This window comes from Somniosus microcephalus, chromosome 31 (genome assembly GCF_052327205.1).
Source record: "Somniosus microcephalus isolate GS21.2 chromosome 31, FLI_Smic_1.0, whole genome shotgun sequence".
NCBI classification, from domain to species: Eukaryota; Metazoa; Chordata; class Chondrichthyes; order Squaliformes; family Somniosidae; genus Somniosus; species Somniosus microcephalus.
Genome location: NC_141017.1, coordinates 23,159,403 through 23,231,092, shown reverse-complemented (window position 1 = coordinate 23,231,092; position 71,690 = coordinate 23,159,403). Strand labels below are relative to the sequence as shown.

The following is a 71,690-nucleotide window of genomic DNA, read 5'->3' as shown; positions in this document are numbered from 1 at the left end:
ATTCCAGGGACCCAGTGTTATTTTGACGACATCCTGGTCACGGGCGAAAATGACAGTGATCACCTTGCCAATCTGGAGCAGGTGCTCACTAGATTAAAGGAATATGGGCTACGAGCTAATCGCCACAAGTGCGAGTTTTTCCAGAAGCAGATCTCGTATTGTGGCCACGTTATCGATGAAGAGGGGTTACTTGAGTCCCCTGAAAAGACTGAGGCAGTAGTCAAGGCTCCAGCACCAGAAAATGTGTCACAACTGAGGTCGTTCCTCGGGCTGGTAAACTACTACCATAAGTTCTTACCAAATTTGTCTACGGTATTACACCCACTGAACACCCTACTGCAAACAGGGGTACCATGGAAGTGGAATGACGAACGTAAACGAACTTTCCAGAAGTGCAAAGAGTTGATCACATCAAAAGAGGTGTTGGCCCATTTCAACCCAGCACTACCAATTCGTTTGGCATGTGATGCATCACCCTATGGTATTGGAGCGGTGCTGTCGCACAAATTCCCAGACGGGTTGGAGAGGCCAGCAGCCTTTGCGTCTCGGTCACTAACCTCAGCCAAGCGCAACTACGCCCAGATTGACAGGGAGGCCCTCAGCCTAGTATGGGGAGTAAAAAAATTCAACCATTATCTGCATGGGCAGAAGTTCACCTTGCTGACTGACCACCAACCACTTGTCTCCATCTTTAATCCAAAGAAGGGCGTTCCGGTGATGACTGCACAACGGTTACAAAGATGGTCCCTTTTTCTAGGGGCGAATCAATATGAAATAGAATATAAAGGCACGAAACAGCATGGAAACGCTGATGGGCTATCACGCCTGCCGCTGCCTACTGTGGAGGAAGCACCAGCAGTGGACCCTATCGAGATATTTTATTCATCAATAATTGAACGATTGCCAGTAACTAACGCGGATATAGAGAAGGAGACCTGCAATGATCCGACGTTGTCTCGGGTATATGATTTGACGGTGAGGGGATGGCCAACACATGGCGACTCACTGTTGCCAGCATTCTCATCCAGAAGAGAACAGCTGTCAGTATGCCAGGGGACAGTGATGTGTGGATCCAGAGTGGTGATTCCACCCAAGTTAAGGGAGAGAGTGCTAAATGAGCTTCATGAAGGTCATCTGGGAGGGGTGAAAATGAAAAGCCTTGCTAGGGCTTATGTGTGGTGGCTGGGAATTGATCAACAAATCGAGGACCTAACCAAGAGCTGCTCAGGATGCCAGAAGGTCCAAAATGCACCACCACATGCCCCTCTACACCCATGGGAGTGGCCCTCCTCTCCATGGCAACAGGTGCATATTGATTTTGCTGGTCCATTCATGGACTCAATGTTCTTAATAGCAGTGGATGCTCACTCGAAATGGCCTGAGGTGATAAAAATGTCCTCAACCACTACAGAGAAAACGATTGCAGTCCTACGGACCATATTTGCCAGGAACGGCTTGCCAGAGCAGATTTGCTCTGATAATGGACTACAGTTTGTGTCCGAAGAGTTTCGGAAATTCATGAGAAGGAATGGGGTAAGGCATTACACATCCGCCCCGTATCATCCAGCCACAAATGGATTGGCTGAGAGGTTCGTACAAACCTTTAAAAAGGCAATAAAGGCCATGTGCGACGATGAAATTCCACTACAGCATAAGGTGGACAATTTCTTATTAGCCTACAGAAATGCGACACATGCAGTTACCAACCAGACCCCGGCCATGCTGTTCTTTAACCGAAGGTTGAGATCTCGCCTGGATTTGCTCAGACCAAATGTGCGAAGAAATGTTGAGGATAAACAATTCCAGCACATCAATGAGAAGCCGACAAGGAGCTTCAACGTAGGACAACCAGTCTTGGCCCGTGACTACCGAACAGAGAAATGGCAACCCGGAACGATATGCACAAGGCAGGGGCCATTAATGTACACAGTGGATGTCGGGGAGAACATTGTGAGACGCCACGTCGATCAGATCTTAGCGTCACAGGAACGAGTCAACCCCATGTCTCGCGTACCTGGGGATGAACTCGACATACCGGTAGCATCTACCTCAGAACCAGTAGCAGTGGAAACCGATGAACTAACCGACGAAAAGGGGCCAGAATCGCCTCCGCACCAAGAACAAGAACCGCAGGAAAGGCGCTATCTCGAAAGGATCAGGAAGCCGCCCCAAAGACTGAATCTATAAATGGACTATTGTTGTTTAATGTGCATGTTAAAGTGTTAATTGTTATTTGAATATTATGGGTACTGCTAATCTAAAAGGGGAGGAATTGTAGTGTATGTACCTTTAAGAGAGAACTACTTTTACAGCTCCTGTATACTGTAGTACCGGCAGTGACCACACCTGTATATAAGCCTTGAGCATGCCTCTGTACCCCCAGTCTTGAGACTACCCTACTCCAGTAAACTCCTGTTGATTGTTAAGTTACAGCATCCGTGTAGTTATTGAACAACATCATACTCTCAGAATCACGGATCTAAGAGTGGCGACGAGTGTCGATTCGAATCTACCTGCAACTCTGCATTTCCCTTCGAGGATTCGCTCCGGGAGGGCGGTGGAAGAAAGTCGAGGCCAGAAGCACGGGCGTCGACCACGAGCAACTGCCCAGTCGTCCGGCAGAGAGTGAACATCATAGGGGAGGCTGTGGAGAGCTGGGCTTGGTTCCCCAGCCATGACGATCAGCAACAGACTGACAACAGGTACAGCGCAGACCCTTCCCGGACAGCGGCGGCTGGAGCCGACCGACGGCAGAGAAAAAGCCGAGCAGCGTCGACGGGGTAAGAGAGAGGGTGAAGCACACAGGGCGCAGCCGGGGGTTGAAAATCGAGCGGCGTCAAGGAAAAACAAAACGGAGAGAGAGAGGGTAAAGCAGCAGCCGGGTTCAGGACCGAGCGGCGGAAACGGGAAAGGCGCACAGAAAAAAAACAACAAAAAAAACACGCAGAGCACAGCCAGGGCTCAAGGGCTGAACAGTGTCCACGGGGAGAAGAAGGGAGAGCGCGGGAGACGCCATTGAGCCGTGGAGAAGAAGGAAAAGCGCGGGAGACGCCATTTTTAGAAGCCGCAGCAGAGAAGAAGGGCGAGCGCGGGAAGAAAGGAAAGCACGGGAGATGCCATTTTGTGCCAGTGGAGAAGAAGGGAGAGCGTGGGAGATGCCATTTTTGACAGTTAAATCACACCCAGGGATGCCGAAGAGTGGCAGTATCTCTACGTTTGACAATGAAGTCGAAGATTGGGCGACATATGTGGAACGTACTGAGGTGTACTGCAGGGCGAATGAAGTGCCAGATGCTAGGAAAGCACTGGTTTTGTTAAATTCCATGGGTGCAAAAACTTATGGGTTACTGCGAAACCTAATAACCCCAGAGAAGCCCGTGAATAAGAATTTCGAAAGCATAGTAGAAATCCTACAGGACCACTTAAACTCCACGCCGCTGCTGATAGCAGAAAGATTTAAGTTCCATAAAAGGAACCAACATAAAGACGAAAGCAATGCTGAGTACTTAACGGAACTGCGCAAGCTATCGAAACACTGCCAGTTTGGAGTGGGACTAGCAGATACGTTAAGGGACAAGTTTGTGTGTGGGCTTCAAAGTGAAGGAACCCAGAAATGGCTTCTATCAGAAAAGGATTTTATGCTGGACAAGGCTTTCAGCATGGCAGTATCACACGAAGCAGCCGCACGGGGCGCTGCAGAGATACAACGGAGACCGCAAGAATATGGCACCAATGAAATGTCCTATGGAACAGGGAAGTGTTATCGCTGCGGCAGAACAACACACGACCAGAAGGATTGTTGGTTCAAGGACCAAGTGTGCAGACAGTGTGGAAAAGCAGGACACATAGCAAGAGTCTACAGGTCTGGGAAGAAAACCAACAGCAAGAAATCTCCACAGGAGAAGTACAAAAAAGTACATAAGGTGATGGACAGTAGTTCAGACGAACAGAAAGGTGACACAGACTCCGGAAGCAAGGAGCTGGGTTGTCTGAAACTACATAAGGTAACCAAAATGGAGGATCACCAGACTATCTGGATTACACTCAAGATAGACGGAGTCCAAGTGAAAATGGAATTGGACACAGGATCAGCCCTAACAGTCATAAACCAAAGGGACTACAAGCGGCTATTTTCACATATACCCTTGAAAGCTACAGAGATTGTCTTGAAGACATACACGGGGCAAAAAGTCTACCCCAAAGGAAAAATAAGGGTGAAAGTGATATATAAAGGCCAGGAAATACCTAAAATGGACTTATATGTATTGCCAGATGGAGGACCACCACTACTAGAACGTGAATGGATCCGGAAGATACAATTAGATTGGCATTCCATACAGGCACTGAAGGTTGAGGCCAAAAAGGATGACGACATCACACCTGGACGACTGTCAAAAATGCTAACTGACGCAAAAGAAGTGTTCCAGGAGGGATTGGAACACTAAAAGGCATAACAGCAACGATTAAAATAGAGGAAAATGCAAGCCCAAAGTTTCTTAAGGCCAGACCAGTGCCTTATGCGATCAGACCAGCCGTCGAAGCAGAGCTAGAAGGGTTGGAACATTCAGGAGTACTGTCCAAAGTAGACTGGAGCAAGTGGGCTACACCCATCGTTCCTGTAATGAAGAGGTCATTGAGTAATACGCCTGGGGAACCAAAGAAGGTCCGCATCCGTGGGGATTTTAAGGTGACAGTGAACCCAGTCCTTCACACGGTACAATAACCATTTCCACGAATTGAGGATATTTTCGCCTCGCTATCTGGAGGTAAACGCTTCACCAAAATTGATCTAGCCCAGGCGTACTTGCAAATGGAGGTAGAAGAAGCCTTGAAACAATACCTCACGATCAGCACTCATAAAGGTCTCTACCAATACAACCGGCTGGTGTTCGGGGTAGCATCGGCTCCGGCTATTTGGCAAAGGGCAATGGATCAAGTCCTGCAAGGGATTCCAGGGACCCAGTGTTATTTTGACGACATCCTGGTCACGGGCGAAAATGACAGTGATCACCTTGCCAACCTGGAGCAGGTGCTCACTAGATTAAAGGAATATGGGCTACGAGCTAATCGCCACAAGTGCGAGTTTTTCCAGAAGCAGATCTCGTATTGTGGCCACGTTATCGATGAAGAGGGGTTACATAAGTCCCCTGAAAAGACTGAGGCAGTAGTCAAGGCTCCAGCACCAGAAAATGTGTCACAACTGAGGTCGTTCCTCGGGCTGGTAAACTACTACCATAAGTTCTTACCAAATTTGTCTACGGTATTACACCCACTGAACACCCTACTGCAAACAGGGGTACCATGGAAGTGGAATGACGAACGTAAACGAACTTTCCAGAAGTGCAAAGAGTTGATCACATCAAAAGAGGTGTTGGCCCATTTCAACCCAGCACTACCAATTCGTTTGGCATGTGATGCATCACCCTATGGTATTGGAGCGGTGCTGTCGCACAAATTCCCAGACGGGTTGGAGAGGCCAGCAGCCTTTGCGTCTCGGTCACTAACCTCAGCCAAGCGCAACTACGCCCAGATTGACAGGGAGGCCCTCAGCCTAGTATGGGGAGTAAAAAAATTCAACCATTATCTGCATGGGCAGAAGTTCACCTTGCTGACTGACCACCAACCACTTGTCTCCATCTTTAATCCAAAGAAGGGCGTTCCGGTGATGACTGCACAACGGTTACAAAGATGGTCCCTTTTTCTAGGGGCGAATCAATATGAAATAGAATATAAAGGCACGAAACAGCATGGAAACGCTGATGGGCTATCACGCCTGCCGCTGCCCACTGTGGAGGAAGCACCAGCAGTGGACCCTATCGAGATATTTTATTCATCAATAATTGAACGATTGCCAGTAACTAACGCGGATATAGAGAAGGAGACCTGCAATGATCCGACGTTGTCTCGGGTATATGATTTGACGGTGAGGGGATGGCCAACACATGGCGACTCACTGTTGCCAGCATTCTCATCCAGAAGAGAACAGCTGTCAGTATGCCAGGGGACAGTGATGTGTGGATCCAGAGTGGTGATTCCACCCAAGTTAAGGGAGAGAGTGCTAAATGAGCTTCATGAAGGTCATCTGGGAGGGGTGAAAATGAAAAGCCTTGCTAGGGCTTATGTGTGGTGGCTGGGAATTGATCAACAAATCGAGGACCTAACCAAGAGCTGCTCAGGATGCCAGAAGGTCCAAAATGCACCACCACATGCCCCTCTACACCCATGGGAGTGGCCCTCCTCTCCATGGCAACGGGTGCATATTGATTTTGCTGGTCCATTCATGGACTCAATGTTCTTAATAGCAGTGGATGCTCACTCGAAATGGCCTGAGGTGATAAAAATGTCCTCAACCACTACAGAGAAAACGATTGCAGTCCTACGGACCATATTTGCCAGGAACGGCTTGCCAGAGCAGATTTGCTCTGATAATGGACTACAGTTTGTGTCCGAAGAGTTTCGGAAATTCATGAGAAGGAATGGGGTAAGGCATTACACATCCGCCCCGTATCATCCAGCCACAAATGGATTGGCTGAGAGGTTCGTACAAACCTTTAAAAAGGCAATAAAGGCCATGTGCGATGATGAAATTCCACTACAGCATAAGGTGGACAATTTCTTATTAGCCTACAGAAATGCGACACATGCAGTTACCAACCAGACCCCGGCCATGCTGTTCTTTAACCGAAGGTTGAGATCTCGCCTGGATTTGCTCAGACCAAATGTGCGAAGAAATGTTGAGGATAAACAATTCCAGCACATCAATGAGAAGCCGACAAGGAGCTTCAACGTAGGACAACCAGTCTTGGCCCGTGACTACCGAACAGAGAAATGGCAACCCGGAACGATATGCACAAGGCAGGGGCCATTAATGTACACAGTGGATGTCGGGGAGAACATTGTGAGACGCCACGTCGATCAGATCTTAGCGTCACAGGAACGAGTCAACCCCATGTCTCGTGTACCTGGGGATGAACTCGACATACCGGTAGCATCTACCTCAGAACCAGTAGCAGTGGAAACCGATGAACTAACCGACGAAAAGGGGCCAGAATCGCCTCCGCACCAAGAACAAGAACCGCAGGAAAGGCGCTATCTCAAAAGGATCAGGAAGCCGCCCCAAAGACTGAATCTATAAATGGACTATTGTTGTTTAATGTGCATGTTAAAGTGTTAATTGTTATTTGAATATTATGGGTACTGCTAATCTAAAAGGGGAGGAATTGTAGTGTATGTACCTTTAAGAGAGAACTACTTTTACAGCTCCTGTATACTGTAGTACCGGCAGTGACCACACCTGTATATAAGCCTTGAGCATGCCTCTGTACCCCCAGTCTTGAGACTACCCTACTCCAGTAAACTCCTGTTGATTGTTAAGTTACAGCATCCGTGTAGTTATTGAACAACATCATACTCTCAGAATCATGGATCTAACAGAGGGCGGGAAAGCAAGAGGTGCATGTGAGAAGGAGGATAACGTATGAGGATACCAGCATCTTGTATCCTTTCAGCCCCACCACTGGCCAAGGGCTCAGCCATGCCCCTGCCAAGAATGGCCAGCACCGTCTCCTCCGAGGGGGTGAGGTGGAGCTAGGAATGGGAGGTGTGCCTCATGTTTGGTACAGACTGTCGGTAGGTGAGTGACTGGGGTGGGGCGGGGTGGGGGGGGGGGTCGTGCATTGAGCAGTGTGTGAGGCTAGAGGTGCAGTTGGTAGGAGACGGCTTTTGAAGATGCATTGATTGAGCTTGACAAGTGGTCTGAGGTCATGAAGTTTCTTTGGGCGCTGCAGCCAGGCGGTGGGGGCGACACTGCCGGCAGTGACGGCCTCGGTGATGTGGTCCCACATCCTTCTCTCTGGAGGGCCTCCTGGCCCCTGTGGGTAGAGGACCGCTCTTGCAGTGTTGCCCCCCTGCACAAAGCTGGAGTGCTGCGTGCGAGACCCTGGGTGCCCCTTCCCTGGCTCGCTGAGCCATTTGTGTTAATACTGAGGCACTTTTCCCATTTTTTTTAGGTGTGGAAGGCAGTTCAGTTTTAAGAGCTGAAGACATAGAAAAAATAGGAACAGGAGTAGGCCATTCGGCCCTTCGAGCCTGCTCCGCCATTCACTATGATCATGGCTGATCCTCCATCTCAATACCATATTCCCGCTCTCTCCCCATACCCCTTGATGCCTTTTGTGTCTAGAACAGTTGAGCTGTAAGGGTGCTGAAAACTGCCTATTTTTATTTTGATCATTTCAGAAGGCATTGCCCATTCAAGATCCCACAATGCTCTGCAAGGCCACAGCCTCGCTTTCAGAGGCTGTTGAACCGGCAACACACTGGGGCCGGATGCTGGGGCCAACGCCACAGGGAGGGCGTTACACGGTGAGTTTAGCGCTGGGCTAACAATCATGAGTCCCCCCCACCAGCGCCAATTTTTCAGTCCTGCCAGCGCCGCCATTTTCACTGGCCGTTAACACCCGCAACACCGGCAGCCTCCATGGCTGCCACACATTTCTCGGCCCGAGTATCGCCATTGCTCTATTGGCACCCCGGTATTGTCATTGGCCGATTGAAGATGCGGGGGGTGGGGGGGTGTTTTAACCTGGAGGAGCGCGTGGGTTTGGGTGCAGGTGGGGGGTGAAAACCGTAAAAGACGCGAGCGTGTCGGGAAGCCGCCTCTCACAAGCCGACTCCCGTATTTCACTCTAGCACGTCGGGAGAGGAGAGTTGGCAATTAACGCATGGAAATCGCTCAATTGGAGCGATAGTTACACAGACGTTTGAGTTTGACGTCGGATCCGCGGGTTTCCCGGGCTTCCTGAAACTCGCCAGCGAAAGCAAGGCGAGAGCACGGCGGCAATTGAGAGGGCTGAATCAATCTCATGGAACTATGGCGATAAATACTCGGTACTCACAGCTGCTTTCATACCTGCTGGTGGGAATGGGTGTTCACAGTACTTTTGCTGAGCGTTTCCTTTCCACACTTTGGAGGTTCTAGCACATCAGGATGGTTGGCGCTTTGGCTGCCTTAGCTTGGGCCTCAGATGAGGAGCAACATGACCAGCAGCACCAGCAGCCTACTGGTCACTGACCTGTAGCTGCGCAGCGGAGAGGGGAGCAGCTGAGAGGGGAGCAGCAGAGAGGGGAGCGGCGGAGAGGGGAGCAGCTGAGAGGGGAGCAGCTGAGAGGGGAGCAGCTGAGAGGGGAGCAGCAGAGAGGGGAGCGGCGGAGAGGGGAGCAGCTGAGAGGGGAGCGGCGGAGAGGGGAGCAGCTGAGAGGGGAGCAGCGGAGAGGGGAGCAGCGGAGAGGGGAGCAGCGGAGAGGGGAGCAGCTGAGAGGGGAGCGGTGGAGAGGGGAGCAGCGGAGAGGGGAGCAGCGGAGAGGGGAGCAGCGGAGAGGGGAGCAGCGGAGCGGGGAGCAGCGGAGAGGGGAGCAGCTGAGAGGGGAGCGGCGGAGAGGGGAGCAGCTGAAAGGGGAGCGGCGGAGAGGGGAGCAGCTGAGAGGGGAGCAGCGGAGAGGGGAGCAGCGGCGAGGGGAGCAGCAGAGAGGGGAGCAGCTGAGAGGGGAGCAGCGGAGAGGGGAGCAGCGGAGAGGGGAGCAGCGGAGCGGGGAGCAGCGGAGAGGTTGGCACCTGCTAGAGGAACAAGGCGATGAGCTCAGATCCTCCTCGGGCGATTCGGAGGGGGAGGAGGAAGATGAGGAGGAGGTGGAAGATGATGAGGGTAATGCTCACGTTGCTGCCAAGGATGTCCTTATCATGCAAGGTTCATTTAGGTCGCACCAGTGGACCCACGTCACAAGCACATGCAATGGCCATTCTTCCCGCACCCCCTTCCCCCAACAAAGCCACTGACACAAAGCAGTCCTGCAAACAACTAAGCACCCCTTGAACATCCCCCCATTGGTCCCCATCAATGAATGCCTTCCCATTCATCATCAAACAAGATAAAAAGTGACTTGCCACCCAGAATGGACAAGATAGGAAAGTGCAAAAGAATAATATTTATGAGACCTAACTAAAGAACAGAAACTTAACAACACAACATTTTCTCAGATACCCATGTGCCCACCCTTGTGCAACTACAAAGCCTTACTCTTCCTTTTCCCAATACTCCTACGTGGTGCAACCCCTGTGGCTTGAGCAGAGGTAGAGGCAGGCTGCTCAGATACCTGCTCTGACAGCTGAAATGCTATTGGCCGACGTCCTCTGGGTTCTGGAGCCCGTGAGGGCCCCGCCAAAGACTGCTCCACCTGCACATGTGCAGGGGCAGACTCGTCCATCGGAGGTCGAAGCAGTGTGTGGGGCTACTGACTGAGCGGGGCAACGGGTGAGAAGTGGGAGCGCTTTGAGTGGAGTCCCCACTTCCATGTCCTCTTTCGCCATCATCCCTCTCATGGTCCAGCCGCACTTCACTGCTACCACTCTGCCGGAGAGCACTTTGGTGCGGGTCAGTGATGCGCTGTAAGGCCAGGGCTGAGGTATCTGTCATTATATTTAAGGTGGCAGACATGTTGGCATCCAGAGTCTGCACGACCGTGATCAGGGACTCATTTATCTGAGGAAGGATGCTCTTGCCATGGAGGGAGTGCAGCAAAGATTCACCAGGCTGATACCTGGGATGGCAGGAATGATGTATAAGGAGAGATTGGGTCGATTGGGCTTATATTAGCTAGAGCTTAGAAGAATGAGAGGGGATCTCATTGAAACTTATAAAATTCTAACAGGACTAGACAGACTAGATGCAGCAAGGATGTTCCCAATGGCGGGGGAGTCCAGAACCAGGGGTCACAGTCTAAGGATAAGGGGTAAGCCATTTAGGACTGAGATGAGGAGGAATTTCTTCACCCAGAGAGTGGTGAACCTGTGGAATTCTCTACCACAAAAGGCAGTTGAGGCCAATTCATTAAATATATTCAAGAAGGAGTTAGATATATTTCTTAAGGCTAAAGGGATCAAGGGATATGGGGAGAAAGCAGGGACAGGGTACTGAGTTTGGATGATCAGCCATGATCTCATTGAATGGCGGAGCAGGCTCGAGGGGCCGAATGGCCTACTCCTGCTCCTATCTTCTATGTTTCTATGTTTCATCGGATTGGAGTATTTGATGTACCACGGCGCTGGCCACTCTATCCATGGGCGAACTCATCATCTCAATGGCCTGCGACATCAACCCACCCATGCTTGAGGTGGACTCCTCCATTCTCTCTGCAGTGGTGTTGAGAGGGATTGGAAGGCCATCGCACATTGTTGGCTGCCGCTCAATGATTCTCCTTTTCATCGAAGGCTCCCCCCACCTCCCGGGGAACAGCCTCTGTGGCCAGCTGAGCAGAGCTCGGAGGGGGGCTGCGGCCCTCCGATGCGGACTCTCCACTGCTGTCCTCTGCCGCCGCCACCATCTGCTCTAGCTCACTTGTGAAGTGTGAGTCACCAGGTGAAGGCCCAACTATCTCTCTTACCGGTCCCACTGAAGTGCGAGTATCAGAGCTGGTGCGTGGAATGCAGGAGTCCTGTGACGGTGCTCCCTCAGAAGGACTCCGCTCCTCTGATGAATCGTCGTCCGCGAGCTCCGGCAACTCCTGCTGCACGCGTGAAGGGCCTCGTGGGAAATAAGAGACATGAATGAGTCCTGGCCAGAAAAGAATCTTGCAAGTTATCATTATGAAGATGATCATAGACATAGAAACATAGAAGATAGGAGCAGGAGTAGGCCATTCGGCCCCTCGAGCCTGCTCCTCCATTTAATGAGATCATGGCTGATCATCCAAATTCAGTACCCTGTCCCTGCCTTCTCCCCATATCCCTTGATCCCTTTAGCCTTAAGAAATATATCCAACTCCTTCTTGAATATATTTCATGAATTAGCCTCCACTGCCTTCTGTGGTAGAGAATTCCACAGGCTCACCACTCTCTGGTTGAAGAAATTCCTCCTCATTTCTGTCCTAAATGGCTTACCCCTTATCCTTAGACTGTGACCCCTGGTTCTGGACTCCCCGGCCATCGGGAACATCCTTCCTGCATCTAGTCTGTCTAGTCCTGTCAGAATTTTATAAGTTTCAATGAGATCCCCTCTCATTCTTCTAAACTCCAGCAAGTATAAGCCCAATCGACCCAATCTCACCTCATACGTCATTCCTGCCATCCCAGGTATCAGCCTGGTGAATCTTCGCTGAACTCCCTCCATGGCAAGAATATCCTTCCTCAGATAAGGCGACCAAAACTGCACACAATACTCAAGGTGTGGTCTCACCAAGGCCCTGTACAACTGCAGCAAGACATCCTTGCAAGTTATCATTATGAAGATGATCATATTTCACTCGCTGTTAAAAATCAAGTCAACATGACTGAGTGCCGTATGATATGTTTGTGGCTGATATTTAATTGTGTCACCAAGTAGTTGGGAGCTGCCCGTCTCCGACGGCCAGGCACGCTGAGACCCCACTGATTTCCAGCACTTCCTCCTCTGCACGTGTTAGCTGTGAGATTGCTGGAACGCCACCTCCGGTTTTCTCCCTCTCCCTGGTGTTCTCTGCTCTCTTTTCCTGCAACGAGCGAAGGGATAGACCTCGGCATGCTTGTAGTGGCATGTGCTCAGCCAATGGATGGTGAGGGTGTGTCGGGGAACTGGTCGCCCACCGGTAATTAAACCACTCGGAGTCCGGGGTTTCACAAGAGTAAAAATAGACTTTATTACAAGTTAACAGGGGAGACACTCATCCAAGGACAAATGATCGATGAACACAATGGCCCAGAACTTCGGGTCTCCACGGGTGAGTACGCATGGGGTACTCACCCGTAGGCCCAATGGAAGTGCCGGTTTCCTGCATGCACTGCGCATGCGCGGGAAACCGGCTGTCAGGGCGAGGCTGGTTCTGGACCCAAGTGCAAACAGACGAGGCGAAAAGCAGGTATGCAGTCTTAAATAAAAGTACTTTACTAGAATCACACAGGTAAACAGTTACAAACATAGGAGCTCAAGAAAAGCTACCACTAGGCAAATGGCTTGTCAAGACTGAGCACAGAGGGAAGAAACCGCAGAACTTAAATACAAGCAAAAACAGGTGAAACCAATAAACCTGATAAAAGGCAGTTAAGTACTAAACACAGGAGAAACTAGTAACAATTAGCAAAGGGAAAAAAACAAGTGAAGGTGCCATCTAGGGGTTACTGAGGGAACTAACCGGCACCCTCACAGGACCCCCTCCCCTAGGAACGGCTCCTGACGTTCCTCCTGGACGATCAGCATGGCAATGGCGAAAATCCCTGATGAGTTCAGGATCCAAAATGTCCCGGGCCGGAACCCAGGAATGCTCTTCAGGACCATAACCCTCCCAGTCGACTAGGTATTGAATGCTCCTCCTAACCTGGCGACTATCAAGGTGGCGACGGACAGTGTAGGCTTGCTGACCGTCAATCACGCGGGGCGGGGGGGGAGGTCTGGAAGCAGGAACCAAGGGACTGGTAAGTACCGGCTTGAGGTGAGAGATGTGGAACGTGGGATGTATCTTCATCGACCGAGGAAGGAGGAGCCGGTAGGCCACAGGGTTTACTTTTTCCAAAATCCTAAAAGGTCCGATGAACCGGGGAGCCAACTTGCGGGACTCCACATGGAGCGGAAGATTCCGGGTAGACAGCCAGACCTTCTGTCCGGTCTGGATCCGAGGAGCTGGGCGGCGGTGTCGGTCAGCCTGCACTTTCCGCCGAGAAGAAGTGAGCTGCAAGGCGGATCGGACCCTCCTCCAGGTACGGCGGCAGCGTTGGACGAACCCCATGGCAGCCGGGACTCCTACCTCCCTCTCCTGTTCAGGGAAGAGTGGTGGTTGGAAGCCATATTGACATTCGAAAGGTGAGAGGCCAGTGGAGGAGCTCTGAAGGGTATTGCGCGTACTCCGCCCAGACCAGATACTTGCTCCAGGTGGAAGGATTGGAGGACACAAAGCTTCTTAGCACCCTCTCCAGATCTTGGTTGGTTCTCTCAGTCTGGCCGTTAGACTGTGGGTGGAACCCAGAGGAGAGACTGACGGAAGCGCCCAGGAGGGAACAAAAAGCCTTCCAGAACCTGGATGAGAACTGGGGACCACGGTCAGAGACGACATCCAGGGGCAAGCCATGGAGATGGAAGACATGCTGGACAACCAGCTGGGCATTCTCTCTGGCAGAGGGAAGCTTGACAAGAGGGATGAAGTGAGCAGCCTTGGAAAAGCGATCGACCACAACTAGGATGGTAGTGAATCCCTCAGATGGAGGTAGCCCGGTGATGAAATCCAGGGCGATATGAGACCAGGGATGGCTGGGGATGGGCAAGGGATGCAGGAGACCAAGCGGAGGTTGTTGGGATGTCTTGTTCTGGGCACAGACGGGACAAGCGGAGACAAAGGCCCGGGTGTCGGCTTCAATAGAGGGCCACCAGAACCTCCTCTTAAGTCCGACGGATCCCAGGATGACCAGTCAATTGAGAAGAGTGCCCCCATTGAAGGACCTGGGCGCGCACCTGACTGGGAACATAAAGGCTATGAGGAGGGCCTCCTCCAGGGTCAGCCTCCTGACGTTGGGCCCCTCGCACTACAGTCTCAATCTCCCATGCGACGGGAGCAACGATGCAGGAACTGGGGATGATAGGTTCCGGGGTCCGGTCCTTTTCCGAGGGGTCAAACTGGCGAGAAAGGGCATCCGGTTTGAGGTTCTTAGACCCTGGGCGGTAAGACAGGAGAAAGTTGAACCGGTTATAGAAGAGAGCCCACCTGGCCTGCCGAGGGTTGAGGCGCTCGGCGTCCTGGATATATGTCAGATTTTTATGGTTGGTCCAGACGACAAAAGGATGCTCTGCTCCCTCCAACCAGTGTCTCCACTCCTCCAAGGCCAACTTAACTGCCAAGAGCTCCCTGTTGCCGACATCGTAGTTACTCTCTGCTGGCTTCAGGCGACGGGAAAAGAAGGCACAGGGATGTAGCTTTTGGTCCTTAGGGGAGCGTTGGGACAGGACAGCCCCGACTCCAATATCCGAGGCATCCACCTCTACGATAAAGGGCAGGGTGGGGTCAGGGTGTACCAGAATGGGAGCAGAGGTGAAGCGTTGTTTGAGCTCCTGGAAGGCCCGTTCCGCTTCAGAAGACCAACTGAACCGTAAAGACGAGCCCTTGGTCAATGCGGAGAGGGAGGCGGCAAGGGAGCTGAAGTTGCGGATGAAGCGTCTGTAAAAGTTGGCGAATCCCAGGAACCGCTGAACCTGCTTAACCGACGTGGGACGCGGCCAGTTCAAGATGGCTTGAACCTTGCTAGGATCCATCTGGACGCTTCCACAGGAGATGACGTAGCCCAGGAAGATGACCTTAGAGACGTGGAATTCACATTTCTCGGATTTGACAAAGAGACAGTTCTCCAAGAGCCTTTGCAGCACCCGTCTGATGTGTTGGACATGCTGCTGGGGGGACTTTGAGAAGATGAGAATGTCACCCAAATAAACAAACACGAACTGGTTCAGCAGGTCCCGGAGCACGTCATTGACCAGAGCTTGGAAGACAGCAGGAGCGTTAGTGAGACCAAAGGGCATGACGAGGTATTCCCAGTGACTGCTAGGGGTGATAAAGGCAGTCTTCCATTCATCCCCCTCCCTAATGCGGACCAGGTTGTACGCGTTGCGGAGGTCAAGTTTGGAGAAGATGGTAGCTCCCTGCAGCTGCTCAAACACTGAAGACATCAAAGGGAGAGGATAGCGGTTCTTAATGGTAATTTTGTTAAGCCCCCGATAGTCTATGCAAGGCCTGAGACCACCATCCTTCTTCTTTACAAAAAAGAAGCCAGCACCCGCTGGGGAGGTGGAAGGGCGAATGAAACCTGTAGCAAAGGCTTCCTTGATGTGTTCTTCCATGGAAATATTCTCAGGGCCAGAGAGAGAGTAGAGCCGACCCCGAGGGGGGCTAGTGCCAGGCAGGAGATCAATGGCACAGTCGTAGGACCGGTGTGGGGGGAGTGTAGTGGACCGCCTCTTACTAAACACAGCATGGAGGTCCGAATATTCAGGGGGCACATGAGCAAGGTCCAGCTGATCAGCTGGCTCGGGAGAGGAAGGACGGGGCAGACTAGGGAAGACCTTAAGACAGTTGGCTAGACATGAAGGACCCCACTCCAGCACAGTCCCGGTAGTCCAGTCAACGTGAGGGTTGTGAAGAGAGAGCCACGGATGTCCAAGAACGAGAGGCAGCTCAGGTGAATCGGTAAGGTGAAACTGCAGCAGCTCTTGATGTCTCTCCCTTACTTGGACATGTAATACTCCGGTGATATGATGAATGCACCCAGAACCAAGGGGCCTGCCGTCGAGGGCGGTGACTTGTAAAGGCTTGTCAAGGCGGGAGAAAGGAATTTTCAGGCTGCGCACAAGGGTGGCATCGATAAAACAGCCAGCGGCCCCAGAGTCAACAAACGCCTGGAGGTTGTACTGTTGCCCCTCCCAAGAGAACGAGCGGGAAGCAGGGTTTGGAAGACAGAAGGGGTAGGAGAAGGGATTTGATCTGTCAGTATTTTCCCAATCCTCCTGGCTTTTTCCTGAAGCTCAGGGCATGTGGCTCTGAGATGGCCAGACAGGCCACAGTAAAGACAACGCCCCTCTCTCAATCTCCTCTGTCTCTCAAACTGGGAGAGCCGAGTTCTGCCGAGTTGCATAGGTTCCTCTTCGGTGCTAACAGGTGGACTCGGGGGTACTTGGAAACTCTTGGTCAGATTCAAAACACCAGAAGGTCTCACCTCTGTGGAAGTAGTGAATCTCTTCTCTCTACCATGCTCCTGGAGGCGGTTATCCACTCTGATGGCAAGGGAGGTTAGCGTGTCAAGGTCCTCCGGAACCTCTCTGGACGCCAGTTCATCTTTGATAGATTCGGAAAGGCCATGAAGAAACGTGGAGAGAAGGGCCTCAGTGTTCCAGCGGCTTTCTGCAGCGAGTGTGCGGAACTCAATGGCGAAGTCGGCTATGCTGCAGTTGCCCTGGCGGAGATTCAAAAATCTCTTAGCTGCCTCCCGTCCACTCACAGGATGGTCAAAGACTTTGCTCATCTCTTCGACGAAAAGGAGAATGTCCGAGCAAACGAAAGATTGCTGCTCCCAGATAGCGGTAGCCCAGGCGAGAGCTTTTCCCGAGAGTAGTGATATGATGAACGCTACCTTAGAGCGGGGTGATAGGAACATGGAGGGTTGGAGTTCAAAAACTAGGAATCACTGGGTCAAGAAGCCGCGACACTTGCCCGGATGACCGCCATAGCGCTCTGGCGTGGGTAGGCGACCGGTGGGGTAGTACCCAAAGGAACTGACTGAGGAGGAACATCCTGAGCAGAAGCCACAGCGGCTGGGTGTTGAATAGTCTGAGTCCACGTATTTACCTTGTCCGAAATGCTTTGGCAAAGTTGCTCAAGGCGGCCGAGGAAAGCACCTTGATGGGAGAGAATAGAATGAAATTCCTCCATCACTGCTGGGTCCATACTGGCTCGGTCTTGCTGTCAGGGTGAGGCTGGTTCTGGACCCAAGTGCAGACAGACGAGGCAAGAAGCAGGTATGCAGTCTTAAATAAAAGTACTTTACCAAAATCACACAGGTAAACAGTCACAAACATAGGAGCTCAAGACAAGCTACCACTAGGCAAACGGCTTGTCAAGACTGAGCACAGAGGGAAGAAACCACAGAACTTAAATACAAGCAAAAACAGGTGAAACCAATAAACCTGATTAAAGGCAGTTAAGTAATAAACACAGGAGAAACTAGTAACAATTAGCAAAGGGAAAAAAACAAGTGAAGGTGCCATCTAGGGGTTACTGAGGGAACTAACCGGCACCCTCACACCGGCACTTCCGTTCCCCTGAAAGAAGGGGTTCAGAGTTCGAACGCGTACGCAGGAGAGACTGCGTGTGCGCATCGAACTTACTTTTTTTTTTGCAGGTTTTCCCGGGAGGGTAAGTCTGCAGAAGTTACACATATAAAAAGCAATCGCAAGGCCTGCTTTTTACAAGGTAAGTGGTGAATTAATTAAAATTAAAACATTTTTTCCACAGGTTTATTATTTTTAAATACTTTAAGGAAAGGTAAGTTTATTTTTAGCCCCGTTAGAAAATAAAATGATCTTTTTCAAAAATTTAAATTATTGTTTAAAATAGTTAATTCATGTAATTTATAGTTTATTTAAAAAATGTGATTTAAAAAAAAAATTTATTTGAAGATTTAGTGATGTTTTGGGGCCCGTAGTATTTATAAGTTTTGACAGCTCTTCCTGGCAAACTTATGAATGGGCATTTCCCTGCTCCGATTGGCTCTCCATGGCCCAGGGGACGCATCGAACTAACTGCGCCCCTGGGATACGCAAGCACCGTGCGTCGGCAGTTGGAGGAGGCCCAGGATCGGAATTCCACGGGGGCCCACAGCACAACGGCCGGCGCGCTAGGTAAGTGCAGGTCGGGGGCTTACACCCGCGGGAAGCTCCCGACCCGAATTTCTGGACCAGTATCTCTTCAGGCTTTGTACAGCCTGTGGCATAGTGGTGCCGTGTGCAAAAACAGTTCGTACCGAGTGCAATGCCCCCGTGCCAGGGGCATTGCACATCTCCGATCGTTTGGCCGACTTTCTTATCGCCACATTTCTGTTGAGTCTTACAGCGTGTTCTCTTATTCAACAGTTCCTTTGTTCTGTGTTACTTGTTGTGTCGGTACCTTTTTGCCTAGACACAATTAGATCTCAGAACTCAGAGATTCAAACATGAAGTGCTTTATTCGAAGGGAAAGGGAAGTTCTGGAGAGTTCCGAACAAAGAGAGCTAAACTTAACCAAGAGAACACCCAACCATTTATCTCCTGTGACAGCGCCACCACAGGTGGGAGGAGAACACACAATACATAACATATTCCTCCCCTCTTAAATTAAAGGTCCACATTATTCCTCAACAGATAAGTTACTTTCAATGCACTCAACTAACCAAGGGTAGAGGTAGACTGCCTCAAACCCTGACTTTACCCTGGGGTTTATTCTGCCCCAGTCTTGTGGGTAAGTCGCTAAGCCTACAGATCCAAGCGTCTTGGAGGCCGCTGCTCTCTGACAGGATACCAGCGGTCTTCGCTGGCTTCCACAGCAGTAGGCATTGACACAGGCCTAGATGGAGAAGGTGCCTGTGTCAGTCGAAAGTCAGGAGTTTGCACAGGTGGAACAGTCTCTTTGACTTCCTGTGTTGGAGAAGAGCACTGTGGCAAAGGATGCTAGTTTGCGGTATCATCCAGAAACAGTTCAGGCCAACCAGCCGTTGGAGCCTCTGTGGCTGCCTCTGCTCCTAGCAACAGTTGATTTTTGTGTCTTCTCCAGACGACGTCCTCAGCAGTCTCAACAGGGCCCATCTGTGCGATCACCGTAGCAGGAACCCATTTCGGTCCAGTGTTGTAGTTTTGAGCTAAGACGTGCTCTCCCGGATGAAACCGTCTCTCCTTGTGTTGAGTCTGTGTGTTCCAGATATACTTATTTTAAATAACTGGACACAGACAACAGGAAAAACTTAAACAGGTCTTTACTACTTGAAGGTCAGGGCTGAACTGCTTTACAAATTACTACACAGAGCTTATATACCGGTGTGGTCACCACCGGTACTACAATATACAGTAGCAAGAGAAAGTAGTCCATCTTCTTAAGGTAGTTTTCTTAAGGTGGTACAGGTTACATACACCACAATTCCTCCCTTTTTAGCTTAACAGTGTACACCCCAATTTAAACATAACATGGATAACATATATACAGCTTTCATGCAACTGTTCAAAGATTCAGTCTCTGAGGAGGCCTCCTGATCCGAGTTGGATAACGCCTTTCAGGGGTCTCTGATTCTGGTTGCTGGGGTGACTCCTCTAATTGATCTCTTATGGATTGAACATCCTCATGTACGTTCGCGTTTGAGGTAGATGCTACAGGTTCAATAATTTCTTCCACTGGTGTCTCTGCCGTAGCCATGGGTTTGACCCTTGTTCTCGATTCTACAAGTTGGTCAGCATGACGTCGTATTACGTTTTCACCAATCTCTACCGTGTACATCAGGGGTCCTTGTCTGGCACGAATTGTTCCAGATTGCCATTTCTCATTCTTATAGTCCCGGGCTAACACTGGTTGTCCTATTTCGAAACTCCGAGTGGTCTTGTTATTTACATGCTGGAACTGTTTGTTTTCGACTTCCCTACGCACATTTGGTTTTAACAAATCCAACCTGGACCGCAACCTCCTGTTATAAAACATCATGGCAGGACTTTGATTTGTCACTGCATGTGTGGCGTTTCGATATGCCATTAGGAAATTGTCCACCTTGTGTTGTAGTGGAATATGGTCTTCGCTCATGGCCTTTATCGCCTTTTTGAACGTTTGTACAAATCTCTCGGCCAACCCATTTGTAGCCGGATGATATGGGGCAGATGTATAGGCCTAGAAATTGAGTTTTGGCTTAGCCAGGGCTTTAGCGCCGGAAGTTAGTGCCGGCGCTAAGTCCCCCTGCGCGCGCCAAAAATTCAGCAGGGCCGCGCCCAAACGGCTGCCGGCGCTACTGAAGGGTCTTTGCGGCGGTAAATCGGCGCTAACTGCCGTTTCGCGCCGCAATTCCGGCGCTGCGGCACCCGATGCGGTGCGGCAGGCTCGGGAAGTGCAGGCCTCCTCCTTCCCTTAAGGAGGAGCTGCCTGCACCCGATCGCGGCCCGCGAAAATCTTTTAAAAAATGAGCCCGGCACCTCGGACAAGTGCCGGGCTTGCTTCTGTTCCGGGGGGGGGGGGGGGGGGGAAGTCCGGGGAGGGAGCTGCGGCCAGGCGGCCGGCGGGAAAGCAGCCGGCCGCCGCGGGGCCTTTAATGCGCCGGCGCAAAGACTCGTAAGACTCTGTTGCCAGAGTCTTAGTTGCGGCTGTCACGGGCGAGGCGGCCGCAACTGAATTTCGGCGCTGGGGCCCGTCGGCATGGCAACCGGGACGCTGCGCACACCGATGACGTCATCGGTGCCGGCGCAGCGCTACCGGTCTACCGCGGCGTAAGGGCCCCAGGCAATTTCGGCGCCGGCGCCAAATGCAGCGCTAGGCCCTCTAGCGCCGCAAAATCGGCGCTAAGGGCACTCAATTTCTAGGCCATAGTGTTTCACCCCATTCTTCTTCATGAATTTCTGGAATTCTTCTGACACGAACTGCGGTCCGTTGTCTGAACATATCTGTTCTGGCAATCCACTTCTTGCAAATATGATTCTTAGAACTGCGATCGTCTTTTCCGAGGTAGTGGTCGCCATCTTAATCACTTCTGGCCATTTAGAATGTGCGTCTACTGCTATCAAAAACATGGAATCCATGAATGGACCTGCAAAGTCGATATGTACACGCTGCCATGGGGTTGAAGGCCATTCCCATGGATGCAGCGGTGCAATTGGAGGTGCATTTTGAACTTTTTGGCACCCTGAGCAGCTTTTAGTCAGATCCTCTATTTGTTTGTCGATACCTGGCCACCACACATAAGCCCTAGCAAGGCTTTTCATCTTGACTCCCCCCAGATGACCTTCATGCAGTTCCTTTAGAACTCTCTCCCTTAATTTAGGAGGAATAATCACCCTTGTTCCATACATCAATGTTCCTTGACAAACGGACAGCTGTTCTCGTCTGGCTGAGAATGCCGGTAACAGTGGTTCGCCATGTGCTGGCCATCCCTTCACTGTCAATTCGTAGACCCGAGACAGTGTTGGGTCGTTCCTGGTCTCTCTCTCAATACTCGCATTGGTGACTGGCAAACATTCGATGATGGTCGAGCGAAATAACTCAACAGGGTCAACTGTCGGTGCCTCTTCCACTGTAGGTAGTGGCAGGCGCGACAGCCCATCAGCATTACCATGTTGCTTTGTACCTTTGAATTAAATCTCATATTGATGTGCCCCTAGGAAAAGGGACCATCTCTGGAGCCTCTGCGCTGTCATCACCGAAACACCCTTCTTAGGGTTAAAAATGGAAACCAACGGCTGGTGGTCTGTCAGCAGCGTAAACTTTTGGCCTTGCAGGTAATGATTAAATTTTTTTACTCCCCACACGAGGCTGAGAGCCTCCCTATCTATCTGAGCATAGTTGCGCTCAGCGGAGGTCAATGATCTGGATGCGAACGCGACTGGTCTTTCCAAGCCATTTGGCAACTTATGTGATAGCACTGCCCCAATACCATATGGAGAAGCATCACAAGCCAAACGAATAGGCAGCGTTGGGTTAAAGTGAGCCAACACTTCCTTAGAGGTGATCAATGCCTTGCTTTTGTGAAAAGCCCGCTTACAGTCCTCGCTCCACTTCCATGGCACTCCCTTTTGTAAAAGAGTGTTCAGCGGGTGTAGCACCGTGGATAAATTTGGCAGAAACTTATGGTAATAGTTAATCAACCCTAGGAACGACCTCAACTGGGATACATTTTCCGGAGCGGGAGCCTTCACAACAGCTTCGATCTTGTCAGGTGACTTGTGAAGCCCCTCCTGGTCAATGACGTGACCACAGTACGAGATTCGCTTCTGAAAGAACTCACATTTCTGGCAATTAACTCGAAGTCCATACTCTTTCAATCTGGTGAGCACCTGTTCCAAATTAGCAAGGTGTTCCTCATCATCATCTCCTGTAATAAGAATGTCGTCCAGATAGCATTGTGTGCCAGGAATTCCCTGTAATACCTGCTCCATGGCCCTTTGCCAAATCGCTGGAGCCGATGCCGGTCCAAAAAACAGTCTATTATACCGATATAAGCCCTTATGCGTGTTGATCATGAGATACTGGCGTGATGCTTCATCAACTTCCATCTGTAAGTACGCCTGCGCCAGGTCTATCTTGGTGAAGTGTTTCCCGCCAGACAACGAAGCGAAGATATCCTCAATCCGCGGAAGCGGATATTGCACCGTGTGAAGAACCGGATTAACAGTGATCTTGAAATCGCCACAGATGCGAACCTTCCCTGGTTCCCCCGGCTTGTTGCTCAATGAACGCTTCATGACGGGAACAATGGGCATGGCCCATTCGCTCCAGTCCACCTTTGACAGTACTCCTGAACGTTCTAGCCCTTCCAGCTCAGCTTCCACAGCAGGTCGTATCGCATAAGGTACCGGTCTGGCTTTGAAAAATTTCGGGTTTGCATGTTCTTCAACCTTGATGTTTGCCGTAATTCCTTTCAGTGTTCCCAGTCCCTGTTGGAACACCTCCTTAGCATCGTCCAATATTCTGGACAGTCGTTTAGGTTTGACATCGTCCTTTTTACCAGAATCTACAGTTAGTGCTTTTAAGGAATGCCAGTCCATATTTGTTCTCCTGATCCATTCCCGTCCCAGTAGTGGTGGACCTCCCTCAGGTAACACATACAAGTCCATTCCTTTGCTTTCTTTACCCTTGTGGACCACCTTTACTTTTATCTTTCCGATGGGGTACACTCTTTGCCCTGTGTATGTTTTTAATACAATCTCCGTATCCCTTAGGGGAATGTGTGAGAATAACCTTTTGTAATCTTGCTTATTCATGACCGTCAATGCCGATCCCGTGTCCAATTCCATCTTCACTTGGACTCCTGCTATCTGGAGTGTAACCCAAATAGTTTGGTGATCTGCTGTGTTACCCACATTATGTATTCTTAGACAACCCAGTTCCTTACTGCTGGAGTCTGAATCCGTCTTCTGTTCATCCGAACTGTTCTCTGTCACCTTGTGTACTTTTTTGTACTTCTTCTGTGGTGACTTTTTGTTGCTGGTCTTCTTTCCTGACCGGCATACTTTCGCTGTGACCGCGTCTGCCACATTTTCGGCATTCTTGATCTTTGAACCAGCACTGGTTCTGATCGTGCATTGTCCTTCCGCAATGATAGCACTTTACTGCACCCAATGCCATTTGATTGGTGCTGAGTTCCGATGGCTTTAGCTGCATTTCCGCGGTGCCTCGTGCTGCCGCCTCGTGCGATGCTGCAATGGTGACAGCTTTATCTAGCATAAGGTCCTTTTCCTCTAGCAGTCGCTTCTGAGTTCCTTCTTTTAATAGTCCACACATGAACTTATCTCTCAGAGCATCTGCTAGTCCTGTACCAAACTGACAGTACTTTGATAGCTTGCGCAGTTCAATTAAGAATTCAGCGTTGCTTTCCTCTTTCAGCTGCGTTCTTCTGTAAAATTTAAATCGTTCCGCTATCAGCAGCGGCGTGGGGTTTAAATGCTCTTGCAGGATAGTAACAATATTCGCGAAAGTCTTATCCGTCGGTTTATCTGGTGTTACAAGGTGCCTTAATAACCCGTACGTCTTCGCACCCATCGAGTTTAATAGGGTTAGTGCTTTCTTTTCAGCCGGTATCTCATTTGCTGTACAATAAACTTCAATACACTCCACATAAGTGGCCCAATCTTCGACATCGCTATCAAAAGCAGTGATGTTACCGTTTTTAGGCATCCTTGTAAGTTTCTTTAAGTATTTTTTTTTTCCAAAATGGCGGCTTCCCGCGCTTGGCGGCTTTTCCCGCGCTTGTCTTCTTCCTGCGCCGATTAAAATGGCGGCTTCCCGCGCTTGGCTTCTTCCCCCGCTGGCTACAATGGCGATTACCGCGCTGTTGCCGTTCTCGCCTCCCAGCGGTCCTTAATTTCCCCCGACGCTGCTGCTTTTACTCCCCGCTGTCCTCGTGGGTATTAGCGCTTCCTTTCTTGCTGCGCGTCTATTCCGATTGCCTTTACACCGGCTGCGGTCGAGTTCTCTGCCCTTTTTCCTCCGGTCTCTGTAGTGTATGTACCCGTCTATCTTTAAGGGAACTATTGAATGTAACCGTTCACCTTTAAGGGAACTACTTTAGGTGTGGCACTATTTGTTTGGCTTCTGTATACTGTAATACCGATAGTGACCACACCAGTATATAAGTGTTGTAGCAGGATTGCTGGGGCAGATTCGCCCGGACCTTCGAATAGTAAAGACCTGTTTTGTTTGTTACTTCTGAAGTCTGTGTATTTATTAACTGCACAACCCACAGACTTTACAGTGGCGACGAGTCCGATCGTACCCTGCGGCAAGATTACCAAAGCAAGAAGAGCGTCGAAGAGAGGCAACCGCCCTCGTCGTGCTGCTGGAAGAAAACACAAGGCTGCAGCAGGAGAAAGGTGGAAGACTTTAGCAACAAAAGCTTCCGTCTGCAACAGGCACTGACTACCCTTCTACCACGGTGCGGAGTGAGCCGATCAGCAGGGAACAAGGCGGCCGAAGAGACTGTGAGTAGGGGAAGGTGTAGAGAATATCCGGAGGATAAGGGCAGAGCACTCGACCTCGGTCGAGGGGGAGCTGTGCTGGCCAAAAGTCGGGTCCAACGGCGTCGGGTGACAGCCGGACCGTGATCGGCGGGAAACATCCGGGCAGCGACCGCAGCCACGAAGCGCTGAGCCTGCGAGTAGGTGCGGGAAGAGAAACCCAGCCGCAGCCGGGGAGGGAAACACCGGTCTGCGAGAGGGCTGGGGAGGCGAACGGGAACTGTGCGGGTGAGAGCCGGGTGCGGAGAGAGAGACTGCAAGGAGCCAGTCCAGCGGCTGAGCTGTTCTCCACCAACGGGGTACTCAGAGCCGGCAAAACCAAACGTGCGGGAGTGGGTGAGAGACACAGCCGAAAACGGGGTGAGAGACTGCGCGAGAGCCAGTCCAGCGGCTGAACTGTTCTCCACCAATGGGGTACCCAGGGCCGGTAGCACCGAACGTGCAGGTGAGAGAGCGACAGAGCCGGGTACGGAGAGAGAGACTGCGCGAGAGCCAGTCCAGTGGCTGAACTGTCCTCCGTTAACGGGGTGTACCCAGCGCCGGTAGAGCCGTGCGGGCGGGAGGAAAAGACATAGCCGAGTAAGGGGAACTGTGCGGAAGCCAGCCAGCGGCTGAACCTGTCCGCTGTGGGGGAAGCGTACCCCTTCCATCGGGAAGAAACGCGGGAAGCCGCCATTAGGCGGAGAAGACGCCAGAAGCGGGAAACCGCCATTGAAGTGGGCGGGGCGAGAAAGGAAGAGCGGGAAACCGCCATTTTCGCAGGAAAACCGCCATCTTGATTGACATACCGCCATTGAAGTGGGCGGGGAGAGAAGGAAAGAGCGGGAAACCGCCGATTTCGCAGGAAAACCGCCATCTTAGAAACAAACAAATAAATAAGAATACTTAAAGAAATACTGGTGCTGCTCCCAAGGGAAGAAAAATGCCTAAGCGAGGGAATATTAACGACTTTAATTCTGAAATAGAAGACTGGGCCACGTACGTGGAACGCATAGAGATCTATTGCGAAGCCAACAAAATAGAGGAAGACGACAAGGCGATAACATTGCTAAACTCGATGGGGGCAAAAACATACGGGCTCTTGAAGCATCTAATAGCACCAAATAAACCAGCGGATCAGACCTTCGAAGAGATTGTGGCTGTGCTGAAGGACCACTTGAACCCCACACCGCTGGTGCTGGCTGAACGATTCAAATTCTACGCAAGAACGCAGAAGAAAGACGAAAGCAATGCGGAATACTTGGTCGAACTGCGTAGGCTAGCGAAATACTGCCAGTTCGGAGGGAATCTGACAGAAGCGCTGCGGGACAAGTTCGTATGCGGATTGTCCAAAGAAGGGACGCAGAAGCGACTACTGGAAGAGAACGACCTCACACTGGACAGGGCTGTCCTTATAGCTGCATCGCACGAAGCCGCAGCGAAAGGAACGGCGGAAATGCAACTAAAGGCGGCGGCACTCGGGGTGGACCAAATTACTTCAAGCACAACAAAATGCTACCGTTGTGGGAAGACAACGCATGACCAGAATCAATGCTGGTTTAAGAACCAAGAGTGTAGGAAATGTGGCAAACTGGGTCACATCGCGAAGGTATGCCGGTCCGGGAAAAAGACCAATAATCAAAGGAAGCCACCACAAGAAAAGTACAACAAGGTACACAAGGTGGCTGAGAAGAGTTCAGACGAACAGAATTCAGACTCAGACCCAAACAACCAGGAGCTGGGTAGGCTGAGAATCCACAATGTGGGTAAAGAAACGGATCTACAGGCCATCTGGGTCATACTAAAAATAGCTGGAGTCCAAGTAAGAATGGAGCTGGACACTGGATCAGCTCTATCAGTCATCAACCGAAGGGACTACCACCGGCTATTCTCTCACATACCTTTAAGAAATACCAAGTTCGTATTACAGACATACACGGGGCATAACGTATACCCCGTGGGGAAAATAAGAGTCAAGGTGAGAGATAGGGGTAAAGAACACCCAAGAATGAACTTGTACGTATTACCTGAGGGAGGACCACCACTTCTAGGACGGGAGTGGATTAAGAAAATAGACATGGAATGGCATTACCTAAAAGCCATAATGAGGGAGGACTCGGTGCAAGCTATTAGCTCAGATTCTGAAATGGATGATGATAAGACCAAGTCGAATATGGAAGACAAGGCTAAAAGGGACTTGCCGACGATGGGAAAGAAAACGAAGACATGCAGAAGGACTTATGGTACCAAGAAGAATAAAGCTGCAGAGCAGAACTCCAGGTTGACAGAGAATTCTGAGCCTGTTCAAGCAAAGGATTCATCCATGATGGAAGAACACCGAGCTCGGACGCAAACTTATGTCAAAGTACGACAACAATTAGAACAGTTGAGTGACCGTCTCGTACAAGAGATGAAAAATATGGAAAGGTTCTGGGACACCGAATGGGAGAACCTGGAAAGACTACAGAGACAGCTAGCTCAAGCAGAGAGCGACCATAGAGCCATCGTGGTCAAATACCAATCACATTCCCCTGATGCTGTTCAGGAACTAGAATATTTACAGAATGAACCAAAGGAAGAGGAATCTTCAGGGAGTCATAGAGTCATAGAGTCATAGAGTCATAGAGTTTTACAGCACAGAAAGAGGCCCTTCGGCCCATCGTGTCTGCGCCGCCCATCCATCCCTGTCCAGTCTAATCCCATTTTCCAGCATTTGGTCCATAGCCTTGTATGCAATGGCATTTCAAGTGCTCATCCAAATGCTTCTTGAATGTTGTGAGGGTTCCTGCCTCCACCACCCTTTCAGGCATTGAGTTCCACATTCCAACCACCCTCTGGGTGAAAAAGTTCCTCCTCAAATCCCCTCTAAATCTCCTGCCCCTTACCCTGAATCTATGCCCCCTTGTTATTGACCCCCCCACTAAGGGGAAAAGTTCCACTTTATCTACCCTATCTATGCCCCTCATTATTTTGTACACCTCAATCAGGTCCCCCCTCAGCCTTCTCTGCTCCAAGGAAAACAACTCCAGCCTGTCCAGCCTCTCTTCATAGCTGAGGCGCTCCATCCCAGGTAACATCCTGGTGAATCTTCTCTGCACCCTCTCCAAAGCAATCACATCCTTCCTATAGTGAGGCGACCAGAACTGCACACAGTACTCCAGCTGTGGCCTCACCAGCGTTTTGTACAGCTCCATCATAACCTCCCTGCTCTTATATTCTATGCCTCGGCTAATGAAGGCAAGTATCCCATATGCCTTTTTAACCACCTTATCTACCTGCTCCGCTGCCTTCAGGGATCTATGTACATGTACACCAAGGTCCCTCTGACCCTCTGTACTTCCTAGGGTCCTACCACTCATTGTGTATTCCCTTGCCTTATTTGTCCGTCCAAAATGCATCACCTCGCACTTTTCAGGGTTAAATTCCATTTGCCACTTTTCCGCCCATCTGACCAACCCGTTTATATCGTCCTGTAGCCGGAGGCTTTCCTCCTCGCAATTTACCACCCCACCAATTTTCGTGTCATCTGCGAACTTACTGATCATACCTTTTACATTTTCATCCAAATCATTTATGTAGATCACAAACAATAAGGGACCCAGCACCGATCCCTGAGGTACCCCACTGGACACAGGCTTCCAGTCACAAAAACAACCTTCGACCATCACCCTCTGCCTCCTGCCACTCAGCCAGTTTAGGATCCAACGCGCCAAGGCACCCTGGATCCCATGGGCTCTTACCTTCTTGACCAGTCTCCTATGCGGGACTTTGTCAAAAGCTTTACTGAAGTCCATGTACACCACATCCACAGCATTTCCCTCATCCACCCCACTAGTCACCCCCTCGAAAAATTCGATCAGATTTGTTAGACATGATTTACCCTTGACAAAGCCATGCTGACTATCCCCGATTAATCCTTGCCTCTCCAAGTGGAGATTAATTTTGTCCCTCAGAATTTTTTCCAATAATTTCCCCACCACAGATGTTAGACTCACTGGCCTGTAATTCCCTGGTTTATCCCTGCTACCCTTCTTGAATAATGGTACTACGTTAGCTGTTCTCCAGTCCTCTGGTACATCCCCTGTGGCCAGAGAGGTTCTGAAAATTAGTGTCAGAGCCCCTGCAATCTCCTCCCTTGCCTCCCACAGCAGCCTGGGATACATCTCGTCCGGGCCTGGGGATTTATCCACTTTTTGGCCCGCTAAAACCGCTAGCACCTCCTCCCTCTCGATGCTAATATGTTCAAGTATGTCACAGTCCCCTTGCCCGATTTCTATGTCTGCATCGTCTTTCTCCATAGTGAACACAGATGCAAAAAATTCATTTAAAACCCCGCCTACATCCTCTGGCTCTACACACAGATTGCCACTTTGGTCCCTAATGGGCCCTACCCTTTCCCTGGTTATCCTCTTGCCCTTAATATACTTATAAAACATCTTAGGATTTTCCTTTATTTTGCTCGCCAGTGTTATTTCATGGCCCCTCCTCGCCCTCCTAATTTCTTTTTTAAGTATGCCCCTGCACTTTTTATACTCCTCTAGGGCTTCTTCTGTCTTTAGTCTTTTGTAACTGCCAAAAGCCCCCCTTTTATTTCTAATGCATTTTTGTATATCCCTTGTCATCCAAGGTTCCCTTTGCTTGTTGGTCCCACCCTTGACCTTTACAGGAACATGTTGGCGTTGTACTCTCTCTATTTCCTTTCTGAAAGTCTCCCACTGTTTTGATGTGGATTTTCCTATAAGCAGCTGCTCCCAGTCCACTTTGGCCAGATCCTGCCTTATCATATTAAAATCGGCCTTCCCCCAATTTAGAACCCTTATTTCCGGGCCGTCTTTGTCTTTTTCCATGACCACCTTAAATCTCACCGAATTATGGTCACTGTCGCCAAAATGCTCTCCTACTGACACTTCCACCACTTGCCCAGCTACATTCCCCAGAATTAGGTCCAGTACCGCCCCCTCTCTTGTAGGACTTTCTACATGTTGGCTCAGGATTTTATTCCAGTTCTTCTCTACGACTCCTTACAAGCAGAGTGTGAGAAGTTGAAAGAACAGTATGAACAGGCCCAGGCTACAATTCTGGAGGGGGTTAACTCGGCAGCCTCTGAAAAGCTAGTTTCAGTAGAAGCATATGAACAACTAAAGGTTGAACGTGAGCAAGAAGTCCAAAGGCTGCAGGAAATTCTTGATGAGCTCAAGGCCAAGACAGACTCATCGGTAGGAGCTCCATCCATAGATGAGAAATTAGAGGTGAAATTCATGGCAGAGCATGAAAGACAGGATGTCCAAGAACTTATAAAAACATTGAAGGACACCCAAGACAAATATGAGGCGGCAATGACCGAGGTTCAACAACTTGAAGAACAGATTCAACTGGGAATCCTTTCAGTGGAAGAACAGGACACTGTAAGAATGGTCCCTGAACATGAACTAGAGAGCATCAGGGCGCTACTTTTCCGAGCGCTGAAAGCCAAAGTTCAAGAGGAACGTAAGGTGGAAGTATTGGAGAAAGAGGTGGAGGAAATGGAGAAGACTCTGATCCACCGTGTTCCCAGGGAAGAGTTAACGGTCAGCCAACTCCTTCATATGCTGAAGGACAAGACTCTGCAAGGGGAACAATCTGAACACGAGCTTCAATCTTCAGGGGGAACGAGTTCGGAGCTCTCAAAGGTCACGGAGATAGCTGAGGTGGCAACACAAATTTTACAAAGATGCCAAAAGTACGTTGAATCACGTCAAGGTGAACAGAAGAATGTGGAAACCGTTACTTCAGTAGAAGGGTTAAATAGCCTGATAACGCAATTACCGATGGAAGGGAAGGTATTGAACTCACAAATGAGGTCCGTCGTGAAGGAATGGCAGATAACCCAGGAAGAGCGGGATGAATATGAATGCATGAAGAAGGCTTTTCAAGAAAGATGTTTAGGGAAGGAACCACCGTCAGCTAACGTCCAGACGGGTGAGGAGGAAGAAGAAGTCTCTCTCGCTGGCCTAACTCAGGACGAACCCGAATATTACCATGACCTGTTGAGTGACACTGAATATTACGAGGATGTGGTCTGCCCAGCTTGTGATGAAAACTCTCAAAGTGCTGAAATCCGGAGGAAGCACTTAAGGTCTAAGGAACATAGAGAGTTGGTGGCGCTACAGCTGGCAGCCGAGAAAGGAGCTCCGAGAGTTTCAAAAAGGCAGAAAAGAAAAAGAAGAAGCAGAAGATAATAACTGTCTAAAATATTAGCACTTCTACCATTCCAGGCGGGACATTACGAAAGGAGCTAAATTAGTTGAAAAACTGGAAAATGTCAAGACAGCCAGTTGGGTGTAAAAGTCCGCACTGCTGGTTCAACAGGATGAAGGTTCAAGCTGTTACGTCAAGAAAAAGGCTATGGAGGAGTCACGCTAGCCAGGTAATCCGGCTACACCAAAGAAATGTTGTTCGGAACGAGTCAAGATCAGAGACTGAATCTATGAACTGTTTCCGCAGAGACTGAACCTGTGAACTGTTTCCACCGAGATTATATTTGTAAATTGTTTTATATGACATTGACTCCACCGAGATTATATCTGTAATTTGTTTTATAGGAAGTTGAAGATATGTATGTTTAACGGGGACTCTGTAAGCAATAAGCTAAAAAGGGAGGATTGTAGTGTATGTACCCGTCTATCTTTAAGGGAACTATTGAATGTAACCGTTCACCTTTAAGGGAACTACTTTAGGTGTGGCACTATTTGTTTGGCTTCTGTATACTGTAATACCAATAGTGACCACACCAGTATATAAGTGTTGTAGCAGGATTGCTGGGGCAGATTCGCCCGGACCTTCGAATAGTAAAGACCTGTTTTGTTTGTTACTTCTGAAGTCTGTGTATTTATTAACTGCACAACCCACAGACTTTACAGTCTCGCCCCCCTTCTCCACTGACAACGCGGCCGACTTTCTGCCCGTGTCGCTAGATCGGCTTACCCACCGCCGTGGAAGAAGGATGATCACTGCCTGTCGCTGATGGTGGACTTCGTGGTCAGCAATTCCAACCCGGGTTCTCGATGCCTCCCGTGCGAATGCGGTGCTCAGCAGGATGATGAGGGCGGATGCCTCTTCTCGACGCCCGTTCTGGGGACGAAGCTGCCTTGGATGCAATTGCCGCTGGGTAAGATCGACTCGGCGCCACTGTTGAGTCTGTGTGTTCCAGATATACTTATTTTAAATAACTGGACACAGACAACAGGAAAAACTTAAACAGGTCTTTACTACTTGAAGGTCAGGGCTGAACTGCTTTACAAATTACTACACAGAGCTTATATACCGGTGTGGCCACCACCGGTACTACAATATACAGTAGCAAGAGAAAGTAGTCCATCTTCTTAAGGTAGTTCTCTTAAGGTGGTACAGGTTACATACACCACACCTTGGCTCTTTTCTCTCTCTTTTCAACTTGAGCTTGTTGTTGACGATGGACAACCTGCTCTGCCCTTGGAGGTTTGAGTAAGTCAAAACTTGTCCGCAACTGCCTCTTCATCATGAGCGAAGCGGGGGAAGTTTTGGTTGTGGCATGCGGCTCGTTCCTGTAGGACAACAGGAAGGTGTTCAGACGTTGGTGGATTGAGCCCTGACCTTGCGATGCCTTCAAGGCGTGCTTCAAAGTTTGCACGAACCTTTCTGCCTGGCCGTTAGTAGAGGGATGATAGGGCGCAGACCTGATGTGTTGGACACCATTCACATGCAGGAAGGTTGCAAACTCCTGTGATACAAATTGTGGACTGTTGTCACTTACGAGTTGTTCTGGTGAGCCATAACGGCTGAACATCTCACCAAGTTTCTCAATTGTTTTCTCTGCCGTGGTAGACCTCATCACAGCGACCTCCGGCCACTTGCTACGAGCGTCCACAACCACCATAAACATCTTCTCTTCGAAAGGACCGGTGAAGTCCACATGTACTCACTGCCACACTTCTGCAGGCCAATCCCAGGGGTGTAGGGTTGCCAGCTGTGGAACATTCCGGACCCTTTGACATGGAGAACATGTTTTGGCTTTCTCCTCAATATTCCCATCGAGACCTGGCCACCAGAAGTAGCTTCTTGCCATTTCCTTCACCCGAACCATCCCACTGTGGCCTGTATGAAGTTATTGCAGTATAGGTTCCCTCAGAGGTGGCTGAATGATGACACGGCATCCCCAAAGAAGACAACCTGCCTGGATGGAGAGCTCATTTCTTTTTGAAAGGTAAGGTTTCAAACTAGGAGAATCTCCTATAGCTCTCCCTCGAATGACATCGTCCATTACCTCAGACAGGACTGGATCGTTGCGGGTGTACCTTCGCACCTGAACTGCAGTGACAGGTGCTCCCTCCACTTGTCTAAAGTAGAAGATGTCTATCTGACGAGACTCTGGGGGAGTGACAGGCAAGGGTAGCCTCGAGAGACCATCTGCGTTGCCGTGCAAGACTGATTTGCGATATTTGATGTCGTATGTGTGTCCTGACAACAGTAAAGCCCACCTTTGCATCCTGCTTGCAGCGAGAGATGGAATTCCGGTGTGGGGCCTGAAGATTGAAGTCAATGGATGGTGGTCCGTCAAGAGTGTAAACCTTCTCCCAAACAGGTACTGATGAAATTTTTGAATTCCAAAAACGATTCCCAAGGCCTCGCGCTCGATCTGCGCATAGTTACTCTCGGCCTTGTTCAAGGTGCGTGATGCGAAGGCGATAGGTTTCTCTTCACCCGAAGGCATGATGTGGGATATGACTGCTCCCACACCATATGGTGATGCATCACATGCTAGTTGCACGGGTAGCTTTGGGTCGAAGTGTGTCAGGACCTCCGACTTCAGCAATGCTTTCTTTGCTTGGGCGAAAGCTTCATTGCACAGTTCAGTCCATTCCCATGTTTTGCCTTGACATAGCAACTGATGTAACGGCTTCAGCAATGTTGCTAAGTCTGGAATAAACTTCCCATAGTAGTTAAGTAGCCCCAGAAATGAACGTAACTGGCTCACATTCTGGGGTGCTGGGGCCTCCACGATCGCCTTGACCTTTGACGGCACCTTATGCAGGCCAGTAGCGTCAATCACATGCCCTAGGTACTCAACTGAAGACTGAAAGAATTCACATTTGTCTTTACGAACTCTGAGTCCGTACTCTTTCAGTCGTTGTAGCGTCGCATCCAAGTTCAGAAGATGATCCTCCTCATTTGTCCCAGTGACAAGGATGTCGTCCAGGTAGCACTGGACTCCTGGCAGTCCACTCAAAATCTGATCCATTGCTCTTTGGAATAGAGCAGGGGCCGACGTAATTCCAAACGGAAGGCGGCAGTACCTGTATAGCCCCTTGTGTGTCACAATTGTCAGCAGCTCCTTTGATTTGTCATCGACATGCATTTGTAGATAAGCCTGGCATAAGTCTATTTTGCTGAACTTTTGCCCTCCGGCCAGGCCCGTAAAAAGATCATCAATGAGGGGAAGAGGGTACTGTTCCGCAGACAGCACCGGGTTAATAATCACTTTAAAATCCCCGCAGATTCGAACAGATCCATCCTTTTTCAGGACAGGAACAATGGGTGTGGCCCATTTGCTCACGCTCACAGGCTCCAGGACTCCATTCTCGACTAAGACCTCCAAGTTAGCCTCAACTTTTGGCCTAATTGCATAGGGTACAGGTCGGGCTTTGTGAAACTTAGGCTTGCTGTCAGGTTTAATGTCTAGTCTCACGCTGATCTTTTTCATGCTCCCAAGTTCCCCATTGAAGAGTTCTGCATGTTTGTTTAACACTGCAGTCAGACCTGACTCCCCTTTTGACATCATGCGGACTGCAGGCCAGTCCAGTGTGATTTTCTCTAGCCACACACTTCCCAGTAGCGATGGGTAATTTCCCTTTACCACATATAGTGGCAGTTTTGCAGTCTGTCCGTTCAATTTAACTGTCACCTCAATGGCGCCTCTCATGTCACAGGTTCGCCGGTATGTCTTTAGCACAATGTTTGTTGGCTGAAGGGTAAGATGCTTTAGCATTTTGTTGTAGACAGTGTCTGAAACAAGGGACACAGTCGCGCCTGTGTCCACCTCCATCCGCACTGATTGTCCCTCCACCAGTGGTGACACCCAGTAGCCATTTGAACCACCTGCAACCGTCAGTGTGTGCACCTCTTCCTCCTCAGAGGTGTCGCTCCCCTCTGTTTTGCTTAATCCATCATACTGCACTGAATGAACACTCTTTTTCCTCTCTTGTCCAAATACAGACATTTTGCTTCCATGCTTCCCAGCTCTGTCTGTTCTTTTTTTACCTCTGCAGGTGCGTTCAATGTGACCCTTTTTGCCACAATTTCGGCATTCCAGCTCTGTACACCAGCAGTCATTAGCGTGATGGCCCGTTTTCCCACAACGGTAACATGTACCGTTCCACGCACCTTTAGGCTCAGACGACACCTTGTGAACTCTCCCTGTTGAACTCAACTAGTGAGCCTCCTTTTCCGCCATCTCCATGGAGACACTAACTTCAATGGCCTTTTCAAGAGTAAGGTTGTCCTCAGTAAGAAGGCGCTTCTGTGTGGCTGCACTTTGCAGACCACACACAAGTCTGTCTCTAATGGTGTCATTCAGCACCTCCTTGAATTGGCAGTGTTCCGACAACCTTTTTAAAGCAGCAATAAACATCATCACTGATTCCCCCTCCTCTTGATTCCGTTTGTGAAATCTAAATCTCTCAGCAATAACCAGAGGTTTTGGTGAAAAATGTGCTCCAAGAATTTCCACTAGTTGCTTATATGTTTTAGTTCCTGGCTTATCTGGCTGCACAAGGCTGCGAAGTAAATTGAATGTCTTCGGCCCCATTACACTCAAAAAGGTAGGCACGACCTTTTCATTTGCCACCGCATTCGCCAAGACAAAATAGTCAAAACATTCCGTATAAGCGCTCCATTGCTCCACATTTTCATCAAAATCACCGATGTTTCCTAATATAGTAGCCATCTCACGTTTGAAATTTAAATTTCTGTTTACTCACTGCACCCGTAACGTACGCAGATTCATCCGCTCCTCGTCGCCACTTTGTTGTGTCGGTACCTTTTTGCCTGGACACAATTAGAACTCAGAACTCAGAGATTCAAACATGAAGTGCTTTATTCGAAGGGAAAGGGAAGTTCTGGAGAGTTCCGAACAAAGGGAGCTAAACTTAACCAAGAGAACACCCAACCATTTATCTCCTGTGACAGCGCCACCACAGGTGGGAGGAGAACACACAATACATAACATTACTGACAATACTTATATGTATTGTGCATATTAGCACAAAGTTGTTAAGCCTTTAGTTCCCTTAGTGTCCAATTTTACCCCCTTTCAGGGAGACTATGAGGGAGAGGCATGAAATGGTATGAGGATGAGGGTGAGTGGGAGTGGTGGATAAGAACATAAGAGTTAGGAGCAGGAGTAGGCCATTCGGCCCCTCGAGCCCGCTCCGCCATTCAATAAGATCATGGCTGATCATCGACCTCAACTCCACTTTCCTGCCCGATCTCCATATCCCTCGATTCCCCTAGAGTCCAAAAATCTATCTATCTCAGCCTTGAATATACTCAAAGACTCAGCATTCACAGCCCTCTGGGGTAGAGAATTCCAAAGATTCACAACCCTCTGAGTGAAGAAATTCCTCCTCATCTCAGTCCTAAATGGCCGACCCCTTATCCTGAGACTATGCCCCCTAGTTCTAGACTCTCCAGCCAGGGGGAAAACAACCTCTCAGCATTTCGGATGAGACGTTAAACCGAGGCCCCCGTCTGCTCCCTCGGGTGGACGTGAAAGATCCCGCGGCACTATTTCGAAGAGTTCTCCCTGGTGTACGGGGCCAATATTTATTCCTCAATCAACATAACAATAGCAGATTATCTGGTCATGATCACATCGCTGCTTGTGGGCGCTTGCTTTGGGGGCGTCCGGTGGTCGTGAAAGGCGCTATATAAATGCAAGTCTTTCTTTTTTTCCTCATTGGAGTTGAGGTCCCCATCACGCCCGCTGCCGTTGATTGGGCAGGACACCCGGAAGTAAAATGCCACAGACAGATGCGCTGAACATACTACGATAGCAAAATACTGCGGACGCTGGAAATCCGAAATAACAACAGAAAATGCTGGAAAAACTCAGCAGGCCAGGCAACATCCGTGGAGAGAGAATCAGAGTTAACGTTTCAGGTCGAAACCCTTCGTCAGGACTGAGAACATACTCCTGAGTTTCCCATGTGCTACTGGACCTCCCTCACCCCACCCCACCACTCCCAGCCAGTCTGAAAGCTAATATCGGGGCCGTAATTTTCTCCGTGATCTGTTGGAGATCCAGTTTTTTTATGGGTCTATAATTCGCCACCCAAAATAAGGATGTCAGCTTATGGAGCACAAATTCAGTGCTGGGCCATGGGAGCCAACTCCTGAATACCAAACAAAACAATTGCGTGGGTAAAAGCATCTTTTGCAATGGTTTAACAAGGATCCCCAGCGGGTATGTCTGTCACGTCACCTCATACTGTCTTTGTCCACCACGCCCTTTATTTGATTTGAAATATTATTGACTATTAAGCTCATTGTCTAAGGGCAGTCGAGTAAGAAAGGTGTAGGCAGTGCAGGATTTTGCACTGTAGACACTTATTAATTTACCACTACTGTATTTAGTCGTTTTAACCCTGAGCTTGCCAAATTCTCAGCCTTGTGTTCAAATCCCTCCATGGCCTCGCCTCCCCCCCCCCCCGACCCTGTCTCTGTAACCTCCTCCAGCCCTACAACCCTCCGAGAACTCTGCGTTCATCCAACTCTGGCCCCTTGTGCATCCCCCACTTCCTTCGCCTCACCATTGGCGGCCGTGCCTTCAGCTGCCTGGGCCCCAAGCTCCGGAATTCCCCCCCTAAACCTCTCCGCCTCGCCACCTCTCTCTCCTCCTTTAAGACGCTCCTTAAAACCGACCTCTTTGACCAAGCTTTTGGTCACCTGTCCTAATGTCCCCTTATGTGGCTCGGTGTCAAATAGTGTCTGATTACGTTCCTGTGAAGGGCCGTTTACTACGTTACAGGCGCTATATAAATGCAAGTTGTTGTTATCCAAACAAAGACCATAACCAGTTTCTGATAAGCGCTGGTGTCACACAGGGAAGCTTCAAGGCCTTAAACTGGTCGGGAATATGCTGCAGGAACGCCACTGCAAAGCTGGTCTGTAGGGAATGCGTGACATACTTCAGGGATTGCTTTTAAATCACAATAAATATGCGCTTTATATCTGTGCCAAAAAAGCAGATCAGCACATTTCAGCCAAAGCTGGATCTGAGCCCTCAGAGGGGATTAGGAGCAAGGAAGATGTGACAGAGGCAAGAACAAGTCTTGCATCGTAGGTTGTGGGTGTGGTGCTTAAGCTGCAGGGTTTGCTAAAGTGGGTGTGCCTGTTGCAGGTGCCAAAGCTTCCCCCCTCTCACTCTCTATAAAAGGAAATGATCCGTAGACACTTGTCACTGAGCTCTGAGAACCAGCCTAGACTAGGAGTGGGACTTGTTGGTCTGATAGTTCGGCTTGCAGCATCATGTCGACGAGTTTTAGTCGGAAGAGCGTTACTATTGGTGGCAGCAGCAGCAGCAGTGGTGGCGGGGGCTTCAGCAGCAGTGGTGGCGGGGGCTTCAGCAGCAGTGGTGGCGGGGGCTTCAGCAGCAGTGGTGGCGGGGGCTTCAGCGGCGGTGGTGGTGGGGGCTTCAGCGGCGGTGGTGGTGGGGGCTTCAGCGGCGGTGGTGGTGGGGGCTTCAGCGGCGGTGGTGGGGGCTTCAGCGGCAGTAGTAGTAGCTTCAGCAGCTCTGGTGTGGGCTATAGCATGGGGTCCAGCCGGAAAATCGGCAGCGCTGGTCGGAGCATGTCGGCCAGCAGCTCCATGCGGCCAGCAATGTCCTCCAGCTATTCGCTGCAGAGCTACGGCACACGGCCACGAGTCAGCCAGAGCTATGGGTACGGGGGGTACCAGTCACTGGGTTCAGGTCTGGCCTCGGGTAGCGCATTCAGAGCAGGCGGAAGTTCAAGCCAAATGTCCATTATGTCAGAAGGTTATGCCAATGAGAAAGACACCATGCAGAACCTCAATCAGCGTTTGAGCATCTATCTGGAGAAGGTCCGCTCGCTGGAGACATCCAATAGTAGCCTGGAGAAACAAATCCGTGAGTTGGTTTCCTCCAGGACCGTTGACTCGTTCGACTGGTCCGTTTACAACACCTCAGTCAAACCTCTGCAGCAGCAGGTAGGACATTATCTTTTGAATTCATGTGAACTGATGCTGTGCCTGCACAGACTAACTGGGAGGTGGTAACTTTTGACCACCCGCCCCCGCCCCCCGCCCGGGGTCTGTGCTCAGTTAGCCGTTGTCTGCTGGGGCTAGCCGAGGGGGCTCCTGCTTCCGACCCCGGCCTAGTGACAGCCCGCCTGATGGAAAGTGGGTGAGGGACAGGATCGGGCCGGGTGGTGATTGGTCCTTGGCGGGCGCTCCGCGTGCCGGCCGTGTCCCACGCAACTCAACGGAGGTATACAAAAAGAAAATACTGCAGATGCTGGAAATCTGAAATAAAAACAGAAAATGCTGGAGATACTCAGCAGGTCAGGCAGCATCTGTGAAGAGAGAGAAACAGAGTTAACGTTTCAGGTCGATGACCTTTCAGCAGAACTGGAAAAAGCAGGAAATGGAACAGATTTTTAAGCAAGTGTAGGGGCTGGGAAATGGGGGAGAGGACAAAAGAACAAAAGGGAAGGTCTGTGATAGGATGGAAGGCAGGAGAGATTAAGAGACATTAAGAGATATTCAAGGCGAGAGGAGATGGTAATGGGAGAGGTTAAGAAACAAAGGATGGCTCTAGATGAAGTGTGAATTGCGCTGGCAGAATGAAAGACAGCTGCCATGTGGGGGAGAAGAAAAGAAGACACAAACAAAGAGTGTGGATAAAAAATATATATATGATAGGGGCCGAGATTATGATCTGAAATTGTTGAACTCTATGTTGAGTCCAGAAGGCTGTAGAGTGCCTAATCGGAAGATGAGGTGCTGTTCCTCGAGCTTACGCTGAGCTTCCGTGGAACAATGCAAGAGGCCGAGGATGGTGAGGCCTGAGTGGGAATGGAGCGGAGAATTAAAGTGACAGGCCACCGGAAGCTCGGGGTCCCCCTTACGGACTGAACGGAGGTGTTCCGCAAAGCGGTCACCCAATCTGCGTTTGGTCTCCCCAATGTAGAGGAGGCCGCATCGTGAGCAGCGAATACAGTATACTAGATTGCAAGAAGTACAAGTAAATCGCTGTTTCACCTGGAAGGGGTGTTTGGGGCCCTGGCCAGTGGGAAGGGGGGAGGTATAAGGGCAGGTGTTGCATCTCCTGCGCTTGCACGGGAAGGTGCCGGGCGAAGGGGAAGGGGTATATAAATGGAAACATAGAAACATAGAAGATAGGAGCAGGAGTTGGCCATTCGCCCCTCGAGCCTGCTCCGCCATTCGCCCCTCGAGCCTGCTCCGCCATTCGCCCCTCGAGCCTGCTCCGCCATTCGCCCCTCGAGCCTGCTCCGCCATTCGCCCCTCGAGCCTGCTCCGCCATTCGCCCCTCGAGCCTGCTCCGCCATTCGCCCCTCGAGCCTGCTCCGCCATTCGCCCCGCGAGCCTGCTCCGCCATTCGCCCCGCGAGCCTGCTCCGCCATTTAATCCAAACTCAGTACCCTGTCCCTGCTTTCTCCCCATATCCCTTGATCCCTTTAGCCTTAAGAAATATATCCAACTCCTTCTTGAATATATTTAATGAATTGGCCTCAACTGCCTTGTGTGGTAGAGAATTCCACAGGTTCACCACTCTCTGGGTGAAGAAATTCCTCCTCATCTCTGTCCTAAATGACTTACCCCTTATCCTTAGACTGTGATCCCTGGTTCTGGACTCCCCGACCATCGGGAACATCCTTCCTGCATCTAGTCTGTCTAGTCCTGTTAGAATTTTATAAGTTTCAATGAGATGTATAACAACGGAGGTATAACCTTTGACCCAATGCCAAGGTGCACCCGCCGTATTGAGTGTGCCGTTAACGTTGGAGGCAGTTGGCTTTGATTTGAAAATGCACGGCAGGGCACAACGTCCTCTCGCTCCGAGCCATTCGCTGCAGTAGGGGTGGGGGGGGGGGAAACGTTTGACTGTGCTGGCCCCTGCGAGTAGAGTCAGGGCTTGTTCACTTTTACATGATATGTGTTTAACCCCCTTGTCCCAGAAGTTTCTGAAGATAAATATTATAAAAATGGAAATAGAAAATCAGAGAAATTTGGATTCAGCCAGAATCTCCTGCCCCCTAGTGTTAGTTAGTTAAGAGTCTCCTGCCCGATGTCCCTAATTCGCACCAAGTCCCGTTCGCCCATCTCCCCTGTGCTCGCTGACCTACATTGGCTCCCAGTTAAGCAGCGCCTCGATTTCAAAATTCTCATCCTTGTTTTCAAATCCCTCCTTGGCCTCGCACCTCCCTATCTCTGTAATCTCCTCCAGCCCCACAACCCCCCCGAGATATCTGCGCTCCTCTAATTCTGGCCTCTTGAGCATCCCTGATTATAATCGCTCCACCATTGGTGGCCGTGCCTTCAGCTGCCTGGGCCCTAAGCTCTGGAATTCCCTGCCTAACCCTCTCCGTCTCTCTTTCCTCCTTTAAGACGCTCCTTAAAACCGGCCTCTTTGACCAAGCTTTTGGTCACCTGCCCTAATTTCTCCTTATGTGGCTCGGTGTCAAATTTTTTGTCTTAAAATACTCCTTTAACTACGTTTTACTACGTTAAAGGCGCTATATAATTGCAAGTTGTAGTGTTGTCAGTTAGTTAGAATATCCTGTACCTAGTGGCACATGAAAAAAAAAATCCCTTCCACGGCTGTCTATTCAGAGTGAGATATTTGACTGTGATCGGAGTGTCGTCTCCCCTCACATCCAGCAGATTGCGGGTCCCCACAGCTGATGTCTATATGTGCCAGTCTGTGACAGACTGGCCCTGTCTCTGGCTTGTTTCTGTAACGGGAGGCATTCTACAGTGGACAGGCTGTTAGCCTGACTCAAACTCCCCTCCCCAGAGGGCGGGGCGCAGCCGTTAGTCTGGCTCCGAACTTTCAAGCTGTCGGGCTTGGGTGGCCAGAGCAGGAGTTATACTCCTGCCAGCGCAGCTCCCGGGGGGGGTAGGGGGGCATCGGAGGAGGCAGTCACGGTGCATAACGAGGGAAGGAGCTTATCTAAAGACTTCCATTGGAGATGAAGGAGTTTGACTAATTTTTTCCCACCCTTCTTGACACTGTCCTTCACATTTCTCCCAGATTTTCAACAGCATGCTCCAGAACATTCGCATCACTCTGGAGATTGACAATGCCAAGTTGGCTGCTGAAGACTTCAGAAGCAAGTAGGTGATCCTCTTCCTTTCCAAAATCCCCACCCCGGCGTTCCTGGGTCTGTGAGTCTCCGTCAAGTTGGCAAGGAGTGGCACTCTGGGGGGTATTGATCCTCTCAACAGCGTCCTGTGATGGATTCGTTGGAGATCAAAGTGGCTGGAAGACCACTTCCTGCACTATAACCCAGACAACAACAACTTGCATTTATACAGCACCTTTAACATAGTAAAACGCCCCAAGGTGCTTCACAGGAGCGATTATCAGCCAAAGTTTGACACCGAGCCACATAAGGAGATATTAGGACAGGTGACCAAAAGCTTGGTCAAAGAGGTAGATTTAAACGAACGTCTTAAAAGAGGAGACACAAACTCCGTTCCCTAGCCACTGACTCCATCCCTCTCCCTAACATCTGTCTGAGGCTGAACCACACTGTTCGCAACCTTGGTGTCATATTTGACCCTGAAATGAGCTTCCGGCCACATATCCGCAGCATAACTAAGACCGCCTACTTCCACCTCCGTAACATCGCCCGTCTCCGCCCCTGCCTCAGCTCATCCGCTGCTGAAACCCTCACCCATGCCTTTGTTACCTCTAGACTCGACTATTCCAAAGCACTCCTGGCTGGCCTCCCACATTCCACCCTACGTAAACTTGAGGTCATCCAAAACTCGGCTGCCCGGGTCCGAACTTGCACCAAGTCCCGTTCGCCCATCACCCCTGTGCTCGTTGACCTACATTGGTTCCCGGTTAAGCAGCGCCTCAATTTCAAAATTCTTATCCTTGTTTTCAAATCCCTCCATGGTCTCGCCCCTCCCTATCTCTGTAATCTCCTCCAGCCCCACAACACCCCGAGATATCTGCGCTCCTTTAATTCTGCCCTCTTGAGCATCCCTGATTATAATTGCTCGACCATTGGTGGCCGTGCCTTCTGTTGCCTGGGCCCTAAGCTCTGGAATTCCCTCCCTAAACCTCTCCGCCTCGCTACCGCCCTCTCCTCTTTTAAGACGCTCCTTAAAACCGACCTCTTTGACCAAGCTTTTGGTCACCTGCCCTAATTTCTCCTTATGTGGATCGGAGTCAAATTTTTCTTTATAACACTCCTGTGAAGCACCTTGGGACGTTTTACTACGTTAAAGGCGCTATATAAATACAAGTTGTTGTTGTTGTTGAGAGAGAGAGAAAGAGGTAGCGAGGTGGATGAAAATCGGGTTGCGCAAGATTCCAGACTGGGCGGAGCGCAGAGATCTCAAAGGGTTGTAGGACTGGAGGAGGTTGCAGAGATGGGGAGGGGGCGAGGCCACGGAGGGATTTGAACACAAGGGTTGTTGCCAGGCCGGGAGCCAATGTAGGTCAGCGAGCACAGGGGGTGATGGGTGAACGGGACTTGGTGCGAGTTAGGGACACGGGGAAGCCGGGTTTTGGATGAGCTCGAGTTTACAGAGGCTGAAAGATGGGAGTGCGGCCAGGAGAGGGTTGGAATAGTCGAGTCTGGGGGTAACAAAGACATGGGTGAGGGTTTCGGCAGCCAAAACTGAAAAAAATCCACTTGAGGGTAGAAAGTCCGATGACAGGGACATAAACCAGGGACAAAGCCCGTCACTCCTTCGATCTGGTGTTGATTTTGTTTCCTCGGCCCTCCGTCTGTTTCAGGTGGGAGTCGGAACTGATGCTGAGGCAGTCGGTGGAGAATGAAGTCAACGGGCTCCGCCAACTGAAGGACACCTATATGCAGTTTCAGGCTAACCTGTCTAATGACATTGCTGGGCTGGAGGACGAGATTTCCTACCTGAGGAAGAACCACGATGAGGTGGGTTTCTGGGGTTAGGGTGTCCCATCGTCACAGACTGAGATTTACTACGATTGGCAGCAAGTATGGTCCTCCTGTGTGGCCCCGGTCGAAGACATTTATCGCTCCCCATCCCAGGGAATGGAGCGTCTCCCGACCCTCTCTGATCATAGAGGGTCGTATTAACATAAACCACCCAATGAGAGCCTGACGCCATCTGATTGGCTGCCTGATTTGACTTTCTATTGAGGTGAATGGAAATTGGGCGGGTGTGTAAAACAGGCGAATGATCTCATCCCCTCAGTTTCCCACCAGGTGGTTGGGTTAAAATCCCCCCGTAAGGTCCACTTGCTCCTTCAGCCTCTCTCCCACAGCCTCTCTCCCCCACAGCCTCTCTCCCCCACAGCCTCTCTCCCCCACAGCCTCTCTCCCCCCACAGCCTCTCTCCCCCCACAGCCTCTCCCCCCCCACAGCCTCTCTTTCTCCCCCCACAGCCTCTCTCCCCCCACAGCCTTTCTCCCCCCACAGCCTCTCTCTCCCCCCACAGCCTCTCTCCCCCCACAGCCTCTCTCCCCCCACAGCCTCTCTCCCCACAGCCTCTCTCTCCCACAGCCTCTCTCCCCCACAGCCTCTCTCCCACAGCCTCTCTCCCCCACAGCCTCTCTCCCCCACAGCCTCTCTCTCCCACAGCCTCTCTCCCCCACAGCCTCTCTCCCCACAGCCTCTCTCTCTCCCCACAGCCTCTCTCCCCCACAGCCTCTCTCTCCCCCACAGCCTCTCTCCCCCCACAGCCTCTCTCCCCCCACAGCCTCTCTCTCCCCCACAGCCTCTCTCTCTCCACAGCCTCTCTCCCCCCACAGCCTCTCTCCCCCCACAGCCTCTCCCCCACAGCCTCTCTCCCCCACAGCCTCTCTCCCCCCACAGCCTCTCTCCCCCACAGCCTCTCTCCCCCACAGCCTCTCTCTCCCCCCACAGCCTCTCTCCCCCCACAGCCTCTCCCCCACAGCCTCTCTCCCCCCACAGCCTCTCTCCCCCACAGCCTCTCTCCCCCACAGCCTCTCTCTCCCCCCACAGCCTCTCCCCCCACACAGCCTCTCCTTTTTCTGCCCCCTCAATCTCTCCCTCTCTTTTTCTGTCTGCTCCCTCTTCACTTGGCCTCCACGCGTCTCTTTATCTGTCTTTTTTTTCTCTCTGTCTGCCTCCTTCCTTTTGTTTTCTGTCTGTCCACTCCCTCTCTCCCTCTCATCCCTTTCTTCTTTCTGTCTTTCCATCTCTCTCTTTTTCTCTCTACCTCAGCCCCCTCTTTATCGCTCTCTCTGCCCTCCCCTCTCTCTTTGCACCACCCCTTTCTCTTTCTCTCTGCCGCTCTCTTTCTCGCCCTGGCTGCTCTTGCTCTCTCTCTGTCTCGTTCTCTTTCTCTCACTGTCCAGCCCCCTATCTCTTCCTCAGACCTTGTCCGTCTCTGCCCCTCCCTCAGTTTTATTCTCTCTCATTGTCACTGCCTCGTACAACTGCCACAACGGCTCTGTCTGTCACTATGAATGTGACCACTGCCTTGAATCATTTTTGGCACCGAATCCTTTCAAGGTGCCACATGGAATCTGTGAAGCATCACCCAAGAATCAGACTTTCCTGCCTTCAATCTGGAATGTGCTGCCTGAAAGGGCGGTGGAAGCAGATTCAATAGTAACTTTCAAAAAGGAATTGGATAAATACTTGAAGGGGAAAAATTTACAGGGCAATGGGCTAATGGCTGGGGAGAGTGAGTTTGATTAGATGGCTCTTTCAAAGACACGTTGGGACGAGTGGCTCTCCTTCTGTGCGGTATCATTCTACGATCTCTTCCCGGACGGTTTCCAGGTCTTCCTGTGAAAAGTTCACAGCCCTTTAGGCGTAGATGCTGCCCTGCCATGGTGCCCCATGGGCACAGCTGTCCCATGACTACTGATGGTTCTGCCATGAGGCGCTTCAGAGGAGGGTGGGAGATGCATTGAGTGAATAAAATGCAAAGATCTGGAGGGAAGAATCTCTGCGGCCTCCCCTCGACTGAGGACTGCAGCCTTTCAAGAGGCTGCACCGCCTCTGCACTGAAGTTTCCTGGGGCCTAAGATGCTCTCTGCACTTTTAGAATGCAATTATGCCACTTGGTATGGAAATAATCTTACCCAGGAAACTAGCATGCAACTCCCTCTGCTGATGAACGGCTTAAGATTCTGGTGGAGCAACGGCACAACCGACCTCGAGGAATGTTCGGACTAAGACGCCCCCTAGTGCCAGTGACACGGTTGTACAGTGACAGGGTGCTGCCCCCTGGTGGCAGTGGTGGGGTTGTACAGGCAGGGCGTTGCCCCCTGGTGGCAGTAATGGGGTTGTACAATGACAGGGTGCTGCCCCCCAGTGCCAGTGGTGGGGTTGTACAGACAGGGCGTTGCCCCCTAGTGCCAGTAATGGGGTTGTACAATGACAGGGTGCTGCCCCCTGGTGGCAGTGGTGGGATTGTACAATGACAGGGTGCTGCCCCCTAGTGCCAGTGGTGGGGTTGTACAGTGACAGGGTGCTGCCCCCTAGTGCCAGTGGTGGGGTTGTACAATGACAGGGTGCTGCCCCCTAGTGCCAGTGGTGGGGTTGTACAGTGACAGGGTGCTGCCCCCTAGTGCCAGTGGTGGGGTTGTACAATGACAGGGCGCTGCCCCCTAGTGCCAGTGGTGGGGTTGTACAATGACAGGGTTGTAAACATAGAAACATAGAAGATAGGAGCAGGAGTAGGCCATTCGGCCCCTCGAGCCTACTCCACCATTCAATGCGATCATGGCTGATCATCCAAATTCAGTACCCTGTCCCTGCTTTCTCCCCATACCCCTTGATCCCTTTAGCCTTAAGAAATATATCTAACTCCTTCTTGAATATATTTAATGAATTGGCCTCTACTGCCTTCTGTGGTAGAGAATTCCACAGGTTCACCACTCTCTGGGTGAAGAAATTCCTCCTCATTTCAGTCCTAAATGGCTTACCCCTTATCCTTAGACTGTGACCCCTGGTTCTGGACTCCCCGATCATCGGGAACATCCTTCCTGTATCCAGTCTGTCCAGTCCAGTACAATTACAGGGTGCTGCCACCTAGTGCCAGTGGTGGGGTTGTACAGACAGGGTGCTGCCCCCTAGTGCCAGTGATGGTGTTGTACAATGACAGGGTGCTGCCCCCTAGTGCCAGTGGTGGGGTTGTACAATGACAGGGTGCTGCCCCCTAGTGCCAGTGGTGGGGTTGTACAATGACAGGGTGCTGCCCCCTAGTGCCAGTGGTGGGGTTGTACAATGACAGGGTGCTGCCCCCTAGTGCCAGTGGTGGGGTTGTACAGACAGGGTGCTGCCCCCTAACGTCAGAGGTGGGGTTGTACAGTGACAGGGTGCTGCCCCCTAGTGACAGTGGTGGGGTTGTACAGTGACAGGGTGCTGCCCCCTAGCGTCAGAGGTGGGGTTGTACAGTGACAGGGTGCTGCCCCCTAGTGTCAGTGGTGATGATGTACAATGACAGGGTGCTGCCCCCTAGTGCCAGTGGTGGGGTTGTACAATGACAGGGTGCTGCCCCCTAGTGTCAGTGGTGGGGTTGTACAGTGACAGGGTGCTGCCCCCTAGTGTCAGTGGTGGGGTTGTACAATGACAGGGTGCTGCCCCCTAGTGACAGTGGTGGGGTTGTACAGTGACAGGGTGCTGCCCCCTAGTGCCAGTGGTGGGGTTGTACAGTGACAGGGTGCTGCCCCCTAGTGGCAGTGATGGGGTTGTACAGACAGGGTGCTACCCCCTAGTGGCCGTGGTGGGGTTGTACAACAGACAGGGTGCTGCCCCCTAGTGCCAGTGGTGGGGTTGTACAACAGACAGGGTGCTGCCCCCTAGTGGCAGTGGTGGGGTTGTACAACAGACAGGGTGCTGCCCCCTAGTGCCAGTGGTGGGGTTGTAGAATGACAGGGTGCTGCCCCCTGGTGGCAGTGGTGGGGTTGTACAATGACAGGGTGCTGCCCCCTAGTGCCAGTGGTGGGGTTGTACAATGACAGGGTGCTGCCCCCTAGTGCCAGTGGTGGGGTTGCACAATGACAGGGTGCTGCCCCCTAGTGCCAGTGGTGGGGTTGTACAACAGACAGGGTGCTGCCCCCTAGTGCCAGTAGTGGGGTTGCACAATGACAGGGTGCTGCCCCCTAGTGCCAGTGGTGGGGTTGTACAATGACAGGGTGCTGCCCCCTAGTGGCAGTGGTGGGGTTGTACAACAGACAGGGTGCTGCCCCCTAGTGCCAGTGGTGGGGTTGCACAATGACAGGGTGCTGCCCCCTAGTGCCAGTGGTGGGGTTGTACAATGACAGGGTGCTGCCCCCTAGTGCCAGTGGTGGGGTTGTACAATGACAGGGTGCTGCCCCCTAGTGCCAGTGGTGGGGTTGTACACTGGCTCCTTCCATCACACAGATGGGTTGCGCTGATCTAACGTTCTATTGCCCTTGTGTTTCAGGAGCTGAGGATGTTGCGGCAGCAGAAGACACTAGACGTCCAGGTTGAGGTGGAATCAATGCCTTCCGTCAACCTGTCTGATACCCTGCAGCAACTCCGAGACCAGTACACACAGCTTGCTGACAAGAACCAACAGGAATTGGATGTTTGGTACAAGGAACAGGTAGGATTGGATTCGTCATCAACAGCAGAGGCTCACACACTCTAAGGAGATGAGTGACTGGTTAATCTGGGTATTTTTCGGTGGTACTGATTGAGGGAGGAACGTTGGCCGAGGACTCTGGAGAACTCCTGGTGCAGTCAAAGGTAACCATTATACGCAGGTTACTGGGTTGTTCAGCCTCTCTCTTCAATCTGCAAAGGTGAGGCTGGAGTCAGAACTGGGAGAAACTCCAGCTTGTACCAGGGGATCTTTAACAACCCCATTCACTCGGACTGAGGCCATGGAAGGATTCCGACTCAGAGCTACATTCAAATGCTGATCGACCCGTGTGTTTCCACAACTTTCTTGTTATGCTGTGACTTCACCTCTCTCTAAAAGCCTTGTGCGGTCATTGCCAATGGTGACCACTGTGGATGGGTTGGTGTTCGTGGTTACCGTGTACAGTCACTCTCTGGCCAGCTTCATCCCAGTGCGGGGCCGGTTGTCTCGTGTACATCATCCTTCATCCCTGTAAACCTCTCTCTTTCTCTCTCATTTTTTCAGGTGGCGATTAACGTCACACAGACCACTCAGTCTAGCCAGGTTGTCGATGGTGCTAAAACCCAACTGAGCCAATTACGTCACCAAATGCAAAGCCTTGATGCTGAATATAACTCCTTAAATGGGAATGTAAGTGACTTTTGACAATACGCGGTCCGCGTGTTTGAGCGCGATGTTTATCGGAACTTCAATCCGATCGCTATTTGAAACCTGTTCTGAGCACTCCATTCAGACGGGCTCTAAACTGACTGAACTGTCTTTGGTGTTTCCAGTTAGCCGCTCTGCAGAACGCTCTGAACAACACAGAAGGGAGATACGCATCAGAGATTCAGCGGATAATGGGAAGTGCCTCACAGCTGGAAGGGGAACTGGGAGGCCTCAGGAACAGCCTGATGAGTCAGAGCCAGCAGTATCAGCAACTTCTGAACATCAAGATGCAGCTGGATTCTGAGATTCGCCAGTACAAAATTCTACTGGACGGAAGTAGCCAAAGGTAAGGCACAGACGACCGTACGAGCTAGGAATGTAGGAGCAGGAGGAGGCCATTCAGCCCCTCATGGCTGATCTGCACCTCAGCACCATTTTCCCACTGTCCTCCTGTATAGTCTGTCCCGGACCTATCCAAACAACCTCCATCTGTTATACCTTGCTGTCAAGCGAATCCAGAAGCTACAGGAAACTCTTTATTATCCGGCACTGACGGGACCGGCGTGGTGCCGGTTTATCAAAAAGTCCGGATTACAGAGAGGTATAGTTAAATGGTACGAGAGCTCCGTACACAGCAACAAATCCAGGCTTCCCTGTTGCTTAGCAACATGTGCAGGAACTCCGGCCACAGACCAAGCGTCCCTGTTGCTTAGCAACATGTGCAGGAACCCCGGTTACACGGCCACAGATCCAGGAACGGCCACTAATATGAAGTAAAACTTACCTGAACCTACTCCTGAATTTTGCCGGTTAACAGAGATTTCCGGTTATTTAGGTGCTGGTAAATCGAGAGGTTCCTGTACTCACTTAAGTGTACAGCATTCACTGCACTAAAGTGGCAACAAGATTATATTTCACACTTCATCTAGAGCCATTGTTTGTTTCTTTACCTGTCCTATTACCATCTCGTCTCACCTTGAATATCTCTTAATATCTCCTCTTTCATCCCCTCCCCCATTTCCCAGCCCCCAGACTGCCTTTTGTTTCATTTCCTGCCTTTTTTTCTCAGTCCTGACGAAGGGTTTCGACCCGAAACGTTGACTGTTTCTCTCCACGGATGTTGCCTGGCCTGCTGAGTTTTTCCAGCGTTTTCTGTTGTTATAACAAGATTACATTGCAGCACATTAGCAAGAAAAAGCTGGTTGCTCCGAAACTTCTATTTATCTTTGGGGCTCGATGGCTTCTGGCGTCCACTAGTTCTCTTCTGTTAGTTTAGTACAAAGAAATGCTCCTCGCCATCTAACGCATCCCATGCCTATCTCATGCCCCACCCCCCAGCCTCTCATCCTCTGTTACTCCCTTGAGAACACCACTTAGCCCCTGGTCTCTTCCTTAATAACACATCAGTTTACAGGTCTAGTGCTGTCCTTTGAACACTTTTCGAAGGTTATTAGACAGGCAGCCGATCCCATCCCGCCACTTTCCCGCCTGACGTGAAATCAACCCCCTTCATCTCTGAACCGTGGAGGGGTTTCGAATAGAGGGTGTTCCCTCCGTTGAGAGATCTTTATGATTGTGAAAGGGTTTGCTAGGATAGATGTAGAGAAATTGTTTCCGCTTGTGGGGATTCCAAAACACACGGCCATAAATAACAACAACAACAACTTGTATTTATATAGCACCTTTAACAGTGTAAAACCTCCCAAGGCGCTGCAAAGGAGAATTTTAAGACAAAAAATTTGACACCGATCCACATCAGGATAAATTAGGGCAGGTGACCAAAAGCTTGGTCAAAGAGGTCGGTTTTAAGGAGCGTCTTAAAGGAGGAGAGAGAGTTAGAGAGGCGGGGAGGTTTAGACAGGGAATTCCAGAGCTTAGGGCCCAGGCAACAGAAGGCACGGCTGCCAATGGTGGAGCGATTACAATCAGGGATGCTCAAGAGGGCAGAATTAGAGGAGCGCAGATATCTTGGGGGGTTGTGGGGCTGAAGGAGGTTACAGAGATAGGGAGGGGCGAGGCCATGGAGGGATTTGAAAACAAGGATGAGAATTTTGAAATCGAGGCGCTGCTTAACCAGGAGCCAATGTAGGTCAGCGAGCTCAGGGGTGATGGGTGAACGGGACTTGGTGCGAGTTAGGACACGGGCAGCCGAGTTTTGGATGACCTCAAGTTTACGTAGGGTAGAATGTGGGAGGCCAGCCAGGAGTGCGTTGGAATAGTCAAGTCTAGAGGTAAGAAAGGCATGGATGAGGGTTTCAGCAGCGGATGAGCTGAGGCAAGGGCGGAGACGGGTGATATTACAGAGGTGGAAGTAGACGGTCTTTGTTATGATGCGGATGTGTGGCTGGAAGCTCATTTCAGGGTCAAATATGACACCAAGGTTGCGAACAGTGTGGTTCAGCCTCAGACAGATGTTAGGGCGAGGGATGGAGTCAATGGCTAGGGAACGGAGTTTGTGGTGGGGACCAAAAACAATGGCTTCCGTCTTCCCAATATTTAATTGAAGAAAATTTTTGCTCATGATAAGATAGTATCAAGAAAATATAAGATAGTCACCAATAAATCCAAAGAGAATTCGGGAGAAACTTCATTACCCCGAGAGTGGTGAGAATGTGGAACTCGCTACCACAGGGAGTGGTTGAAGCGAATAGTATAGATACATGGCCTGTTTCTGTGCTGTATATATCCTATGCATTTAAGGGGAAGCTGGATAAACACAAGAGGGAAAAAGGACCAGAAGGATCTGCTGATAGGTTTAGCTGAAGAGGGGCAGCAGGAGGCTCGTGTGGAGTATAAATGCTGCTATAGACCAGTTGGGCCGAATGGCCTGTCTCTGTGCTGTAAATTCTATGTAATTCTATGTATTGAGCATTATAAATGATTCCCTCTCCTCAGGGACTGTCTCCTTCCTGTTCAAAAGTGCCACCATTTTCTCAGAAAGCCCATTCTCAGCCCCTCTGTGCCTGCTAACCACCACTCCATCTCCAGCCTCCCTTTCTCTCGAAAGTTCTTGAATGTGTTGTTGTCTCCCAAATCAATGTCCCTCTCTTCCACCGCTCCCGATTTGAATCTCTCCAGAGATTTCCACCCCTCCCGCAGCACTGACCAAAGTCTTGAGTGATATTCTCTGGGACTGTGAACCCATTTCTTTCTCCTTAACCTCTCTAGCTTTTGCCGTGGTTGACACCATCCTCCTCCAAAGCCTCTCTTCCATTGTCCAGTTGTCCAGTTGAACTAACCTCACTTGGCTCCGCTCTTACCTATGTAGCAACATAGGAACAGGAGGAGGCCATTCAGCCCCTGGAGCCTGTTCCGCCATTCAATGAGATCATGGATGCTCTGCGACCTAACTCCGTATACCCGCCTTTGCCCCATTTCCCTTAATACCTTTGGTTAACAGAAAGCTATCAATCTCCGATTTAAAATTAACAATTGATCGAGCATCAATTGCCGTTTGCGGAAGAGAGTTCCAAACTTCTACCACCCTTTGTGTGTAGAAGTGTTTCCTAATTTCACTCCTGAAAGGTCTGGCTCTAATTTTTAAGACTCTTCCCCCTAGTCCTAGAATCCCCAACCAGCGGAAATAGTTTCTCTCTATCTACCCTATCTGTTGCCCTTAATGTGTCAGCTGTGGCTCAGTTGGCAGCACACTTGCCTCTGAGTCAGAAGGTTGTAGGTTCATAGTCCCACTCCAGGGACTTGAGCATATAAAGCTAAGCTGACACTCCGATGCAGTGCTGAGGGAGTGCTGCACTGTCAGAGGTGCCGTCTTTCGGATGAGACATTAAACCGAGGCCCCGTCTGCTCTCTCAGGTGGACGTAAAAGATCCCATGGCACTAGTTCGAAGAAGAGCAGGGGGAGTTATCCCCGGCGTCCTGGGGCCAATATTTATCCCTCAATCAACATAACAAAAACAGATTATCTGGTCATTGTCACATTGCTGTTTGTGGGAGCTTGCTGTGTGCAAATTGGCTGCTGCATTTCCCACATTACAACAGTGACTCCACTTCAAAAGTATTTCATTGACTGTAAAGCACTTTGAGACGCCTGGTGGTCGTGAAAGGCGCTAAAGAAATGCAAGTCTTTAATATCTTGAAAACTTCGATCAGATCATCCCTTAACTTTCTAAATTCTAGGGAATACAAACCTAATTTGTGTAATTTCTCCTCGTAACTTAACCCTTGGAGTCCGGGTATCATTCTGCCGGCAGGAGGCCATGTGACCAAACCTCCTGGACTATCTCCAACTAGAGCTGGCACCCATACATTGGAGAGTTATTGTACCTCATAGCTCGTTAAAACCTGAGAACGATGGGTCACAGGGTTCTGTCCTTCAACAAAGTGGAAATCGGGGTCCGTACCAGGAGGAAGTTCGGGTCGGGGGGCGGGGGCAGGTACAGAACGGGGAGACAGCAAACTAGAAGCAGAATGTAGAAGGCACCATTTTAATAATAATTCCTTTATCTTCCTTTCAGCATCATCCAATCTGGCAGCTCCTCCTCGTCAATGGCCTCAGGATTTCAATCTAGTAAGTTTTCAAATGATTTTGGGTTGAGTGGTGTTACGTGGGTGACCAGCTGAGTGTGTGTCGTTGAGCCCATATCCATAATTCTATCTGCTCTAGCCCATGATGATGCGCCATATCCTGCCCAATCTGGACCAGTGTCTGCAATGCATGTGAGCTACCTCCTGGCACCAAGTCCCATTCACCCATCACCCCTGTGCTCGCTGACCTACATTGGTTCCCGGTTCCCAGAAACAGGGGTCACAGTCTAAGGATAAGGGGTAGGCCATTTAGGACAGAAATGAGGAGGAATTTCTTCACCCAGAGAGTGGTGAACCTGTGGAATTCTCTATCACAGAAGGCAGTAGAGGCCAATTCATTAAATATATTCAAGAAGGAGTTGGATATATTTCTCAAGGCTAAAGGGATCAAGGGATATGGGGAGAAAGCAGGGACCGGGTACTGAATTTGGATGATCAGCCATGATCGCATTGAATGGCGGAGCAGGCTCGAGGGGCCGAATGGCCTACTCCTGCTCCTATCTTCTATGTTTCTATGTTAAGCAGCGCCTCGATTTCAAAATTCTCATCCTTGTTTTCAAATCCCTCCAGGGCCCTCGCCCCCTCCCTATCTCTGTAATCTCCTCCAGCCCCACAACCCCCCGAGATATCTGCGCTCCTCCAATTCTGCCCTCTTGAGCATCCCTGATTATAATCGCTCAACCATTGGTGGCCATGCCTTCAGCTGCCGAGGCCCTAAGCTCTGGAATTCCCTCCCTAAACCTCTCCGCCTCTCTAACTCTCTCTCCTCCTTTAAGACGCTCCTTAAAACCTACCTCATCTGCCCTAATACCTCCTTAAGTGGCTCTATGTCAAATTTTGTCTGATGACGCTCCTGTGAAGCACCTTGGGAGGGTTTTACTATGTTAAAGGCGCGATATAAATGAAAGTTGTTGCTGTTGTTGTTGTTAGTAGCGACTTTTAAAATAATTTCGTTGGCGGGATGTGGGCATCGCTGGCAAGGTCGGCATTTATTGCCCATCCCCAGTCGCCCTTAGAAGGTGGTGGTGGGCCGCCTTCGTCTTGGAACGGCTGCGGTCCTTGTGGCGCTGATGCTCCCACAATGGGAGGGGATTCCAGGATTTTGACCCAGCGACGATGGAGGAACGGCCGACACGTGGCCAAGTCGGAATGGGTGTGAGACTTGGAGGGGACCTTGGCGGGGCTGTTGTTGCCAAGGCATTGCTGCCCTTGCCCTCAGTGGTGGAGGCTGCAGGATGGGAGGTGCTGCTGTAGTCAGCTGGGCGAGAGGGCGAGAGGGCGATGTGCCACTCGCCTGACCTCTAACCCAGTTTTTATGCCTTTTAAAATGATGTTGCAAAATGTCCTTCCAGTGTTCTCTTTTGCGGTTGGTTAACTGCTCTGTATTATTCTTCCTATTTCAGGCTTGACTGCAGGTTCCACAACAAGCACGTGAGTTGATCTTATTGTTTTATTGTGACAGCAGACATTACTAGTGGGAATGGCGAAAGAGCCACTGTGATTGAACATAAGAACATAAGAAATAGGAGCAGGAGTAGGCCAATCGGCCCCTCGAGCCTGCTCCACCATTCAATAAGATCATGGCTGATCTGATCCTAACCTCAAATCTTCTATCACTCTGCATCCACCCGAACCCATGTGATCTCCCGGGAGAGGCGAAAAACCAGATAAAGACCCAATGGCCAATTTGGGAGAAAAAAATCTGGGAAATTCCTCTCCGACCCATCTAGGCGATCGAAATTCTTCCAGGAGATCACTCTGTCCCTATATTTTCTACAGTACTTACCTTCTGTAAAGGCGATCTCCACCCCAGCCAGGAACAGGAATAAAACCATCTCCTGAAATCTAACAGAATTAGAACACAGTAGGAGCAGAACAAGGCTACACGGCCCCTGGGCCCGCTCCACTACCCACAGGGCCATGACCATTCCGAACCCAGACTCATGTCCAATTTCCTGCCCGCTCCCCGTAACCCTTTATTCCCTTTACTTCTAGGAAACTATCTATTTCTGTTTTAAATTTATTTAATGATGTAGCTTCCACAGCTTTCTGGGGCAGCAAATTCCACAAACCTACCACCCTCTGAGTGAAGAAGTTTCTCCTCACCTCAGTTTTGAATGAGCAGCCCCTTATTTTAAGATTATGCCCCCTAGTTCTAGTTTCACCCATCATTGGGAACATCCTCACCGCATCCACCCGATCAAGCCCCTTCACAATCTTATATGTTTCAATAAGATCGCCTCTCATTCTTCTGAACTCCAATGAGTAGAGTCCCAATCTACTCAACCTCTCCTCATATGACCACCCCCTCATCCCCGGGATTAACCGAGTGAACCTTCTTTGTACTGACTCGAGAGCAAGTATGTCTTTTCTTAAGTATGGACACCAAAACTGTATGCAGTATTCCAGGTGCGGCCTCACCAATACCTTGTACAACTGCAGCAATACCTCCCTGTTTTTATATTCCAACCCCCTAGCAATAAAAGCCAACATTCCATTGGCCTTCTTAATCACTTGCTGCACCTGCATACTAACTTTTTGAGTTTCGTGCACCAGGACCCCCAGATCCCTTTGTACTACAGTACTTTCCAGTTTCTTGCCATTAAGATAATAACTTGCTCTATGATTTTTCCTGCCAAAGTGCATAACCTCACACTTTCCAGTATTGTATTCCATCTGCCAAATCTCTGCCCACTTACTTAGCCTGTCTATGTCCCTTTGCAGGTTTTTTATGTCCTCCTCACTCACTACTTTCCCTCCCATCTTTGTATCATCTGCAAACTTTGATATGTTACACTCGGTCCCCTCCTCCAAATCGTTAATATAGATTGTAAAGAGTTGGGGACCCAGCACTGACCCCTGCGGAACACCACTAGTTACTGGTTGCCAATCTGAGAACGAACCATTTATCCCAACTCTCTGCTTTCTGTTAGAGAGCCAATCCTCCACCCACGCCAGAATATTACCCCCAATCCCGTGATTTTTTATCTTGAGCAATAATCTTTTGTGTGGCACCTTGTCAAATGCCTTTTGGAAGTCTAAATACACTACGTCCACTGGTTCCCCTTTATCCACCCTGTATGTTACTTCCTCAAAAAACTCAAGCAAATTTGTTAAACATGACTTCCCCTTCATGAAACCATGCTGAGTTTGCCCTATTAAATTATGTTTATCCAAATGTCCCGTTACTGTCTCCTTAATAATGGACTCTAACATTTTACCAACCACAGATGTTAGGCTAACAGGTCTATAGTTTCCAGCCTTCTGCCTACTACCCTTTTTAAATAAGGGTGTTACATTAGCAGTTTTCCAATCTGCCGGGACCTTTGCTGAGTCCAGTGAGTTTTGGAAAATTATTACCAATGCATCCACAATCCCTACTGCTACTTCCCTCAAGACCCTGGGATGCAAGCCATCAGGTCCAGGGGATTTATCCGCCTTGAGTCCCATTATTTTACCAAGTACCACTTCCTTAGTGATTTTAATCGTATTTAGTTCCTCCCCCCCTAGAGCCCCCTGTTTGTCCAGTGTTGGGATATTCTTAGTGTCCTCTACTGTAAAGACTGATACAAAATAATTGTTCAGTGTTTTTGCCATCTCCATGTTTCCCACCATTAATTTCCCGGTCTCATCCTCTAAGGGACCAACATTTACTTTAGCCACCCTTTTTCTTTTTATATAACTATAGAAACTTTTACTGTCTGTTTTTATATTTTTGCTAATTTACTTTCATAATCTATCTTCCCTTTCTTAATCAATCTTTTTGTTATTTTTTGCTGTCTTTTAAAGACTTCCCAATCTTCCATCCTCCCACTAGATTTGGCTACCTTATATGCCCTTGTTTTTAGTCGGATACTATCCTTAATTACTTTACTTAGCCACGGATGGCTATCTTTTCTTTTACACCCTTTTTTCCTCAGTGGAATATATTTTTTTTGGAAGTTGTAAAATAACTCCTTAAATGTACACCACTGGTCATGTACCGTCTTACCCTTTAATCTATTTTCCCAGTCCACTCTAATTAATTCCGCTCTCATACCTTCATAGTCTCCTTTATTCAAGCTCAGCACGCTTGTTTGAGATCCAACCTTCTCACCCTCTAATTGAATATGGAACTCAACCATGTTATGGTCACTCATTCCAAGGGGATCCTTTACTAGGACATTTTTAATTAATCCTGTCTCATTACACAGGACCAAATCTAAGGTTGCTTGCCCCCTGGTCGGTTCAGTTACATACTGCTCAAGAAACCCATCCCTAATACACTCAATGAACTCTTCCTCAAGGCTGCTCTGCCCAATTTGATTTGTCCAGTTAATATGATAATTAAAATCCCCCATAATTATAGCTGTTCCCTTATTACAAGCCTCAACTATTTCCTGATTAATACTCCGTCCAACAGAGTTGCAACTGTTCGGAGGCCTATAGACTACACCCACTAGTGTTTTTTTCCCCTTATTATTCCTTACCTCCACCCAAACTGTTTCACTATCCTGCTCCTTTGACCCAATATCATTTCTCTGTATTATAGTGATTCCTTCCTTTATTAACATAGCCACCCCACCTCCTCTCCCTTCCTGCCTGTCCTTCCTGATTGTTAAATAACCTGGTATGTTTAATTCCCAGTCATGGTCACCCTGCAGCCATGTTTCTGTAATGGCCACAAGATCATACCCATATGTCATTATTTGTGCCGTTAACTCATTCATTTTGTTACGAATGCTACGTGCATTCAGATAAAGAACTTTCAAATATGTTTTGTAACACTTAGTTCCTGTTTTTTCCCTTTTTAGTACTTTACTTTTTACTCCATACCTTCTGTCCCTTCCTGACACATTCTGTTTTTTAATTCCCCCACTGCTACCTAAGTCTATGACCTTCTCTGTTGTCATTTCTATTATTTGCTCTCTAGAAACCTCCCCCCCACTAATTAGTTTAAAGCCCTCTCTACAGCCCTAGTTATATGATTCGCCAGGACTCTAGTCCCAGCACTGGCCAAGTGGAGTCCGTCCCAACAGAACAGCTCCCTCCTGTCCCAGTACTGGTGCCAGTGTCCCAAGAAGCAAAACCCATTTCTCCCACACCAGTCTTTGAGCCACGCATTTAACTCTTTAATTTTATTTATCCTAGCCAAATTCGCTCGTGGCTCAGGTAATAACCCAGAGATTATTACCCTTGAGGTTCTGTTTTTTAATTTGACCCCTAGCTGCTCATACTCCTTTAACAGAACCGTCTTCCTTGTCCTATCTACGTCGTTTGTACCAACATGGACCACGACAACTGGATCCTCCCCCTCCCACTGCAAGTTTCTTTCCAGCCCAGAAGAGATGTCCTTAACCCTGGCACCAGGCAGGCAACACAGCCTTCGGGACTCCCGCTCTTGACTGCAGAGAACCCTATCTATCCCCCTAATGATACTATCCCCTACCACTACAACATTTCTTTTTACTCCCTCCACTTGAATGGCCCCCTGTACCACGGTGCTGTGGCCAGGTTGCTCATCCTCCCTGCAGTCCCCGCTCCCGCCCTCACAGGGAGTAAGAACCTCGATCCTGCTGGACAAGAACAAGGGCTGCGTCTCCTTCAACACTACATCCTGGATCCCTGTACCTTCCTCACTCGTAGTCACACCGTCCTGTCCCTGACCACGGACTACATCTGCAGTAATTAACTTCATAGGTGTGACCATCTCCTGAAACATAGAGTCCAGGAACTTCTCCCCCTCCCTGATGTGTCGCAGTGTCCGAAGCTCGGTCTCAAGCTCCATAACATGGAACTTGAGTTCCTCTAGCAGCAAACACTTGTCGCAGATGTAATCACCGTTAGCCTCAATGGGGTTCACCGGCTCCCACATCTCGCAACAGTAACACATCACCTGCTCCATTCTATATAATTAATTAAATTTCTTATTATTAGTTATGAAGACCCTGCCCGGATATATATGATAATATCACACCACTATTCAATAGGACTTACCAACTTAAAGGTATGAAAGAGAAGAGAAGGAAGAAAACCAACCAACCAGCTGATCACCAACCTCCTCCTTGAATACTGTCTGTGGAGCCTGTTTGGTTGACTCGTCTCGCTGCTCCGCCTCCGCAGTGCTGTCTAAGCCTGGGAGTGGGGAATAAAACAGAGCAAAAAACACACCCTCACCTCCCACTTATCCGAACTCTCCCACTTAGCAAAACTCCAGCACCACTCAATGCACAAAGCACTCCGTGCACCGCACTAGCCCCTCCCCTTTTATACCTGGATTCTACTTCCTGTTTAAACTGCCCAAGAGTTTAAAAAACCCTTAAAAAATTAAACTTACTTCAAATAATTGACTTCTTAACACACTAAAATTCACAAAATACACTTAAATGATTTTTCTCCCACTTAGCAAAACTCCAGCAGCACTCAATGTCCAAATAGTCCTAGTCTTGAGTGGGGAAAGTCACGCAGAGCGCCAACACAAACAGGGATTGGTCCCTTCAAACACTCCCAGGGCAGGTACAGCACGGGTTAGATACAGAGTAAAGCTCCCTCTACACTGTCCCATCAAACACTCCCAGGGCAGGTACAGCACGGGTTAGATACAGAGTACAGCTCACTCTACACTGTCCCATCAAACACTCCCAGGGCAGGTACAGCACGGGTTAGATACAGAGTAAAGCTCCCTCTACACTATCTCATCAAACACTCCCAGGGCAGGTACAGCACGGGTTAGATACAGAGTAAAGCTGCCTCTACACTGTCCCATCAAACACTCCCAGGGCAGGTACAGCACGGGTTAAAGACAGAGTAAAGCTCCCTCTACACTGTCCCATCAAACACTCCCAGGGCAGGTACAGCACGGGTTAGATACAGAGTAAAGCTCCCACTACACTGTCTCATCAAACACTCCCAGGGCAGGTACAGCACGGGTTAGATACAGAGTAAAGCTCCCTCTACACTGTCCCGTCAAACACTCCCAGGGCAGGTACAGCACGGGTTAGATACAGAGTAAAGCTCCCACTACACTGTCTCGTCAAACACTCCCAGGGCAGGTACAGCACGGGTTAGATACAGAGTAAAGCTCCCTCTACACTGTCCCATCAAACACTCCCAGGGCAGGTACAGCACGGGTTAGATACAGAGTAAAGCTCCCTCTACACTGTCCCATCAAACACTCCCAGGGCAGGTACAGCACAGGTTAGATACAGAGTAAAGTTCCCTCTACACTGTCCCATCAAACACTCCCAGGGCAGGTACAGCACGGGTTAGATACAGAGTAAAGCTCCCTCTACACTGTCCCATCAAACATTCCCAGGGCAGGTACAGCACTGGTTAGATACAGAGTAAAGTTCCCTCTACACTGTCCCATCAAACACTCCCAGGGCAGGTACAGCACGGGTTAGAGACAGAGTAAAGTTCCCTCTGCACTGTCCCATCAAACACTCCCAGGGCAGGTACAGCACAGGTTAGATACAAAGTAAAGCTCCCTCTACACTGTCCCATCAAACACTCCCAGGGCAGGTACAGCACGGGTTAGATACAGAGTAAAGCTCCCTCTACACTGTCCCATCAAACACTCCCAGGGCAGGTACAGCACGGGTTAGATACAGAGTAAAGCTCCCTCCACACTACCAACCACGTGCCTCATTCCCTACCACAAAGTCCGCACATAACAATGTTACTGGTTAACGATATTGGACCTGAAAGTTTGCATAAACTTTGCTTCTCTTCCCTTGAGTTTAGAAGATTAAAGGGTGATCTGATCAAGGTGTTTAAATTATTCAAAGGATTTGGCCCATCGTGTCCGTGCCGGCCGACAAAGAGCTCTCCAGCCTAATCCCACTTTCCAGCTCTTGGTCTGTAGCCCTGTAGGTTACAGCACTTCAAGTGCATATCCAAGTACTTTTTAAATGTGATGAGGGTTTCTGCCTCTACCACCCTTTCAGGCAGCGAGTTCCAGACCCCCACCGCCCTCTGGGTGAAAAAAGTTCTCCTCGACATCCCTCTAATCCTTCCACCAATTACTTTAAATCTCTGCTAGGGGAAATAGGTCCTTCCTATCCACTCTATCTAGGCCCCTCATAATTTTATACACCTCAATCAAGTCTTCCCTCAGCCTCCTCTGTTCCCAAGAAAACAACCCCAGCCTACCCAATCTTTCCTCATAGCTAAAATTCTCCAGTCCTGGCAACATCCTCGTAAATCTCCTCTGCACCCTCTCTAGTGCAATCACATCTTTCCTGTAATGTGGTGACCAGAACTGCACGCAGTATTCTAGCTGCGGCCTAACTAGTGTTTTATACAGTTCAAGCATAACCTCCCTGCTCTTATATTCTATGAATCGGCTAATAAAGAAAAGTATCCCGAATGCCTTCTTAACCACCTTATCTACCTGTCCTGCTACCTTCAGGGATCTCTGGACATGCACTCCAAGGTCCCTCTGTTCCTCTACACTACTCAGTGTCCTACCATTTATTGTGTATCCTCTTGCCTTGTTAACCCTCCCCAAATGGATTACCTCAAACTTCTCCGGATTGAATTCCATTTGCCACTTTTCTGCTCACCTGACCAGTCCATTGATATCTTCCTGCCATCTACATCTTTCTTCCTCACTATCAACCACACGGCCAATTTTTGTATCATCTGCAAACTTCTTAATCATGCCCCTTACATTGGAGTCTAAATCATTGCTATATACCACAAAGCAAGGGACCTAGTACTGAGCCCTGTGGAACCCCACTGGAAGCAGTTGACCGTTACCCTTTGCTTCCTGCCACTGAGCCAGTTTTGGATCCAACTTGCCACTTTCCCTTGGATCGCAAGGCTTTTACTGGGACCTTGTCAAAGGCCTTGCTAAAATCCATGTAGACTATATCAAACGCGCTCCCCTCATCAACCCTGCGCATTACCTCCTCAAAAAATTCAATCAAGTTAGTCAGACACCACCATGCTGACTGTCCTTGATTGATCTGTGACTTTCTAAATGACGATTTATCCTGTCCCTCAGAATTTTTTCCAATAATTTGCCCACCACCGAAGTTAGGCTGACTGGCCTGTAATTACTCAGTCTATCCCTTTCTCCCTTTTAAAACAATGGCACAACATTAACAGTCCTCCAGTCCTCTGGCACCACGTCTGTAGCCAGAGAGGATTGGAAAATGATGGTCTGAGCCTCCACTTTTTCCTCCTTTGCCTCTCTTAACAGCCTGGGATACATTTCATCCGGGCCTGGTGATTTATCTAATTTCAAAGATGCTAAACCTCTTAATACTTCCTCTCTCTCTATGTTTATCCCATCTAATATTTCACACTCCTGCTCCTTAACTACAATGTCTGCATCGTCCCTCTATACTGTGAAGACAGGCACAAAGTACAGGAAACTCTTTTTTATCCAGCACCGACGGGACCGGCATGGTGACGGTTGATCAAAAGGTCCGGATTACAGAGAGGTATACTTACCAAGGTACGAGAGCCCCGTACACGGCCACAGATCCAGGAGCCCCAGTTACACGGCACTTGTGCAGGAGTCCCGGTTACACGGCCACAGATCCAGGAGCCCCGGTTACACGGCACTTGTGCAGGAGTCCCGGTTACACGGCCACAGATCCAGGAGTCCCTGTTGCACGGCCACAGGTGCAGGAACCCCGGTTACACGGCCACAGATCCAGGAGTCCCTGTTGCACGGCCACAGGTGCAGGAACCCCGGTTACACGGCCACAGATCCAGGAGCCCCGGTTACACGGCACTTGTGCAGGAGTCCCGGTTACACGGCCACAGATCCAGGAGTCCCTGTTGCACGGCCACAGGTGCAGGAACCCCGGTTACACGGCCACAGATCCAGGAACCCCGGTTACACGGCCACAGATCCAGGAACCCCAGTTACACGGCCACTAATATATAGTAAAACTTACCTGAACCTACTCCTGAATTTTGCCGGTTAAGAGAGATTTCCGGATGTATTTAGATGCCAGTTAAAGAGAGTTCCCTGTATCCATTAAGAACCATACCCACGTCTTCCGCCTCCACACACAGGTTACCTTTTTTGCTTCTAATAGGCTCTACTGTTTCTTTAGTTATCCCCTTGCTCTTGATGTATTTATAAAACATCTTTGGGTTTTCCTTGCTTTTACTTGCCAATATTTTTTCATGCCCTCTCTTTGCTTTCCTAATTTCCTTTTTAATTTCACCCCTGCACTTTCTATACTCCACTAGGCTTTCTGCAGTATTGAGCTCTCGGTATCTGACAAAAGCGTCCCTTTTTTTCCCTTATCCCGCCCTGTATGCTCCTTGACAGCCAGGGGGCTCTAGATTTGGGAGTCCCAACCTTTTTTCCTTGTGGGAACATAGGAGGGAAATCGGGAAGCACATCTTCACACAAAGGGTCGTGGAAATCTGGAATTTTCTGCCCCAAAAGGCCATGGATGCTGGGGGACAATTGGAGCTTTCGAGGCTGAGATCGCTAGATTTCTGTTGGCTAAGGGCTATGAGCAAAGGCAGGCAAATTGTGTTGAGGTACAGATCAGCCATGATCTAATTGAGTGACGGAGCAGGCCTGCGGGGCTGAATGGCCTCCTCCTGTTCCTATACATCATTAGAAGGGAAAGTAACTGTCATGAATCTCATCATTCATGAAGAAATGACTCATGAAGTAACACTGGGCGGCCAGCTGGTGGCGCCATCCAAGGAGTATAAATACTCGGGTGTGGGCCCAGCTTGCTCAGGATGTTTTTGTAACCAGGAACTAGTGAAGTAACTAGACTCTCATAGTTGTGAAACAGTTGATTAAAGCCTTGTTTTATACTCCAACCAAGTGCTTAGTCATCTTTTTACATCAGTAACGACATCACATAATTGGACACCACGTGGCTCAAAGTTTATGCAAACTTTCGAACTGGGTTCTAATATTTGATCTGACTCTATGAGGCAGACACTAATTTCTTTTGTCCTTTTCTCTCTCCTTTACAGAACCAAAGTTGTCACAGGTAATAAAACTTGCTTGTTAGTTTCTGATAAGTCTGTGTTGGTAGGGAGTCAGTTGGGGAATGCGATGCCAAGCGTGGCACTGAGTCCCATAGACCAAGGAGGTCTGGGATGAGCTGTCCGATCCCAGTCGGGAGTGTGTTGAAAATATTTCAGGGTTTTTTTTTTACAAGATGGTTTAAGGATTTGATAGGGTTGAAAGAGAGAAACTATTTCCTCTGGTGGAGGACGGGGGCATAACCTTAAAATTAGAGCCAGGCTGTTCAGGGGTGATGTGAGGAAGCACGTCTTCACACCAAGGGTAGTGGAAATCTGCCACTCTCTCCCCCAAAAGCTGTTGAGGCTGGGGGTCAATTGAAAATGTCAAAACTGAGATGGATAGATTTATGTTAGGCAAGGGTATTAAGGGTTACGGAACCAAGTCGGGTCGATGGAGTTAAGATACAGGTCAGCCGTGATCTAATTGAATGGCAGAACAGGCTCGAGGCGCTGAATGGCCTCCTCCTGTTTCCTATGTCCCCATGTATCGAGCAGGGTGCCTGTCTCAGAGAGCTCTGTTGGAAAATCAACAGGTGTGAGCGTCAGATGAACGCAGCGTATTCTATGACAGGGGTGATAGTCAGTGGGATACAGTCACGTCACCAGCTGGCTACCTGTTTATGTCATTGTGACTCAATGCAAAAGGAAATCTCACCCCAATAAGCACATACTACAAAGCTGAACTAATGGTTTCACCTGGCAGGATCAGAGTGGACTTTCCCCCCCTTCCTCTCGTCCTCTCTTTTAACAGGTGTCAGGGACCCTTCTGTATGTCGTCCAGACTGCCATCTCTCCTGTGGGAGACTGGGAGCCCTGATACTGAGTGTTAGCGGGCTGTGTGAGTGTGAAAGGTGGAGTGGAGGCCAAACCTGTCCAAACAAAATACACACAACACACAACACACACACAAAACACACAGCCCCACACGAGAACGTTAGTGTAGTGGTTATGTTACTGGGCTAGTAATCTAGAGGCCTGGATTAATGATTCATGAGACGTGAATTCAAATCTCACCACCATTCAGTTAATTAAATAAATCTTGAATAAAAAGCTAGTATCAGTAATGGTGATTGTTGTAAAAACCCATCTGGTTCACTAATGTCCTTTAGAGAAGGAAATCTGCTGTCCTTACCCGCTCTGGCCGATATGTGACTCCAGACCCACAGCAATGTGGTTGGCTCTTAACTGCTCCTCTGGAATGGCCCAGTTGTACCAAACCGCTTAAAGAAGTATCACCACAGAGACTGCAGCGGTTCAAGAAGGCAGCTCACCACTACCTTCTCAATTAGGGACGGGCAGTAAATGCTGGCCTTGCCAGCAATGCTCACATCCTGTGAAAAAATAAAGAAAAACCACACACGTACCCAGAAAACAGACACAACACACACGAAACAGACACACACCTTTCTGCAGGGTGTCACTGGAGTGCGATCAGGAGCTCATTCCCCACCACCCCCCCCTCCAGTAGTGCTGAGCTCAATTTATGGGCCCCCAATTTCTGTCCCAGAGGAGATGAGCCTTCGGCCTTCTGGTTCTCTCATCACGCCGACCCAAGAAGCCTCGTTAACTGTCAGCATTGAACCTTCATCCATATTGGCTCCAAGCTCCGTCTCCTGAGGGAGTGGCTCAGCAGGAATGGACTCCGACCTGCAGTCAGTGAGAGACAGATTCCCCGCACGTGTCTGTCCCGCTCGACAGTAGAAACGCAGATTGCTGCAGAGAGTCCGGTCAAGACAGAAATAAGTCGCTTACGAAACCTGCAGCAATTTTTCTATTTCTAGTGCAGGACAGTTTACGTTTGCTTTTGAAGGTGAACAAGTGAAGTTTGACATCTCTTTTTTTTGGTCCCTTTGCAGAACGTGTAAGTCGTTACTAAAGAGGGTGACTGGCGTCGTGGCTCTCTCCGAGGGACCTGCTGGGACTCCCCAAGTCCGAGGCGCCACAACTCCTATTTGCTGCCAGTGTCTCGGGGATGTGGGCTTTTCGGTTGCGAGCTTCCTCTCTCATGGCCCTAAATCTTATCGCTCTGGTGCTTTTGTTAAAAATGGAAGACGTAACGGGGCACCCCAGGCTCCCTTCAGATGGAATCGCTCCGTTTCCAAATCAAACGCACGGGTTGCCATGGAGACTGAAAACACCCCCACCCCCCATCAGCCGTTGCGCCCCCACCTGCCGCTTCTTTCCTTAAAAGGGAAGCTGACCCCTGTGCTGACCCCCAACCCCTGTGCTGGGCGACGACCTCTGCGCTGACCCCTGCGCTGGGCGCTGACCCCTGTGCTGGGCGACGACCCCATGCGATGGCTCTTGTCGCTGGCCAGTTTGCTGATCCACAGCTAACGCCATAAACACGCTGTTGCTATGGAGACGACGTAAAATATTCCCGTCTCTTCCACGTGCTGCGGGAACATCCCGACCAGCTGACAGGAGGCCCTGCCCATGGAGTAGATCCTTTGTCCAGGGGCCTAGGGAGTCTGGTGACTGCACCGTCCCCAGTAGGACTGATCCAACAAGTGGAGTTGGCCTGTGATTCCCAGACTGGCCGGGATCTCAACGGGCCTGTTTATCTGGGAAGGGCCGAACCCCCAACCCAGACTGTTTGTGTTTTAAGGTGCCAATCGGGCACTGCCTGCGAACCGCCATCTCACTGCTGTACCAGCAGCCGACACGGAGCAGGGTGTCTCACTGAGTCCCAGCTGCAACGTGTCGTGGTGACGAGCTTCATGGCAGTGGGAGCAGGACCAGCCCAACCCTGTGGGAGCCCTGGGTTGCTCTGAAGTTCCACGTCTTTTCGCATGCTGACTTTCTGTTTAAAGCTAATCAATAAACACCTTTTCTGATTTAACCGCAACGCTGTCGTGTGCCGGCATTATGTGAAATGAGCAATAACTCCATTGCACCGATGGTCTGTTGGGTGGCATTCATTCTCGGGACATGGGCGCTGCTGGCATTTATTGCCCGTGTCTAGTTGCCCTTGAGAAGGTGGTGGTGGTGGGCCGGCGCCGCCTTGAACCGCTAATGCAGATGACCACACGGACTGTAGCGTTAACGAAGGCGGCTCACCACCACCTTCTCAAGATTGAATAGAAAAAAAAACTGATCAGTGAGAGATCAGGAGCACAGCACACTTTTATAGGCTGGGTACAAATCTCTGATATTAGGCCGACACTTGTATTGCAGGCAATAGGGAAATAAGCAGACATAGACAGGCTGGTAGAATGGGCGGACACATGGAGGAGGATGGAGTGGTCAATCGTGGCAAAGGCTGCAGTCAGGTCGGGAATGACGAGGAGGGACAGTTTACCTTTGTCACAGTAACAAAGGATGTCATTTGTGACTTTGATGAGAGCCATTTCGGTACTGTGGCAAGGGCGTAAACCGGATTGGAAGGATTCAAACATGGAGTTCCGGGAAAGATGGGCACGGTTTTGGGAAGCGACAACATGTTCAAGGACTTTGGAGCGGAAAGGGAGGTTGGAGATGGGGCGGTAGTTTGCAAGGACGGAGGGGATCAAGGGTTGTTTTTTTGAGGAGAGGGGTGATGACGGCAGATTTGAAGGAGAGGGGGACAGTACTTGAGGAGAGAGGACTGTTAACAATGTCAGCTAACATGGGAGCCAGAAAAGGAAGTTGGGTGGTCAGCAGTTTAGTGGGAATAGGGTCGAGGGAGCAGGAAGTGGGTCTCGTGGACAAGATGAGCACGGAGAGGTCATGAGGGGAGATCGGAGAGAAACTGGAGAAAGATGCGAGTTCAGGGCTAGGGCAGGAGGAAGTTTGGCCCGGTAGGCTAGGGGAAGGAAGGGAAGTGGCAGAGGCAGCTGATCGGATGGTCTCAATCTTAGAGACAAAGAAGTCCATGAGCTCCTCGCACTTGTTGTTGGAGGTGAGGATGGAGGAGATAGGGGAGAGGGGTTTAAGAAGACGGTAGAAGTTAGCTGTAGAAAATAGTAGCCCGCGGTTATCTTTGCATTCCAGAATGATTCTGGAATAGTGAGCGATTTTGGAAGATGGGAGCAGGACTCGATAATGCTTTACGTGGTCCAGCCAGATCTGGCGGTGAATGACTAAACCAATTGTCCACCATATCCGTTCAAGTTTGTGTCCCTTGGACTTAAGGGAGCGAAGATGAGGGCCGTACCATGGGGAACGGCCAGGGTGAGAGTGAGTCATGGTTTTAATAGGGACTAGGGCATGAAAGGTGGTGGTGAGGGTGTGGTTGAGCAGATCGGTAGCTGCAGAAATATCATGGTGAATGGAGGGCCAAGTGTTGGACAGTTGGGATTTCATAAATGCCATTGTAAGAGAGATGGGGGAGAGTTTCTTTCCAGGGGCGGGCACAGAAGGAAGTAGGGTTGGGTGGGGGAAGGGGGATGTGGGTGTAGAGCGATGCGAGGAAGTGGTCAGAGATGGCCTTATCTTCGATTGACACAGTGGGAGTAGCGAGGCCACGAGAGACGTCAAGGTCAAGGGGGTGGCCGTGAATATGGAGGGAGAGATTAAGGGAGGATAGGAGGCTAGTGAACTCAGAGGAGAGAGAGCATGATGGAGGTTGAAATCACCGAGGATGAGAAGTCGCTCGGTGTAGAAGCTGAGGAAGGAAAGCACTGATGATATCTCGGTGATAACATTTTTATGGTCCTTGGGTGGGCGGTAGAGAATGAGAATTTTAAATGAGAAGTGAGAGGGTGGAATAAGGTGAGATGCTCAAAGGAGGAGAAAGTGCCGGAGGAGTAGGGGGACAGACCGAGGTGTGATTTGGTGATGGGAGCCACACCGCCACCACGGTGGTCAGGGCAGGATAGGTGGTGGAAGGTATAGCCAGGTGGGGAGGCTTCATTTAAGGGTAAGGTGACATCACCCCTCAGCCAAGTTTCTGTCAGGGCCACGATGTTAATGCAATCATCCTCGATAAGCTCATGGATGGCAAGGGCCTCGTTCGCAAGTGAACGGACATTCTGCAGGGAGATGCGGAGAGGGTGGGTGATGGCTGCCCCACTGCCAGCATCCACAGGGTCAACGCTTGAAGGGGTGAGTTGGATGGGGAGGAGATTGGCAAGATTAGCCCCCACCCCCCCCCCCGCAGGCATGCTGGACGGGAAGGGGAAGGTCGGTGAGAGAGTAGGATGGGACAGTTGGGGTTGCTACTCGTGAGGAGACAGCGACGAGTGCCAAGGTGGGCCCTTCGGAGGATGCCAAGAGAGGCACGGAGGAAAGCTGCAGGCTCATCGAAGAGGGAGACAAGCCTGGGACGGTGGCAGGAGCGTAGGAAGGTCGTAGAGCGTTGAAGGGATGGGGTAGGGATTTGGGAGGGCGGAGTATCCGAGAGAGGAGAGATGAAGGGCGGCATGACGACAGGAGAGAGCAGTCAGGGAGGAAAGAAAAAGCGGGAGAAAAACGTGGAAATAGAAGCGAACAGCTCGGGTCCAGAGCGGCAACCAAAATACGCACGTGAGTGGACACAGGGAAAAACTCAAGTTACATAGGCCTTGCTATGTAGCAATTATAGGGATGCATATTTCCTGGTCGTAGCGGAGTGGGTTGGTGACAGTAGTAGGGAGTCCAGAGTTAAAGTCCGAGGTCCCATGGAGGGAAACATTTGACGCAGGAAGGATGAAGTCGGCATGGAGCATCGACGACCTGTTTTCCAAGTTCGGAGAAAGGTGTAGCGGACGAGCGAAGCCCAGAAGCTATTTGAAGGAAATAAAAACAGAAAATGCTGGAAATGCTCAGCAGGTCAGGCAGCATCTGTGGAGAGAGAAACAGAGTTAATGTTTCAGGTCGATGACCCTTCGTCAGAACTGGAAAAAGCTGGAGATGGAACAGGTTTTTAAGCAAGTGTAGGGGCAGGGAAAGGGAGGAGGGGAGGAAGGAACAAAAGGGAAGGTCTGTGATAGGGTGGAAGGCAGGAGAGATTAAGAGAGATTAAGAGCTGGTGCAAGGCAAAAGGAGATGTGTAAGAAGTCACACAACACCAGGTTATAGTCCAACAGCTTTATTTGAAATCACAGGCTTTCGGAGCGCTGCTCCTTCGTCAGGTGAAGTGAAGAGATGCATATAGACACTGCATATATAGTCAGGGAACATTGCCTTTCCCCGTCTAGCCTATCCAAACCCGTCATAATCTTGTACACCTCGATCAAATCACCCCTCAACCCCCTTAGCTCTAATGAAAACAAATCCAGCTTCTTCAACCTGTCCTTGTAGCTAAGATCCCCCATCCCCGGAACCATTCTGGTAAATCTCCTCTGCACCCTCTCGAGGGCCTTCAACATCCTGCCTAAAGTGTGGTGACCAGAACTGGACGCAATACTCTGTAACTTGTAGTTAACTTGTAGTTAGAGCTAAAATGCACCAACTGTTGGAACCAGGGGAACTTGAACAGTGGGAGCCAGGAGATTTGGGAGAGAAAAGGCAAAGGATGGCCGGAGA

General features: G+C 50.0%; 1 protein-coding gene across 1 annotated transcript; it reads left to right on the top strand.

Annotated features, from left to right (window-relative positions):
• Window positions 1-38,964: 38,964 nt before the first annotated feature.
• On the top strand, window positions 38,965-68,112 carry LOC147097640 (keratin, type I cytoskeletal 18-like). The gene is made up of 10 exons (XM_085971626.1): window positions 38,965-39,452; window positions 42,520-42,602; window positions 44,242-44,398; window positions 48,873-49,034; window positions 49,578-49,707; window positions 49,851-50,067; window positions 54,197-54,249; window positions 55,670-55,697; window positions 65,211-65,227; window positions 67,121-68,112. Exons 1-10 carry the CDS (start codon window positions 39,036-39,038, stop codon window positions 67,138-67,140), a joined length of 1,284 nt encoding a protein of 427 aa, XP_085827752.1. The 5' UTR covers window positions 38,965-39,035; the 3' UTR covers window positions 67,141-68,112.
• The last annotated feature ends 3,578 nt before the right edge of the window (window positions 68,113-71,690 follow it).

Coding starts and splice junctions, on each gene's coding strand:
- LOC147097640 (XM_085971626.1), top strand. CDS start 39,036: ATGGGGTCCAGCCGGAAAATCGGCAGCGCTGGTCGGAGCATGTCGGCC. Junction 39,453..42,519: donor TCAAACCTCTGCAGCAGCAG/GTAGGACATTAT, acceptor CATTTCTCCCAG/ATTTTCAACAGCATGCTCCA. Junction 49,035..49,577: donor ATGTTTGGTACAAGGAACAG/GTAGGATTGGAT, acceptor TCATTTTTTCAG/GTGGCGATTAACGTCACACA.